The sequence below is a fragment of the Phascolarctos cinereus genome, unplaced genomic scaffold, assembly GCF_003287225.1.
Source record: "Phascolarctos cinereus isolate Bilbo 61053 unplaced genomic scaffold, phaCin_HiC Scaffold_7;HRSCAF=346, whole genome shotgun sequence".
Taxonomy (NCBI): domain Eukaryota; kingdom Metazoa; phylum Chordata; class Mammalia; order Diprotodontia; family Phascolarctidae; genus Phascolarctos; species Phascolarctos cinereus.
In genome coordinates, this window is record NW_027556180.1 from 92,636,949 (window position 1) to 92,709,037 (window position 72,089).

General features: G+C 39.2%; 2 protein-coding genes and 1 pseudogene across 4 annotated transcripts; all 3 read left to right on the plus strand.

Annotated features, from left to right (window-relative positions):
* Nucleotides 1–1,979: 1,979 nt before the first annotated feature.
* On the plus strand, nucleotides 1,980–4,656 carry LOC110201413 (breast cancer metastasis-suppressor 1-like protein pseudogene; annotated as a pseudogene).
* Nucleotides 4,657–16,327: 11,671 nt separating this feature from the next.
* Nucleotides 16,328–43,493, plus strand: MTRF1 (mitochondrial translation release factor 1). Of its 3 annotated transcripts, XM_020977033.2 has the most exons (10): nucleotides 16,328–16,406; nucleotides 19,626–20,042; nucleotides 21,978–22,069; nucleotides 23,693–23,774; nucleotides 26,337–26,444; nucleotides 27,663–27,835; nucleotides 33,999–34,116; nucleotides 39,266–39,402; nucleotides 40,778–40,876; nucleotides 43,328–43,493. In XM_020977033.2, the coding sequence occupies exons 2-10, from the start codon at nucleotides 19,634–19,636 to the stop codon at nucleotides 43,439–43,441; spliced, it is 1,332 nt and encodes a 443-aa protein (XP_020832692.1). In that variant the 5' UTR covers nucleotides 16,328–16,406; nucleotides 19,626–19,633; the 3' UTR covers nucleotides 43,442–43,493. The 3 variants fall into 3 exon arrangements, with proteins under 3 accessions (XP_020832692.1, XP_078003755.1, XP_078003756.1); XM_078147629.1 differs by lacking the exon at nucleotides 26,337–26,444; XM_078147630.1 differs by lacking the exons at nucleotides 16,328–16,406; nucleotides 19,626–20,042 and adding an exon at nucleotides 20,517–20,676.
* Nucleotides 43,494–44,312: 819 nt separating this feature from the next.
* Nucleotides 44,313–52,226, plus strand: KBTBD7 (kelch repeat and BTB domain containing 7). Its single transcript, XM_078147664.1, has 2 exons — nucleotides 44,313–44,333; nucleotides 48,151–52,226. Exons 1-2 carry the CDS (start codon nucleotides 44,313–44,315, stop codon nucleotides 50,506–50,508), a joined length of 2,379 nt encoding a protein of 792 aa, XP_078003790.1. The 3' UTR covers nucleotides 50,509–52,226.
* Nucleotides 52,227–72,089: the final 19,863 nt, after the last annotated feature.

Here is a 72,089-nt window from a genome sequence, read left to right on the forward strand (position 1 = left end):
GTAGATAGAACCCTAGATTTGTATATCCAACCACTTGTGGTTGAATCCTAGGTACTTTACTACTTTAGTAGCTATGTAATTCTGGGCATGACAGGATCCAAGGAGAGTGTTGCCACCACTCTCCTGGCCTGTGCTCTGCTCTGTGAGCAACCACAAGAAAGAACTAAAGGCTTGTAGACCCCAGAACTAGCTCTGAAAAAAAAAAAAAGACCACCTGATAGGAATGTAGGTCTCTCTTGGAGAAAGGTCAGGGAAGATGAGGCTGGAGATGTCTGTTCTGCTTCCTTTGCAGCTACACACGACTATGGCCCCTCACCCTATGTGGTCCCTCTCTCCTCTTGGAACACCATACATATTTGGGGGCTTTAGGGCTAGATTTTTTTAAAGGTGGGACAATTTCCTTTTCTTGTCCTGTGCAGTTTTCATTTAGATTTCTTGAAATATAGCTCTGAAAAAAAGTTTAAAAAAAAATAATGGTTTTAAAGGAATCACTGATTCTCTGTACTGGCCCATTGTGTTTCAAATAGAGCTTCTTTAAACCCAAATCACTCTGGCTGTCATTGATTAGCCAATAATAGGTCCCAGCCCAAGCCTCATTTGGTCCTTGTTTGGCTCTGATGGGGTCAGAGTGAGTGTAAATAGCAATCCTTTCTGTTCTGGCCAGAAAGCCTGAGAGCCATCTTTTGCTTCGTTTCTTACCTATCTTTAAATCACTGAATGGGTGTTGCCTGAGACAAACTGAGACCTATGAAAAACCTTAGCTTAAAAAGGCCTGCATCGGGAGTCTGGGGTCATCTCCAGTCATTATGACTTGGCACTGGACTCAGATAACTCTGGAGGAGAGAATGAGGCTGATCACTTTGCACAGCACTGCCTCACTTAAATGCAATTAACTTGCAAGTCAAGACATCACCCTCTAGATGTCACAGGTCCTTTGAGAACCAAGGATGAGGAACATTAACAATCTCATTTGAGACTCATGACAGCCTTGTAAGATAGGTGCTATTTCCTCATTTCACTGTTGGGGGAATGACTGCCCCAAAGTCACATAACTAATAAGTATCTGAGACTAAATTTGAGCTCAGGTTTTCCTGACTCTAGTCCAGGCCTAGCACTCTGCACTTGCACCACCAGCTGCTCCTGAGCACACTAGAAGCACTTGTGTCCCCTATTGATCTCCAGGGATCCTGCATACATACTTCGTTTCCTGAAGTTGTTTTTTTCTGTCCTAATAACAGCATTTTTTCCATTAAAAAGAATCTTAAATGCACTTACTATGTACCAGGGGGCTGTGCTAGACACTATAACAGAGATGGAGATTTAAAATTTTGTCCAGTGCACTAAGGGAAAAGGAGAAAATTGGAACAGAATTTGGAAAATCCTGGCATCTAGGTCGCTGTTTTTTTGTTGTAAAAATCGTTCAGTTGAGTTTTTGAGTTACACTGACTTCTCAAACAAGGCTCGGGTTTTTTTTAGATATACAACAGTGTGGGACTTAGCTAAAAAAGCACTGGAGGAATCCGGAGACCCTAGGGTCCGGCCCTGGGGCCGAGGATGATCCCTCCACTGTCTTCATGCTGTTCTGGCCAAAGATTACTCTTCAAAACCTCAAAACAGAATGATCAAAACTGTGAAGTAACAAGTCCAGTGGTCCAGTCTGTACTGCCACTCTCACACTGTGGAGCTCTCGAAACCTCATTTGCAGTTCTCTCTGCATCAGTATCCTTCTGATACACAATCAGAAGCAACAAAGTGGTCTATGTCAACTAAGCCTTCCAGGAAACTAGTGTGCCTCAAGGGACCCATGGGGGATGCAAATACTACCTCCCGAGTTCCTTTGTGGGGAAAGCCAATCCATTCTCTGGCCTGGGGTCGGGGTGGAGGGGTAGAGAGGGGAGGAAAGAACGGGAAACAACGCTCTGCAAAAAGACTACAACACCCGACAGGCAACGGGTCTTGAATCCGTCGACGTGCGCCCAAGCTCCGCCTCCCAGGCTTCATGGAAGGGGTTGCCAATGGCAGGGCTTCCTCCGCGGAGCCGGCGGATTAGGCTGAGAGTTCCAGACAGGGAGAAGACAGTTGTGAGAGAAGTAGGCTCGAATCGAGCTGTGCTGCGGACAGAGCCGCGCGGAAGGGGCCGTGGCCTTCGAGGAAGGGGAATAAGCGCCGGGGGCGATTGGAAAATGCCTGTGCATTCCTGCGGGGACAAGAAAGAGACAAGCCATCCCGATGAAATGGAGGTGGACTACGCTGAAAACGAGGGAAGCACCTCGGAGAACGAGGACACCGAGAGCTCGTCGGTGTCCGAGGATGGGGACAGCTCAGAAATGGATGATGAAGACTGTGAAAGAAGAAGAATGGAATGCTTAGATGAAATGTCAGATCTTGAAAAACAGTTTACAGACCTCAAAGATCAGCTTTATAAAGAACGGTTAAGTCAAGTGGATGCAAAGCTACAAGAAGTAATAGCTGGGAAGGCGCCAGAATACTTGGAACCCCTGGCAACTTTGCAAGAAAATATGCAAATCCGAACAAAGGTAGCAGGAATCTATAGAGAACTCTGCTTAGAATCAGTAAAGAACAAATACGAATGTGAAATCCAAGCTTCTCGCCAGCACCGGGAGAGTGAAAAACTCTTGTTATATGATACTATGCAGAGTGAACTAGAAGAGAAAATTAGAAGGCTTGAAGAAGATAGGCACAGCATTGACATTACCTCAGAGCTGTGGAATGATGAGCTTCAGTCAAGGAAAAAAAGAAAGAATCCCTTCAGTGCAGACAAAAAGAAGCCGGTTGTTGTATCAGGCCCCTATGTAGTTTACATGTTACAAGACCTAGATATTCTTGAAGATTGGACAACAATTAGAAAGGCAGTGGCTACACTCGGTCCACATAGAGTAAAGCCAGAACCACCTGTGAAATTGGAAAAACACCTGCACATTGCTAGGTCTGAAGAGGGAAGATTGTATTATGATGGTGAATGGTATATACGTGGACAAACAATATGTATTGATAAGAAAGATGAATGCCCTACAAGTGCTATAATTACAACAATTAACCATGATGAAGTTTGGTTTAAGAGGTCTGATGGAAGCAAATCTAAACTTTATATTTCCCAGCTACAGAAAGGAAAATATTCAATAAAACATTCATAATCACTATCAATTGTTAACTAAACCTACCTGTATTAGTGTTACCAAGTGTGGTGTGCCATAGGAGTAAAAATATATTTAATAATTTTTACATTCTCATAACATTATGACAGTATTCATATTTGTAGGTAGTATTATATGTACACTTCATATATATATATTCTTTTTTAATGCTGAGAAAAATGTAATCATGATGACCAAGATATTTTACATCTAATTTGGGTCCAACACCTAATATATGAAGAATGGCCTTCCAAAACATGGCAGATGTTTTATGACTGAACCTTTTTTGTTTGGTTAAAAATTATGCAAATTTGGCTTTTCTTCAGTATATTGTATGGGATTATAAAACTGCTACATTTTTTCCTACAATTTATTTAGTTTTTCATGTCCATGTAACTTGTGTATTGTAAGTAAGCCTGATAAAACATGTAAATGGTTTGTAATAGGGTATATATTGTTAAATCAGAATCAAAACTATAAACATATAAGCATGTGCACACACTTGTTGGGGGAGGTGGGAGTTCTAATAGCTAATCTTGCATCAATGGCCTTACTTTAGTATTTATTTTCCTTAAATTAAGCTATTAGGTTAAAATTCCTAAAAGGAGCATTTGCCTAGACTACCATCACTCCTTCCCCTTAATAGTGTAGCAGTGACATTTTTCCCAGATTATACTTGATGTTAATTAGAAAAATTAGTGTCAAGGAATAAAAATATTGCTTCTACCTGCACTATTTATGGCCTATGAAGGTCATGAATGCCTGGTATTTATGCTGCAGTATATAACTGATAATAACTGTCAGTATTGTGGCATATGCTGTACTTGTCTGGTCTATTGCCTTTTTTGAAAGAGATTCTCAGTAAACTTTTTCAGAGGTAAAAATATGCCTTTATGCTAATTCTATATTTAATACAAAACAAAGACAGTCAAATTTTTTTAGGTCCATGTTCTAAAAAGAATATTTTTTCCTTTAGCTTTAATTATATTCTATGTGATTTAGAAAATGTTAGTTTTCTTCCCTTCAGTCATATTCAGATTTAACTTTCAAAACCCCAGGAACAATGAATAAAGTCAGAACCCTAAATATGACAGCACACTTTTGGTGTCTGCAGTAAAATGATGTGACCAAAATTAGTATTCTTGTGGTTTCAGTGCATTTTGCTTTTTCTTATAGTGAGACTTGAAGGAATGGGGGAAAACCTAGTTATTAAAACTTGTGGCAAGAATAGAACCTGCACAGTTCAATTTATCATATTCTGTGCCTCTCAGAATGTCTTTCAGTGCAGATTACTACTTAACAGTTGCCAAATTTTAAAATATTTGACCTCTGAAGTTCATTATTAACAAAATTGTCACTCTATGTGTCTCAAAAGTTAGCCAAATGTACATAATGTTATAAACTAATGGTCAGTCTTCGACAGTACTTAACACAGTTGTTTGATAAACATTGTAATATTTGTATTTTTTTATTTAGTATATAATAAAAATGATCTGTGCTAGAAAAATAAAAAAGCCCTGGAATCAGAAAACCTAAATTTTAGTCCTGCCTCTAACACTATCTAGTTCTTTGACCTTTGACTAAATCATTCAGGAGGGGAGTAGACTCAGTAATGGTTAAAACCCCCTTGAGGTCTAACATTTCATTTTTTATTCTACATGTTATTAATTGCCCTCATCTGAAAATCAACATTTTCATTCTGATATTATGTTTTGTATATATAAATTGTTCTGCAGAAACTCTTTCAGGTAGGGTACTGATTAAATTAGTGTGAGAATTTACACCTTGGAAATCAGCAAGCTCTATATATCAGGGCTTGGTATATTGTATTGTTGGTTAATAATAATAACAGCTAAGATTTACATAGAACCTATTATATGTCAGACACTATGGCAAGCACTTTACAAATATTACCTCATCTGATCCTTACAACAATCTTGGGAGGTAGATGCTATTATTATCCCTATTTACTGATTAGGAAACTGAGGCAAACAGCGTTTAAGAGACTTGCCCAGGATAACAAACTTAGTAAGCTTCTGAAACTGGATTAAATTCGAGTCTTCCTGACTCCAGGCTCAGTACTTTAACCACTGAGCTAGCTTCCTGCCCTAAGTGATGGAGAAAATGTTAATTATGGAGATTAAATTTAAAAGTGTGTCCTGCCTGCATTTTTTCTGGAGTTGGCTGTTAAACATTTGCTAGTGCAACACTGGGTACATATTATTTTTCAATTCTTCCCGCCTTCAAAGTCCACTCCAATCCAACAACATTTATTAAGCACTTCTTATGTGCCACACGCTGTGCTAAGTGCTGGGGATACAATTTATAAAAATAAGTTAGTTTGACTTACTAGAATCTAAATCAGAAGTCGGTCTAGGGCTGCAAACTGGGGAAAAGAAGAGGAAAAAAATGAAAATTATTAAAAGTTCTAAACAGTAGTGAAGAAATAAAATTTAATATATTGAAATTTATAATTTTAAGCCTGGAATAAGAAACATGACATTTATAACTCATAGGAGAATCTCTAGAATGACTTGTAACAGGGATAAAGGTTACTAACTGGCAAAAAACATAGCAGTAACTATCCCCATGAACAAAATTAGCAATAATATCAGTCAATATTAGTTCAAAAAAATCAAGGAGGGATCTTCTTGGATTCTTTAGTTTATCCCTCCTGATCTTCATATCAGGGAAATAGTTGAACCATATGAAGAAGGACAGATTATTTTTCAAAGAGTCTGTTACTCTGTCAACATTTTATTGAGTGACTGTGTTGCAGTCTGAGAGTTTGTGACCCCTCAAAGACTAGGGTATAGGAAGGGGTCATCTGAAATGAATTCACAAGCTCAAGCAATCTTTTAAGTCAAGTCGCAAAAAGTTTATTGTTATGCTTTTCAGCAGGCAAGGATTCTTAAGGAACCTGCGATCTTAAAAGAGTATAGCTAAAGTTTATATAGTATCAAATATGATAAGACATGTGTCAAATATGCTAACTAGGTGATTCAAGGCGGGATTAGGGAGTGGTTAAGGAGTGGTCAGTTCCTAAAGAAACAAGTAGTTGTTGTATCACTGGGAAAAGCCCACAAGGGGGGGCCACATGGAGGTGTGGTATTAGGCCTGCTACATCACTAAGTTAACTGAGAGTTGTCCACTCTGCCACCAATCAATGTCTTCTTTGACAAGATAGATGTAGGGAGTATACATATGTCTTAAGTCTAGAATACAGATAATGAGGAGTCCAGGATGTAGATAATGAGGTAGGGCAGTAGTATAGATAGTTCAGTGGGTAAAAATGTCTTTATGACCCAGTGCAAAGCCAGTTCAAATTAGTAATTCCTTCAGGTGCTATTTGGAACTGCACCAAGGAGAGAGATAAGGGTCTTGCTGGGGCACACTCATGAGTAATTGCTAGGCACAGTGTCCTTGGGCTGGGGAGAAATTGTCAGAGACAGTGTTTCTGAGGCTAGGGAGAAATTGGGGTCCAAGTACAAGCACCCAAACATAAGCACCCAAGCACTCCATCCCTCATTTGCCACACTCTCTTTTGACGTTTAGCTATGGAAGTTACTGGCTGAATGTCGAGCTGGTAAACAGACAGGCTGGGCTATCAGTCACCCAGGCTTTGTCCCCTTCCTTTTTGCAGGTCAAGCTATTCCTCTTTCTGGGGTGTGGCTTACTATCTAGCCACCTCCTTTGGCACAAGTGGTTTCTTTTCAAACCAGGAAATGGTAATGGCAGATGCCCATCTGCTCTTTTCATTGTTCCTGACTCATTTGCCCAGAGAAAACCCCAACAAAAGTATTCTCTTTGCACTTAGGCAGCTAGGTGGCACAGTGGATAGCTATGGGACCTTGAGCCAATCCCTTAACCACTGTTTCCTTCCTCAGTTGTAAAATGGGGATCATAATATCACCTATCTCACAAAGTTGTTGTGAGGATCAAATGAGATAATATTTGTAGCACAGTGGCTGGCACATAACAGGTGCTTAATAAATGTTTATTCTCTTCCCTAGGTGGTGTGGAGAAAATGGACAAAACCTATGTTCTGTGTGTTAGGGAGTGGGGGGTAGGGTGGAGGGGTGAAACACCTGACAACTTGTCTCTGTTCCTTAACCTCCCTAATAAGGAAAATGAGTGAGCAGCCCTACCCAATGGTGCCTTTTGCCCTAAAGCTGAGTAAAACCAAGTATGTGTGTGTATGTATGTGTGTGTATCTCCCTTTGTTTTGGGGAGTTGCAACAGATCATTAGCTGATACTAATTAAACTTTTTATCTTCTAAACCTACCCTCTTGATTTATTGACCAGTTAAAGGTACCTAGGTGGAGGGAATTGTTCTGGAGGCTCTTAGAATCTCTAGGCTGAGAAATGCCCCAACTGTGGTGGAACGGATACAATTCAAGACTAGAGTTTGAATAGGCCTCAGACACTTAGGACTTCTTTGGCCCTGGGCCAGTCAGTTTCCTCACCTTTAATACAGGAAAATAATGGCACCTACATCAAAGAGTAGTTGTGAGGAATGAATGACTTAATATATAACCAGAGGGTTTTGTGCTAGTCGCTTATGTGTTGTCTCCCTCATCAGACTGTGAACTCCTGGAGGGCAGGGATTGTCTTTGGCCTTTTTGGGTCCCTGATGAGGATGGGATCTGGACCCCCACCTGGCCAAATCTTTGGAGTTTGCCTGAGGCTATAATCCTATCAACTGGCCTTTTGTTATGGATAAACCCAATCTCTTAATTCTGTTACCCTTAACCTAGCCTAGCCCTCCATTGTCCTACCTCCATTTGGCCCCTGGCTACTTCCCACCCTTAATCCTAGCTGGGCTTCATTTTCCCTTGGCCATGTGGTCCAGGTTCCAGGCTTTCTAGTCACCCCAAACTACTTGGCCACTCCTAGATCCCTCCCACAGTCTTTCTGTATATCAAGTCCATCTTGTCTCCATTAAGGTGCTCAGATTCTTGAAATATAGCCAATACCTCCCTAATGTTCAGACTCCTTTAAGAGTCTGCCCAGTATGACAGATGGTCTTTGGCTGAAAGAAGGGTTGGGTAGAATTCTTTTGAGCAGCCCAGCACTCCTAAAGCCCTAAACCTCAACATTTTGGTGGCCCAGATTCCCATCTAACCCCAAGTTCTTCTCTAGCCAAGACTGGAAGGTATGTAAGCTTCCCCCCCCCCCCCCCCTCTTTCTAGCCCTGCAGTTGTAGTAGCCCTCCAAGCACCAAGGCTTGAAGGTGCTTTTCAGGCAGACAGTTAAGAGGCTGTCTCACACTCACCCTGACACTCTCAGGCTCTTGGTGCACTAGTTCCGGTTCGATACCATGGACCTGGGTACACCTTCTGCAGCACAGACAAGGACAGATGCCCTATTCAGAAGTGTACGCCCAATTCTGTCAATTCTCTTGGAGCTAGGGAATTGGGAAAACTGTAGTTGCTTTTTGGTTCCCTGAGGCTTACTTACTCCCTTCCCTCTATATCCCTGAATCCTCCTTCATGGAGGTTACAGGGAAAAGTTAGAACAGCTAAGAACATCTTAGCAGATTCTAGAGGTTTTGTGATCGATCATAAAGGAGTGTTTCAAAACTCTACAACCTGGTTACTCCATTCCCTTGAGTGAAGAGGGTATCTGTTAACCCCTCTCATAGGAGAAGAGAGTTTCATCCTTTCACACTCACCTTTGATTTCCCCCTCCCCGACCTAGGGAAAATAAAAGAGGGAAGAGGGGCAACAGCTACAGCATGGGCCCCACTGGCAATGGCCTTGAGCTTTAGGGCAACCTTTGCTTGGAAGCATCACCCAGGTTCAACACATCCTGCTCAAGATAAAGAAGCTAGCCTCTGAACTTGGGTGAGCACACTCTTTTAAAGTTATAGTTTTAACTGTTAATGATGAGATGTTGGTTCTCTGTGTAAAAGCAATTTGGAAGTGCATTTACCAAAACTGAAGTCACCTGATTGGTAGTGGGTTTGTTTCAAGTTTCAAATTGGTGAACTTTTTGCATCTGTTATGTCAAGCAACTTTTCATAATTTGGTTACCACTAAAATAATTTGGCTGCTGTTGGTTACTGTTTTAATGTGTAAACTTGCAAAAAAGTTTGTTTGGGTTTTGTCTTGATGAGAATTTGCAAGTATATAGAAATAATCTCTAATGATTGGCTTTTTACACAAGGACAAATTTAAGTTTGAGATGTAAATTCTGGAAAAGTTTTTGGTAAAAGCTCATAGGATTTTATTTTGAATTCTCTGATGGATCATAATAATCCACTGATGAGCAACAATCCACCATCTGAGAGAAATGCCACAAGCTACTCAGAAAATGTGATACTGGTGGGAAGTCAGCATCAGGAAAAGCTGAGAGGATAATTTTAACCCGGTTATGTTCCTTTGAAAAGGAATGTTACCCACCTAGCTATTCCTGAGTCTAACTATGAGATAGTTGCATGATTGATACTGCATGGTTGGAAAACTGAATTATATGAATCTGAACAGAGCTAAGGATGTTTTAGCCTACTGATGAGGTCTAGAGGCTTAGGGATGCTGGGACCCCGAAATCATGACATGCAGCAGATCCTGCGTAAAAGAATTTGACCCAAATCTTCTTTCAGCCAGAGACAGAGTTTATCAGGGATAAATCATACAGGCCAGACTCTCAAGGAATCTGAACATTAGGGATGCCCATAAGGACGAATGGGCATGAAGAAGTCTCAGCATTTAAATGGGGGCCAGGGTAGATTTTATATACACTCAAATAATTTTGGGTGTTCTGGAGGAGGGGCTGGGAAAAAGATTCTGAAGCTGGGGTGAGTTTAGAGAGAATTCCAATTGGAATGTCTAGGAGGCTGAATAGACAATGGGAATACATAATGAAGGGAACTAGAAGGAAGAGATTTGAATGGAGTCTGGATGAGATCAAAGGTGGGAAATATACTAGGGCTTCATTAGCTTTTTTTTTTAAAATTTATTTTAATTTATCAACAATCACTTCCATAAGCTTTTGAGTTTTAAATTTTTCTCCCCCTCCCTTTCCACCTCCCTCCCCAACATGGCACACAATCTGATGTAGGCTATACATTTTCATTCCTATTAAACATATTTTCACATTAGTGATGTTGTAAGGAAGAATTAGAATCAATAGGAGGAACCACAAGAAAGAGAAAACAAAACAAAACAGAAAAAAATAGCAAATAGTATGCTTCAATCTGAATCCAAACTCCATAGTTCTTTCTTTGGATGTGGATAGCATTTTCCATCATGAGACCTTTGGAGATGTCTTAGATCCTTGCATTGCTGAGAAGCGCTGTCTATCAAGGTTAGTCATCGCACAACATGGCTGTTACTATGTACAACGTTCTTCTGCCTCTGCTCACTTCACTCAGCATCAGTCCATACAAGTCTTTCCAGGTTTTTCTGAAGTCTGCCTGCTCATCATTTCTTATAGCACAATAGTATTCCATTACATTCATATACTACAACTTGTTCAGCCATTCCCCAATTGATGGGCATCCCCTCAATTTCTAATTCTTTACCACCACAAAAAGAGATGCTATAAATATTTTTGTACATGTGGGTCCTTTTCCCATTTGTATGATCTCTTTGGAATACAGCCCTAGAAGTGCTATTGCTGGGTCAAAGGGTATGTCCTTTGGGCATACTTCCAAATGGTTCTCCAAAATGGTTGGATAGTTTCACAACTACTCCAATAATACATTAGTGTTCCAATTTTCCCACATCTTCTCCAACATTTATCATTTTCCTGTTTTGTCATGTTGGTCAATCTGATAAGTGTGATGTGGTACCTCAGAGTTGTTTTGATTTGCATTTCTCTAATCAATAACGATTTAGAGCATTTTTCATCTGAGAACTACCTATTCGTATGTTTTGACCATTTATCAATTGGGGAATGACTTGTATTCTTATAAATTTGACTTAATTCTCTATATATTTTAGAAATGAGGCCCTTATCAGAGAGACTAGTTGTAAAAATTCTGTCTCAATTTTCTACTTTCCTTCTAATTTTGGTTGCATTGGCATTGTTTGTGCAAAAACTTTTCAATTTAATGCAATCAAAATTACCCATTTTGTATTTCATAACATTCATTATCTCCTGTTTGGTCATGAATTCTTCTGTTCTCCGTAAATCTGATGGGTGAACTATTCCTTGCTCTCCCAGTTTGCTTATAGTATCAGCCTTTATATCTAAATCATGAACCCATTTTCACTTTATTTTGGTATATGGTGTGAAATTTTGGTCTATGCCTAGTTTCTGCCATATCTCTTTTCCAGTTTCCCAGCAGTTTTGGTCAAATAGTGAGTTCTTATCCCAGAAGCTGGGGTCTTTGGGTTTATCAAATAAATAGTAGATTACTATAGTCATTGAGTACTGTTTCTTGCATACCTAACCTATTTCACTGATCCACCACTCTATTTCTTAGCCACTACCAAGTAGTTTTGATGATTGCTGCTTCATAATACAATTTAAGATTTGGAACAGCTAGACCATCTTCCACTCCATTTCTTTTCATTAGTTTCCTTGATATTCTGGACCTCTTGTTATTCCAAATTAATCTTATTATTTTTTCTAGCTCTATAAAATAATTTTTTGTAGTTTGATTGGTATGGCACTGACTAAGTAAATTAGTTTAGGTAGAATTTAGGTTCTTCTTCCAGGAACCAAGATGGCAGAGTAATAAATAAGTCATTCTTACCATCCCTTACTAATCTCTGAAAGCCCAGAAAATATCACCCCAGGAAAAACCCTGGAACAGCTGAACCAGCAGAAAGATGGGGTGCAGCAGTGTAGCCCAGGTAGCTTGAGGGATTAGCAGGAAATTCCCTTCTTTTCCTGGAGGAAGGGGAGTAGTACATAATGTGAGGCATTCTGGCAAGCTAGCAGAAAGCCCAACCTCAGCATACCTGAACCCCAAGTGGTAGAGCAGGCAAACACAAACACCAGGACCTCCAAGTGCTTCTTCAGTAAGGGCAGAGGAACCAGTGGAAACTGGCTCAAAAAACAGCAAAACTCTGGGAAGTGCTCCATAATTGGCCAAACAGAGAAGAAGGTACAAAATCAAATAGAAGAAAACAATGTTAAAAATTAGAATTGGGCAAGTGGAAGCTAATGACTCTGTGAGAGAGCAAGAGTCAGTCAAACAGAAACAGAAGAATGAAAAACTAGATGAAAACATAAAGTACTTCATTGGTAAAACAACTGACTTGGAAAATAGATCCAGGAGAGACAATTTAAAAAGTATTGGTCTACCTGAAAATCACAATGAAAAAAAGAGCCTGGACAGCATCTTTCAGGAAATCATTAAAGAAAACTGCCCTCAGGTCCTAGAACCAGAGGGTAAAATAGCCATAGAAAGAATCCACCAATCATCTTCTGAAAGAGATCCCCAATTGAAATGCCCAAGGATAATTCCAAATTTACCAGGTCAAAGAGAAAATACTGCAAGCAGCCAGAAAGAAACAATTTAAATATCATGGAACCACAGTCAGGATTACACAGGACCTTGGAGCTTCTACGTTAAAAGATCATAGGGCGTGGAACACGATATTCCATAAGGCAAAGGAGCTTGGATTACAATCAAGGAGCAACTACCCAGTGAAAATGAGTTTACTCTTTGGGGGGGGGGGAGATGGACATTCAAGGAAATAAGAGATTTCCAAACCTTCCTGATAAAAAGACCAGAGCTCAACAGAAAATTTGATCTCCAAATACAAGACTCAAGAGAGACATAAAAAGGCAAATGGGACAGAAAAAAACAGCAATACATTATTAATAAGGGCAAACTGTTTACATCCCTACAAGAGAAGAGGACACTTTTTGTAACTCTTGAGAATTGTATTGTTATTACACCACTTCAAAGGCTATAGTAGAGGGGGTGGGTATAAATTGACTTTGATGTAATGATAAAAAAAATCTAATCAAGTGGGTTAAATGGATCTAAGTAAGTAGATTAAGCTGATCTAACTAAGGGAATGTACTTCGAGAAAAAGAAAGGAGGCAGACAAGGGTACATTATGTTACAGGAAAAGGCGCAAAAACCCATTACAATGGAGGGAAAGAAGGAAGGGAGATGAGCATTGTTTGAACCTTAACTCTCATCAGATTTGGCTCAAGGAGAGAATAACATCAATTAGGTATAGAAATCTACACCTAAGTGCAACTGGCCCACCCCAGCAGACCTAGATCACCTAATTAGCTTACTTTCCCATTACTTTCCAGTTGGACCTGGCACACTCCAAACTACTTAGCATTCTTTAATCCCATACAATTCCTTTCACTGTTCTTTTTTGTATATAAGTATCAGTCTCACCCCCATTAAGTTGCAGGTTCACTAGAAACCTCCACCACTACTAATAGCCTTACAACAAACCTTGTCATTTGACTGGAAGGTTTGAGTATGTAAATTCATTCCTGGCAGACCCTGCCCTGTACCCTGGCATTTCCAGGTTCCCAGCAACTAAACTGCATCAAGGCCATATCAGCATTCCATAAAGGTTGTCAAAAACAAATGTGTATTTAAAGAGACTGATTCAACAAAAGAATTGTAGACATTCAACTATCCAATTCTCATATCTGATAGTAGAAGTTTCAGTAGTAGCAGTTCTTGCTGCTAATTTAATCAAAGTGGCACTTCTATAATAAATGGACTTGCTTCAACAACTGTGTATGGAGGTTTTTATCTCTGCATCTGTCAAATCAATAATGTCAACATTTTTTCTGGGTTTTTAAAGCAACAAACATTTATTGAACAAGGTACCGTAATAGGCCCTGGGGATACAGAGACAATAGCAATACAGCCCCTCTTCCCAAGCAGCTTACATGCTCCTGTGAGTAATGGTACCTGCCCTATGGGGATCCAATTGGCCACTTCCAATTGGGCAATGCAGCTCCTTCCTCCTTTCTTCCCTCCCTCTCTCGCATAGGGTATCATACCCTTAGATCTGCCCAAAGGAATATAAAGTTTGATGGTTATAACCTCACAAGATGTCTTGAGGTTTACAGGCTAGATTTATTTTATAGGGACCATGCCTCAAACCCAAATCATTCTGGTTCTCATTGATTGGCCAACAATAGATCCTAGCCCAAGCCTCATATGGTCATTGTTTGGCTCTGATGGCTCTGAGTGAGCCTAAATAGCAATTGTTTCTGTTTTGGCCAGAAACCCAGAGAGTCTTCCCCACCCAGATTGAATTTTTTTTTTTGACTAGGTAAAAGAAGCTGTTCTTTGCTTGTTTCTTACCTATTCTTAATCACTGAATTGGCATTGCCTCAGTCAAACCAAGACCTGGGAAAGATCGTAGCTTAAAAAGGCCAAGGCCTCCTGATGCATCAGGGCCATCTCCCATCATCCTGATCTATATCTTGCCACTGGACCCAGGTGGCTCCACAGGAGAGAGTGAGTCACTTTTTGCACAGCCCTCCCTCACTTAAATCCAATTCATTTGCAAGTTGTGACATTACCTCCCTGACGTCATGGTCCCCTTCAAGAAAGAAGGACAAACAACAATATGCTTCTGGAGAGTGGGAGAATAAAATACAGACACAGAGGAGTAAGCACACTTTCTAAAGGGAGAGAGATCCAACATTTGAGGACTCAAGCACGACCTTGGGTAGGAAGGGGCACCTAAGCTGATCTTTGAAGAAAGCTGGGGATTTTAAGAGACAGAGATGAGGCTTTCATGCATTCTGAGAGTTTAAGGTGTGTTAATTCTGGAAATCAAAATTATTTCATTTTTCTTGGTAATCTGTTAACTTCCTTTGTTCTCTGGCTTCCTTGTCTGGAAGGCATTCTCTTCACATCTCCACCTGTCTTCTCCAAAGCTTTAGCTTCCTTCAAGGCCCTCAAGAAGTATATCCAGATTATTAGTGCTTTGTCAGATCAAATTATCTCGTATTGACTCATCTATTTGCTCATTCTGTCCCAGAATAGAATGTAAGGTCCTTAAAGGTTTGGTCTTTGTATCCCTCGTCCAGAGTGGGAATGTGACATTGAGTCTCACTGAGAATATAAACTACCTTGGGTAAAAGTAAACAGCAAAAGAAGCTACAACTTGCTCATGACCCTGGGCTATCCTGGCACTATGCCTTCTTTGTTCTCTTTCTATGTAATACCTAACCTGGCCTGGGATTGGCGCAGGGATCCATGATGTTATTTTGTCTTGCTGCTGCCCAGAATGACTGATCTCTTCAGAATAAACTAACTCCCTTAAACAACCAAATTAACCTAATTAACCCTAATAAAACCTTTAATAACAGAGGTGGTATGAGCCCCTCTCTGTTTGGATCTCAATGTTCTCTCAGAGTGTATGCCATCCTATAATTGGCATAATTAGGACAAGAAAGTACAAGATTTTACACTTAGTAGGTATTTAATAAATAGGTATTGAGTTGACAGTCAAAGGCACTATATAGCATGCTGTCTCCCTTACTCCCATCCACCCTATCCTCAAAATCCCTACATCTGAACTTTTCTCACTTTCTAGTACTTGGGTCAAAGGTCCACATAAACAAAATGAAATGAAGAACAGAGGAAATTTGGTAGATAATTCAAGTCAAGAAAAGATGATCTGACTATTTGGATATTTCAGGGAAAAAAGTGTTTTGGACTTAATTGTTCAAATACAGTATCTTTGCCAAAAAAACCCTAAATGGAGTCAAGAAGAATCAAACACGACTGAAAAGAATGAGTAACAACACTGTCTTAGACTAAAACACACAGAAGATGCCTGACCTGCATTAGTAGGAGTTTCTTTACCTGGGAGTTTCCTATACCAGTGAAATCAGTCAGTCAAACATTTACTAAGCACTTCTGGTTGCGCTATGCAATCATAGATCCAGTCCCTATCTATTCACAGATAATAAGCAAACTCATTTTTCTCTTTAAATGTTTCTATATAGCCAAAGATATCCTTTTGATATTAAAAGCAAAGGATATTCTCTCCAATTCTCAGATGGAAAAAATGAGTTCAAATGGTGCAATATTTCAAATATATATTCCAAGTAATAGTTTGCTGACATTACAATGCTTATTAGCCCTTAAAAGGAGTACCATCTAAATACTGTAAGTTACCTCCTCTAAAACCACTGAAGACACAGATCCCTTGTCAATTTCAGTCTCCCTTTCCCCCTTCCTCTTACAGCATGCTGGGATTTGTAGTTCATGGTTTAGCAGCAGGAATTCTGGGAGATGTAGTCTACCTCCCCACTCCCCCTTCCTTTTCAATGGCTGCACTCAGATAAAGGTACAGTCTCGGATATTAGTTGTGTTTCTTCTTCTGTCCTTGTTATTTATATTCCTTTGGGACTTTGTCCTTTCCCTCTGCTTCTCCTTGGGGAACGAACTGCCCAAATGACCCAGTAGCCCAGAAATGGGTGGAGATGAAGTCTTGAAAGAAGAGATGCAAGACAGTCTGTGAGAGGACTCCCTAGAAATGAAAGTGACCCTTAGAGAGGCATGTCTGGGTCTGGAATGTAAGAGCTATTGAGGAGGGTGGTGAGGTCAGCTGTCACTTAAAAAAACCGGGATATTTGCCACGTTACTGAGCTACCCGGCTTTTTAATTTCCCTTGTTCATGTGAAGGACCCAGAAAGCTTTGCAGAGGCTCCAGAAGGAAAGTTACATGATGTGTGGGCCTGAAATATTGAGTGATTTCCCCTCCTTGGGGGAGCTGTATGCCTCTTATGCCTAAGGACGGCTAGATCATGCATAAGCCTTTTGCGGAATGAAGCTTTCCTCCTCCTGCATACATGAAGAGTTTATGCTTAGCATGTCAGAAGTGATGCTCAATCTGAGGTCTGTCAATGCCCAAGCAGTCTTCTTATCTCTGTGGGGCTGGGCAGAGTTGCTATTCCCAGTCAGAGGTTCTTAACCTGGGGGGGGTCTGTGAATTTAAAAAAAAAATGTTTTTCAATATCATTGGTTTTTTTTGTAAATCCTGCATATTTTATGCATATAAAAACAGCATTCTGAGAAGAGGTCCATAGACTTCATCAGACTGCCAAAGAAATCCGTAGCATACAAAAAAAGTTAAGGACCCCTGCTCTAGAGTAATCACTGTAGCTTATGTTTCTCATCAGTGAGGTTCATGACTTTGAGTAGTCTTTAGGCCTACAACCTCTTCTGAAGATCTGAAATAATAGTTTTTAAATGTATGATTCCCTCCTTTTTTCTCTGGTGCAACAGTTGTCTAAGAGTTGTTGGGACAGTGTTATTCAAATATGCTTGAGGCCCTGTGTAAAGCAACACAGAAACATCAGCTATGGCTTTTGAGTGGTTTTAACTTTGAGTTTCCTACTACCTCTTTTCCATCATTGGTTATAGGCTCCTTCTAAGTGAAATTCAACGAGAGATAATGGTATTATGAATAGAGTTCTGGGCTTGGAATCAGACAACCTGGATTTGAGTCTTGGTACCTTAAGCTTTTCTTACACTCAGTTTCTTCATCTTTAAAACTGGGAACGATAATAGTTCTACCTACTGTACAGAGTTATTGTGGCAGTCAAATGTCTTGTTTAATCAATCAGTTGATTAAAAATTATTATGCTGATTGCTACATAATATATAAAATATTGTGTAAAGTTATAATCTATATATTTTACATTTATATCATTACATAAATTATATATATGAAATATAAAATATTATATAAATAAGAGCTAATATACTGTTAATCACAGAGCCCTCCATAGTAGATTTCTGGTTAACTTGGTATTTCTGAACTAAATTTTTCCTGTGATTCAAATCAATCTGATTATGTCTATTAACTCCATCAACATATGAGCTTCTGGGTTCCAGACATGATATATTTTTCTTATATTACCCATTTCTATCAAATTTTATTCCTTTTATTGTCCTATGAAACCACTATATGCTATATACTAGTTAACCTATTATGTTAACAAATGACAGTTGCTCTACACAAAAAGTCCTCTAACTTCCTTTTTAACAAATAGTTTCACCCCCTATTCTTAACAGATCTGCTACCAGGACTACTCTCAGCATCAGAGCTAAGGAACAAGACAACTCTTATTATGGAATGGGTGACAGAATGGGAGAAATTAAAGAAGCAGAATTACAATAGGGGGGAAAGAGCTCTGAACTTGCATTATATCAGTTGATCTCAAAGGTTTCTTATAGCTCTAAAATTCTGTGACCAGGTTTGGATAATTGTTTTATATATTATGCTGTGTGTCAAATACTTTCCACATGTTCACCAGTACAATAAGATCCAGGCTTAAGAATTTAACAATGATTTTAGAATGTCTGTTTCTAACCTTTTCTGCTCATGTTTGTTAGTAAAGGTCGCTGTAGAGAAAGTGCTATATGTAAACCTCACAGCCCTATATAAATGGTTTCTATTCTTCTCCTCCTTTTTCTTCTTCTTAGTGACGGGGTGCTTCGGTGCTTGTGTTTGGGTGCTTATACTTGGACCCCAATTTCTCCCTAGCCTCAGAAACACTGTCCTTGACAGTTTCTTCCCAGCCCAAGGACCCGGTGCCTAGCAATTATTCGTGAGTGGGCCCCAGCAAGACCCTTATCTCTTTCCCTGGTGCAGTTCCAAACAGCACCTGAAGGATTTATTAGTTTAAACTGCCTTTGCACTGGGTCATAAAGACATTCTTACCCACTACTATACTATCCTGCCGCCCTACCTTATTATCTACATCCTGGGTGCCTCATTAACTGTATTCTAGACTTAAGACATATGTATACTCCCTACATCTATCTTGTCAAACAAGACATTGATTGGTGGCAGACTGGACAACTCTCAATTACCCTGAACTCTGGTTGACTTAGTGACCTAGCAGGCCTAAAACCACATCTCCATGTGGCCTCCCTTGTGGGCTTTTCCTAATGAACTGCGCAGTAGATCCACAAAGTACATGTTCTTTTAAGAACTGACTACTCCTTAATCACTCCCTAATCCCACTCTGAATCCCCTAGTTAGCATATTTGGCACATGTTTTATTATATTTTATCTTATGTAAACTTTAACTGTACCTCTCTAAGGTTGCAGGATCCTTTAAGAATCCTGCTGAAAAACATAACAATAAACTTTGCCACCTTGGCTTGAAGAATGCTTGAGTCTGTGAATTCATTCCAGATGACCCATGTACTTCAGTCTTTGAGGGGTCACAACCTCTCAACCTCTCACACCAAAACATTAGTCTTCTTCTTTTTCTCCTCCTTCTTCTTCTTCTATCAGAAGCCCTAAACACTTGCCTAGGTTGATTAGCAAAAATGGGCAGAGAGAAAATAATATTACTTAAAATCAGTTGATTACCACCATTTTACTACTTCAAGTGTGGAGGGGTTATTTAACGGGTCGGCAGACATTAAGACTTTCAATGGGTGAGGAAACTAGAAAGGATTTTTGAAGGCTATCTAGCTTTATAACTCTCTTGCTAATGTAATAGAAGCAGTGGGTTTTGTTTCAACAATTGTGTTTACATTATTTCAGATGCTGAGATGAGTCGTTACCTGAGTATTTGGATGCTTTCAGTTAATTATTACCAGCAATGTCGCTTCTACCACCTTCTTCCTTATCTATCCAAAAGGAACAGACTTAACCCAAAGCAGTGTGTTTTTAGGCCAAACTGGAACCACATATATTCTCCATTACATAGAAATTGGTCAAGGAGATATTGTCAGCAAGACACCAGGATACTGTGGAAACATAAAGCACTACAGAAATATGTAAAGGACCTGAGTGGAGAATATCAGAGGCTTGATGAATTGTTGCATCATGTCTGCGTGAGTGAAGGTGATCGAAGGACTATGAGCAGAAGACATGCTGAGTTGGCTCAGTTTACTGCCATTCATAAAGAAATTCAAGCGTCTGAAAGAGCAATTGAAGAATTAGAATCAATGTGTAAAAAGTAAGTAATATGTATGTGTGTATATATATATATATTATATTATATGTTTCATAGAATGTTAGAGCTAGAAAGGACCTTAGAACTCATCTAGCCAAAGATGAGTTTGGCCCCACTCATGTGGCCCAAACCAGATTAATAGGTAATTGGGAAACATTGAACAAAATAAGTAAAAATACAACACAACATGGATAATGTTAATTTGTGGTTTTTTAAGTCAGTGTGCCTCAGGTTTCTGTTTGAGTTTGACCCCACTGCTCTAGTCCAAACTCTTTATGTTACATATAGATAAGGAGGCTAGAGCCCCAGAAGGTGAAACTGCTTGCCAAGGTTTCACAGTGAGCTAGTAGCCGAACTAGAATTAGAAGTGAGGTTGATAGGCTCCTAGATTGAGAAATGGTAGGGGCTTTCCAGGTCCAACCTCTATTTTACAGATGAGGAAACAGACCTAGAGAGGATTAGTAACTTGCCCAAGATCCGGATAGGAAAAGGCAGAGCCAAGATTGGAACAATGACCGTAAGGTCACAGATTTAGAGCCAGAAGAGACCTTAGAAGTCAAGTCCAGCTTCCTCGTGTTACAACTATGGAACCCAAGGCCCAGAGAGCTCAAAGACTTGCCCAGGATCACACAATAAGTAAGTGTCCAGCATGGGATTTAAACCGAACCTTCCCCCCTTGATGTCCTTCTAAGGCTAAGTTTTGCAGAGAAGATGCTAACCTGCATAGGCAGAAGAAGTTCCGTCTTTCAGGAGTACCCTACAACAAAGATATCGCACATCTAGGTCCTATTACATGATGTGATCAAATACATTAGATTGGTTTTTGTCATAATCTATACTCATGAGAAAAATTACTTGATTGTAATAAATATTTAAACATTTACATGGGAGCTGTTAGCGGAATTCACTGACTGCCCACTGTGTTCACGAGACTGTATTAAGTTTTGTAGGGAATTATAGAAGGAAGGAAGGAAGCAAGCAAGCCCCTCCCCTCTCCCCTCCAGGTCTGTTGTGAGGACAAAATTAAATAATAATTGTAAAAACACTTAGCATAGTGCCTGGCCCAGCCAAGGCTGTGGCCAAAGAAATCCATCCAAAAAATCCAAATCCAAAGAAATCCTGACCCGAAGATAAGTCTCTAGTAGAATGTAAGCCCGTTGAGGGGCAGGACTATTTTCCTTGTGGTCTTTGTGTCTCTAGCACCTGCTGTTGCTGTTTGTCCTTGGTCCTCAAAGAAGACTCTGACATCAGGGAGGTGCTGCCATGACATTCCAGTGAACTGGATTTAAGTGAGGGAGGGCTGTGCAAAATCACCAGCCTCACTCTCTCCTCTAGAGCCATCTGGATCCTGATCAGGATGACTGGAGACGGCCCAGAATGCAGTAGGGGACCTTAGCCTTTTCAAGCTAAGATCTTTAACTGACCTCAGTTTGACTGAGGCAACACCGATTCAGTAATTATGGCTTAATTGTTGTTATTCTTCATCTCAGAGAGGATCATGACTCTTTGGAGGTGAAAAGAGGCAAAGAATGGCCTCTTTAAAAAGAAAAAATCTGTTCTGGGAGGGGCAGACCCTCAGGGTTTCTGGCAAAAACAAAAACAATTGCTATTTACATTCATTCTGAGCCTACCGGGGCCCATTGACCTACTAGGGCTTAACCTGGGACCTATTATTGGCCAATCAGTGAAAGCCAGAGTGATTTGGGGTTAAGGCTGGTCTTTAAGAAAAAAAGGAAAAAAAATTCGATCTCTGAAGGGAATGTAAATTTTGGTCTCTAGCACCTAGTTTGGGGTCTAACACATAAGAGCCCCTTAATAAATGTTGAATCCCTTTCTACAACCACGGAAATAGAAACTTTCTAATGGGTGAAATTAGCCCTTTTATGGCTTCTGCAAGCAAAATAAAAGTTGTAACCATCATTTCTGTTGCTTTTTAGGTTTGGACAAACAAGAGGAGAAACAGTTACTTGAACTTGCTTTAGAAGAAAGAGAAGCCATTGATCAAAAGATCAACAAGTTATACAGAGAGGTAATTTCTAGTCTTCATAGACATCGCACAGATAAATGCTTTTAGTGAGAGCTCTCAGTTTTGGAGTTCACATTACTTTCTAGATACTACTTCATTATAAGTCTTACAGAGATTGAATGATTTACCATTATCATTATTGTTGTTGTTAGTAAAAACAATAATAATAATTGGTAGTATTTATATAGTATTGGCAGGTTTGCAAAGTGCTTTATAGGTGTCTCATTTTATCTTCACAACAGCCCTGAGAGGTAGGTGCTTTTACTCAAACCATTTTACATTTGGGAAAACGAGGCAGATAGAGGTTAAGTGACTTGGCCAGGGTCACGAAACTACTTAATCTCTGAGGAAGAATTTCAACTCAGGTCTTTCAGACTCCACAGGCAGCTCACACAAGAGGAGAATAAAAATGGGGGCAGTGGGGGTGATTTTGGTATGGTCTAGTGGAAAGAGCAGTGGATTTGGAGTTGACTTGACTTGACTTGACTTGAATCCTGGCTGAGTCATTTACTAGCTGTGTGACCTCAGCTAATTCACACCCCTTTCTCTTGGCCACCACTTCTTCAACTGTAAATCAAAGAGACTAGACCAGATCAACTCCAAGATCCCTCCTGTATCTACCAATTTATAATGCAATAATGAGTCCCTTCTTTTTCAAAAGCTAGCTTGGCTAAGAAACCAGAATAGAAAACATGCTCTGGTGCCCTGCTTTTATTTCCCACCAAACTACAAATCCTGGAAATGGGGTAGAGAGATAGATGAAGCAGAGGTGGCAGAGTTAGTTTATTATTACCATGTATTTTAAAATGAGGTTACAACATCAAGACAGAGCCAAGGCTTCTGACTTTCAATACAGTGTTCTTACTAATAGACCATATAATTTACAATTTGAACTCTATATCTTAGAAAAGAGATAGCTGGGAAAATCTCAGTCAGTCTTGGTAGCACCCATTAGTTTCATTTGAAAAGTGTTCGGGCAGCTGTGAAATGTTTTCCCCATCTTCAGTGGGTTATATTTTTATTAGGAAATCTCCATTTCTAGTTGTGCCTCAGAAATTTTCGATTTGAGCCTTTTTTTCTGAGGGTGGTTTCCAAGAAAACTCTGGAAACAGAGTGACTGTGAGGAGAAGTCAAGGCAGGGCATGGTGACCCTGCTCTCACCCAGAGGAAGAGAAAATGAGCAGTCCTATCACAAAAGCCTTTATCTCCTCCAAGGAAGAGTTTTCAAAGCTTTATTTTTTCCATTTGGATGAATGAACCTAGTGTTTTGGAAATAATTATAATAAACTCAAACTGAGGGAAACTGAATAGAAGACTTTGTCATTTGAGCCAATAGTCAACATTTTAGAAAAGTAAGATAATACGAAAGCAGGGAAATACAATCTCTCTAATTCATTGTCAGTGAATTGTTAATATGAAATGACCACTTATTTCATGTCCAATATCTTCCTTATCACAGTCTATTTGGCACTTAGAAATCATGAACCTTAGTTACCTTACTAATTAAGTGCTTTGAGATTTTTGTATTGCATCTCTTAGGTACAAGTGTTATTCAAAGTGAATGAGGGAAAATGGACATATACTCATAGCACATAAAAATTAGAATGTGTTTTCCCCCTCTTTTAGCTTTTCCAGGCTCTGGTGCCAAAGGAGAAAGATGACAAGAATGATGTTATTTTAGAAGTAACGTCTGGGAGAACAACTGGAGGTCAGTAAAATCATTTCATGGAGAAAATTCACATGTATTTTCCCAAGTATCAATCTTATTTTTCTTTTATTTGCCTTCACTCAGACTTTTAAAATACTTCTTTGAAGAAAGGTAAACTTTTAAAAAACCAAATACATGTTTTGAAAGTTTAAAAAAAAACTGATGGATACAAATCAAGGCAATATATGACTTGTAAAAACTGATGAATTACACTACATGGTTTCTTCCTATATTCCAACATTTTCATGTATTTTAAATCAGGTTAAAACGAACACAAAGAGCATCTTGAAAGATGGAACAAGAAAAATAATACCATATAGTGCTTTAGTGCCTTATTTTCAGACCACTTTTATAATAAAGGGGCAGCCTGAAAGGTATGTGGGGAGCAAGGAAAGGTAGTGCCATCTGCTCTGTTGGAATATGCTCAAGAACTGGAGTTCAGCTGTAACCAGAGAGTTGCTATAGCTGACTTGAAGAAGACTGAAGGGGAAGAATGTCTGAAGGATCTAGGCAGAGCCTGCATGATTGGCCAGCTGATGTTGTACCCTAGGGAAATACCAAACTGCGTCATCATTTTGGGGGAGGTAAGAAGCTGAAATAACACATATAAAACTGTGCTTAAATAAAGTATCTAAGGGGAAAGTCCCTGTGAATAATATATCTAATGATTATAATATATTATTATATGTGTGTGTGTGTGTGTGTGTGTGTGTGTATGTAGACAACTATTTTTCTGTATCCAGTCAGGGATAAACAGAAAATGTGGGAACACTGTAGCTAATTTTTGTTATCTCATCCTAATTGTATGGGCTATGTTTCTGTTAATGCCATTGTTTTTGAGTTTAAGAAGGGAATGCAAATTTCATCTGAGGGCAGAAAGAGCGAGGTAGTTGTTGACCATGCTGCCAGTCCCAAGGGACCCTTTGGGACATTGAACAGTCAGCCAGCCAAGGTACCTTGGCCCCTTTACATGGTGCTGATAACCCTGGCTAAAATTTTCTTCAAGCCTATACTCTTTAGCACACTAAGCTTTCCCTCCAATTCTTCTTTAAAAAAAAAAGTTTATTTGTGTTTTTTAAAAAGTACTCCAAATTTAATATGCACTAAAATTTAAACTGAATACTTATTTAAAAGAATGGGCTTAAAAATGTGACCTAATTTATGGGATTTTTTTTCCAAGGAAGAAGAGGATGAAATAAAAGGGGAAAGAGGTTGGTCTGGGGAGGAGGGCAACAGCAGTTTTCCAGTTGACTACATGCAACAGAGGCTAAATCTTCCCTTCCATCCACCTCCCTGTACCCTACTGCCTTGCTTTGCTTCACCAGTGATAGTGGGAGGGGAAATGCACAGTTCTCCTATCTTAAGCACACCTAACACTGCTTCTCATAGGAGCAAAAGGAACCTTAAGGGCTCCCCTTTCCAATGTTTCCCCATCGTTTACCTTTTTTTTCTTTTCTTTTAAAAAAAAACCTTTAAGGGGCAGCTAGGTGGCATAGTAGATAGAGCTCTGGCCTTGGAGTCAGGAGGACCTGAGTTCAAATGCGGCCTCAGACACTTGATACTTACTAGCTGTGTAACCCTGGGCAAGTCACTTAATCCCAATTGCCTCACCAAAAAAAAAAAAAAAAAGCAAAAAAAAATTTTTTAATGAAAAAAACCTGTATATTAATGATTTTTGGGAACATTGCTTTCACTTCCCAATAACCATCTTCATGCAACAAATAGGCAAAAACACATTGACCATGTTTGATGACATGTGCTCCATTCCACACCTATAGTCCACTACCTCTTTCCTGAGAAAATGAGACATGCTCCCTCCTAAAGCATGATCCCCTTAGTGTTTGTGATTCTATCATTTTTCTCACATAAAGTTTCTAAAACTTGAAATTGCATTTCTTGCCAATCCTCCAAGTCCCAGCGCTAAAAGACTGGTCCATCCCGTTTTTCCACTGGCTCTACTATTCCAGGATTTATTCCAGTGTTCTATTTTATGATTATTTGGAGGTGAATATGGGAGAGCTATGGCTATTTACTGTTTACTCTGCCTGTGTGGCTCCTGGAAGTCCCAATTGCATTTCAAAAACCTTCCCCTGTGAGCTGCCTCTTTGATCTCTGCCTGTTGAGTCACTGGGAAAAGTTAACAGGTACAAAAGCTAAATAACAGCAGTAATAATAATAATAATAATAGCTACCATGTATACAGCACCTATCACATGCCAGGTTTTTACCTCTGGCATATAGTAGGTACTTCAGAGATACTTTTTGATTTGACTTGGTGGCCGAGGACCAGTCCAGCTCTCTTGGAGAAACTCATTATCAGTTTGGCCACAAAATGATTAGTTTTTTTAGTCATGGTACCTGGCAAAGGTCATCTATTAAAGCTATGGAGATTACAGTCAGCATAAGTAGACCTAGTACTCATATCAGCAAAACATTGGGTTCTTTCAGTTAAGCCAGAGGCCCTTGGGACTTCAGAGGAGGAAGATATAAAAAGGTTTTTGTTTTGTTTTGTTTTTTTCTGAAAAGCTTGTGCCAACTGAATATCCTTTTTTTTTTCTAAAGGTGATATCTGCCAACAGTTTACTGGAGAAATATTTGAAATGTACCAGAGCTATTCGTGCTACAAGGGTTGGAACTTTGAGATTCTCAACTATACCACAGCTGACTACGGTGTGAACACTCAGTATTCTGCCCTTCTTTGAAATCTGCCCATCCTCTCTCTGATTTTATCATTACCATGACTTGAACAATTTTTGATCTAGTGGGGGGGGTTGCATACGAGGCTTTACAAAACAAAGAAAAAAATTTGATTCTTGCCTTCAAAGAGTTTCTAATTTGAATGGGAAAGACATTGAATAAATATGAATTGAATGTCCATCATGTGTTCGGCATTGTGCCAGAGGTTGTGGAGATAAGGAATGTACATACAGTCTGGTCCCTTCCCTCTTGAAACTTAAAAGTCAATTAAAATAAAAAAGTATTGATTAAGTGCTTGTTAGGTTCTATTGACAGGCATTGTGGCATAGTAAAAGAGAGCTGACCTCAGAGCCAAGAAAACTTAGGTTCAAGTCCTTTGTCTGACACTTTCTGAGGCTGGACTTGAGTCTAGTCAGGTCTTCCTGACTCCAGGCCTAGTGTTCTGTCCACTATACCACCTAGCTAAAATCACAACTCCCATTTCTGTCCCTATACTTTGTTTTAATTGTGAAAAACAAAACTAAACTGTGAAACCATGGTGAATAATCCTAGAAATAATATAAGCTATGTGCTGAATTGTATATATGAAATGATAGCAAGAAGACTTGGGTTAAAATTTGGTTTCAGACATTTATTAACTATGTGATGCTCTGTTTGCCTCAGTTTCCTTATTTGTAAAATGAAGATAGATAGCACCTACCTCCCAGGGTTGTTGGGAGATAAAATGAGATGATATTTATGTATAATGTGTTTTGTAAACCTTAAGGTACTATATATAGATGCCTATTATTATTATTATGTTTGTATCAATACTTGGTACATTGAGCTGGAACTGAAAGTAGGGGGAAGCACTTTTGGATTCTTCTTGTACTACATGAAGTCAGCCCTAGCCAAATGCTGTTAAATTTTCTATTGATGATCTACCTAGAAATAATCAGGAGTTGATTATACCATAGTTCATTTAAGAATTTTAAGACCTATTAGTCAACATTATCAAATCATGTTACTGAGAATCCGTCTTGCATGCAAGCCCCCAGTCCACAGAGCACTTCAATTTGGACAAAACTCCAGTTTTGAAGGGTTTACTACATACTAAACTAGAACTTAAATAACAGCCATCTAGGCCTCAAATCAGTGTGCTATTGGAATTGAATTTATGTATAACCTCTGAATTTCTTCTCTGAATTTCAGGTGGGTTGCACCATGCAGCAGCTCGAATTTCTGGTGACAGTGTCTATAAGTATTTGAAGTATGAAGGTGGGATTCACCGAGTTCAGCGAATTCCTGAGGTCGGCCTCTCCTCAAGGATGCAGCGTATTCACACTGGAACAATGTCAGTTATTGTTCTTCCTCAGCCAGATGAGGTAACCTCACTAAGACGCAGTCTAAATGGGCATTATCTACAAGATGTTCCTTTTCTGGGAGAATCAGTTGTTTCCGTGATCTCAAAATGTGTCCCACAACCCAAAATGGGAGCGTTTAGCTTTTCTCAGTGTGAAGGATATTGTCAGTGAGCCAAGAAGCATTTATGGAGTGCTCGCTATATGTGAGGCACTGTTCTTGGGGTACAAAGAAAGGCAAAAACAGGAGCATTCTAGTGGGGGAGACAATAGGCAAACAACTACATACATATAAGATCTCGTCAGTGTAAATGGGAGGTGATCTCAGAGGGAAGGCATTGCAGTAGAGGGGATGGGGAAAACCCTTTACAAAAAGGTGGGACTTGACCAGAGTATGGAAGGAAGTCAGGAGAGCTAAGAGGCAGGTAAGGAGGGAAAGCTTTCCAGGCACAGGGACAGCTAGTGAATAGGGACAGAATTGGAGACGGAGTGTTACGTGTGATGAACAGCAAGGAGGCCAATGTTTGTTGGATCTTAAGAGTATGTGGTACCTTACATAGTGCACCAGCCCTGGAATCAAGAAGACATGAGTTGAAATCCGGCCTCAGACACTTACTAACAGTGTGACCCTCTGTAAGTCACTTAACCCTGATTGCCTCCAAAAAAAAAATAGTATATGGTCTGGAACTTGGGTATATAAACTTAAAAACATTTTTTCATAACTGTAATTTAATATAAGTGGTTTCTTTTGTATAGAGGCAGCTAGGTGGTACAATGGATAGAATGTTGGGCCTAGAATCAGGAAGACCTGAGTTCAAATGCAGCCTCACACTAGCTGTGTGACCCCAGGCAAGCCACTTAACCCTGTTTGCTTCAGTTTCCTTAACTGTAAAATGAGGAAGACAATAATAGCCCCTATCCCCCAAGGTTGTTGTGGGAATCAAATGAGGTAACATTTGTAAAAGCACCTAGTTTTGACTAGATAACTCTCTATGACATGCCAGCCCAAGTGGTCACTGAGTCACTACTTGAAAACCCCCAATGACAGGGAGCTCAGTATCACTGGGGCAGACCATTGCACATTTGGACAGTTCTAAGAAGAAGGTTATATTTCTATCAAGACTAAATCCGCTTTTCTGTGACTTTGCCTGCTATTTCTAGTTCCACCTTCTGGGGGCAAACAAGCCAAATCTAGTACCTCTACCATGTAATAGCCTGTCTGATAATTGAAGACAGTTGTCATGTTTCTCTAAAGCTTCTTTTCTCCAGGGTAAACATGCCCTGTTTCTCAAAAGATCATGTTATAGCAGAATTTAAAGTTCCTTGACTTTTCTGGTCACTCACCTTTCTGGAAATGCTCTAGCTTACCAATATATTTCCTAAATTATGGCTCTCAGAACTTAATGCAATACTGCAAATGTGTCAGACTAGAACAGGAGCATCACCCTCATTTACTCTGGATACTACACTTCTATTAATGCTTCCTAACCTTGTGTTAGCCATTTGGCTGCCACATTATATTCTTGTTTGCTTTTGGGCTTTCAGTCCACTAAAATCCCTTTTCATACAAAATGTGCTCTGGTGATGCCTCCCCTAGTGTATACTGGTGCTATTGGTTTTCTTAACCCAGGTGAGACTTTACATTTATCTTCCATTGAAGTCCTGCTTACATGCCTAATTGTAGTACGGAGGTGACCCTCTGTCAAAGGCTGTATACTAGCCTTTATATATCAGGGTCTATACAAGCCCTGGAAGATGGAAAGACTACAAAGAAGTCCGGCAATGGATCAATTGAACAAAATTCATTGAAGTTCACCCACAAAAGCTGAGTCACCAGGTGAAGATATGGCCACAGCAACTAATAAAACTATCTGTTAAGCTATAAAGGGTGTGATCTGCTAGGTGAAGAGAATTCCACATTTGTGAAATTACAGGGTTATTTTAAGCATCGATGCAAATTTCATCCTTTTAGATTAGGCATATTATTTAGTTTTTTAAAAGTTTTTGTAAAGTATTTTTGATTTTTTTATTTTTTTGAATTTTTAATTAATTTATTTTGAATTATCAATAATCACTTCCATAAGCTTTTGAATTTAAAATTTTTCTCCCTCCCCAAGATGGTGTGCAATCTGATACAGGCTAAACATATTTTCACATTAGTGATGTTGTAGGTGAGAATTAGAACCAATAGGAGGAACCACCAGAAAGAGGAAACAAAACACAACAGAAGGAAAAAAAATAGCAAATAGTATGCTTGTATCTGCATTCAAACTCCATAGTTCTTTCTTTGGATGTGGACAGCATTTTCCATCATGAGGCCTTTGGAGATGTCTTAGATCCTTGTATTGCTGAGAAGGGCTGTCTATCAATATTAGTCATCGCACAATGTGGCTGTTACTGTGTACAACATTCTCCTGGTTCTGCTCATTTCACTCAGCATCAGACCATATAAGTCTTTCCAGGTTTTTCTGAAATCAGCCTGTTCATCATTTCTTAACAATAGTATTCCTTTACATTCATATACCACAACTTGTTCAGCCATTCCCCAATTGATGGGCATCCTCTCAATTTCCAATTATTTACCACCACAAAAAGAGCTGCTATAAATATTTTTGCACATGTGGGTCCTTTTCCCATTTGTATGATCTCTTGGGATATAGCCCTAGAAGTGCTATTGCTGGGTCAAAGGGTGTGCATATTTTTATAGCCCTTTGGGCCTACTTCCAAATTGCTCTTCAAAATGGTTGGATCATTTCACAACTCCGCCAACAATGCATTAGTGTTCCAATTTTCCCACATCTTCTCCAACATTTATCATTTTCCTGTTTTGTCATGTTGGTTAAGTTTTTTTTTTTTTTAGAGGTAACTAGGTGGTACAGTGGATGCAATGCTAAGCCTGGAGTCAGGAAGACCTGAGTTCAAATATTCAAATTCAGACACTTACTAGTTGTGTGACCTTGGGCAAAGTCACTTAACCTCTATCTGCCCCAGTTTCCTCAACTGTAAAATAGGGATAATAATGGCATGTACTTCCCAGAGTTGTTGTGAGGATCAAATGAGACAATATTTATAAAGAGTTTAGCACATATTAGGCACTTAATAAATACTTGTTCCCTTTTCCCTCCTCCCTTTTTACATCACAGTTATTACCAGATATGTCTTTCTACTCCACTCATCAAACACTCCTTTGTAACAATGTATACAATATTCCATACACATAATCTCCCACCTCTCCATTAAGCAACGTGTGTTTCATCATCTGTTTTCCAAGATCAAGATTAATCAGTGCAATCACTCAGAGTTTGCCCACTGTTTTAAAGGGTACATCAGGAATCTCTAAGGTTCCCTTCTTTTCTTCCTTAGCAACCCATTTCTCCATGATGGTTAGAATCAGGTATAGCAGCAATTCCTTTTATCACTTTGTCTAACTTTTCAAGAAGGAAATTATCGATAAGGCAAGTCAAGATTTTATATATCCATAAATCTCATCTCTCTTTAATATGAAATTCCTGTTATCCAATTTTGCTCTGTCTTTAGTCTGAAGAACATTTTCCTTTATATAGAAAGCAAGTAAAAAAAAATTTGTATAGTTCTACCTTTTCTCTCTGGTCCATTATCATAATTCCATCCACCCTGAACAATGGTTCTATCCCTTCTGTGGTTTTCACAATTGTCTGTATGAAAGTGTACATTGCTATTTGTCCCTCTTTCTCGAAGAGGACCATGACATCAAGGAGGTGATACCATGTCATTTAAGTGAGGGAGGGCTGTACAAAGTCACCAGCCTCACTTTCTCCTCTGGAGCCATCTGGGTCCCTTGGCTAGATATCAATCAGGACAACTGGAGATGGCCAAGGATGCAGTGGGGAACCTTGGCCTTTTCAAGCTAAGGTCTTTAACAGATCTCTGTTTGACTGAAGCAGTGCCCCTTCAGTGATTAAGGCTTAATAAAAATGAGGCAAAGGATGGCCTCTTTTAAAAAAAATAGAAGTGTATGATTATAGGTAAGAAACACAATGACCTAGGCAGTCTAATGGAAGGAAGGATACTCGACCTCATAAGTATCACTGAGACTTGGTTGGATGGAATTTATGACTGTAATTTGGTTCTGAAAGTTATATGTATGTGTGTGTATATATGTACATATATATGTATGTATATATGTATATATACATACATATATGTGTATATACATATATATACTTTATTCAAATGATATAGAATAGCTACAAGAGATGGGGATAACATGATATATTATGACTATCTCCTTCTTAGAAGACATCTTAGAAGAAACATGGAAAGCATTTGGGTGAAGATTAACAGAGGTAGCAACAAAAACACTATTGTCGCAGAGGTGTTCTATAGACTGTCTGACAGAAGGAGGGAATGAGATAAGGAACTTGGGAAAGATTATAAACGTGGACTGGAGACACGATATTGTAGTGACAGAGAAGTTTGACTACAGGCATCTGCTGGTGTTCTCTCTGCCAAAAAAGAGAGGAACTAATAAATTTGTGACTTGCCTTAATAATAAATTCATCCTTCAAAAGGTGGAAGAAGTGATGTGGGAAAGTGCTATACTGGGCTTAATCCTGACCAACAACAAGAAACCTGTTGTTGAATTAAGCATGAATTAAGAATGAGCATTTCCTCATTGATTGAAAAAAGAGAGGGAGGCTAGGCATAGTCTCATGTTCCCAAGATGTTAGCAGAGCCAATTCCAAAGGGCTCCCTAGAAAGGCTAGGTGGGGTACAGTGGTATAAAATTTTGCAGGGGAAGTTGGCTGAAAAGGAATGGAAAGCCATCAAAAATTAAATTCTAAAAACAAGCAGAAATAATTTCTCTACAGATGAAAAAGGGGAGCTGGTTGAAAAGACAGATTTACATAAACGGGGAACTTGTTGATAAATTCAGATTGTGAAAAGATATGTAGAAAGTATGGAAGGAAAGGCAGGTAAAAATTTTGAACGTAAGAGTAGCATCAAAGCAGATTGCCATCTGTTCATCCATCAAAGCAGTTATCTGTCCTTCCTGTGCCATTTTCGTACATCTCCTCCTGTAAGCCCACCGACGGAGTCTCCCCCGTGTCCTGGGGCCACCTTATTCTCTTGATAGCTTATGGATACTAATTAAGCTTGTTGACACTTCATTGGCTATCCTTGCTCTTGTTGAATGAGGGGCCTACCTTTTTTTCCTGGGATCACAGAATCACAGGTGTAGAGCTGAAGAAGACCTTAGAAGCCAACTATAAAATGACTTTCATTTTATAACATAACAGAGACCCAGGGGGCAGCCAGATGGCGCAGTGGATAGAGCACTGGCCCTGGATTCAGAAGGACCTGAGTTCAAATGTGGCCTCAGACACTTCATATTTAATAGCTGTGTGACCACAGGCAAGTCATTCACCCATTTGCCTCACAAACAAATAAATAAATAAAATTTAAAAAAAAACAAAAAACTTGAGACCCAGAGAGGTGAAATAATTTGCATGAAGGTAGTAAGTGGCAGAGCCAGGATTTGAACCCAGGTCTTCCGACTCTAAATCCAGCACTATTTCCACTGTAGCACATTATTTACACTGCTTCTTCTGTGTTTTCATTCATGTGTTACAAACTGCTCAGGATCATCATTTACCTCCATATTACCTTTTGGATTGTCCTTAGCTTCAATTCTTAGGAAGGAAGGAAAGGAGGGAGGAGGGAAAAAGGAAGGAGAAGAAGAGAGGAAGGCAGCAAGGAAGGAAGGAGGAGAGAAGCAAGCAGTTCTTAAGTTGCTTACTATGCACTTTAGACACTAATACTATCACTAGAAGAATATTAATAATCAAAAAAATTATGATGTTTAGGAGTATAATGTAGCGTTCTCCATTATAACTCTGTGAGTGATAGAGAAGGAAAAGCTTATGAAATATTAGATTACCTGTAACTTGATAACATTCAAAATTAGGGCCACTAAATAGCAAGCAGTTGAAATACAATGTTTATGGTAATAATTTTTTATGAATTTTTTTCTTATTAGTTTTGGATAGTGGTAACAAATTATTTTATTGCAAAACAATTTATTGAAAAGGTTTCTGTACAAAACTATATTATTATTTTTATTGTTTATTATTATATTATTTGTTATTATTATTATTAAATAGGAAATTTCACTAAGGGCAGCCCTTACAAATGCCTTTGATCTTAGGTAGATATTAAAGTGGAACCCAAGGATTTGCGTATAGATACATTTCGAGCCAAAGGAGCAGGAGGGCAGCATGTTAATACAACAGACAGTGCGGTCCGAATTGTTCATCTTCCCACAGGTAAGTATATCTTTGCTGTTTTGGATGTTTTACTTTTTTCCCAGTTAGAATCCAGTGATCTTCCAAGGTGTTTACGCTTCCTGAAGGTCTCTCCTATTAACTGAATTCCACAAATAGTCATTCATTCCTTTATTTATTTATTTGTTTGGTTAGGCAATGCGGTTAAGTGACTTGCCCTGGGTCACACAGCTAGTGAGTGTTATGTGTCTGAGGTTGGATTTGAACTCAGGTCCTCCTGAATCCAGGGCCGGTGCTCTATCCACAGTGCCACCTAACAAATATTTATTAACCACCAACTATGATTAAGGCATGGTACTGACACTATCCAGGAGGAGTACCTTTTACCAGAGGATACAGACAGGATGGATGCCTGATCAGAGACCAACAAAGGCCCTTGAAATCTAGAAGGATTGAACAGTCTACATAGGAATGAAAAGGTTGGCCGCATAAGTTGCAGCTAAAAAGGCTGGCAGTTATTGGAGCATCTCTTGCCATGGCTGCTTGACTTAGCTCCAAATGCCTCTACTGTACCTATCCTCTGACCCAGTCCCTAGACTTCAGACTTCCTGGAAACCATCCTAGGCCTCCTTACTAAGGATTAGTGCAGGGTTCTTTACCTTTTTGTATCATAGACACCTTTAGTAGTCTGGTGAAGCCAATGGGTCCCTTCTCAGAATGATGTTTTTTAATTGCATACACTAAGGTATATAGGATTGCAAAGGAGACCAAAAGTTAGTGAAAATAAAGGTATAATTTTTTCCCCAATCAGGTTCACAGACCCCCTTAAATCTATCCAAAAATCCATTAGTTAAACTGAGCCAAGGTTTATAACCCCAGGACTAGTGGTATCTTATCTGTCCCCTAACCATGGACTTAGGCCTGTCTCAAGCCTGTACAAATACCAGCCCTAGGCAAGAAAGATATAAGGAGTCCTATGTATCTATAGTCCTTATATGTTAGTGATTCACTGTCAATATAATCTTATTCATAGTCTGACTTTGATCTTGGCATACCAGTCCCTTAGGAGCTATGGCTGGACCTCTTGACGCTTCCGGCCTGATTTCTCTGACATAGACATTGTATCTGTTTGAATTCCCAGTAATTGTCTGCCCCTTGAACCTCAGCCAACCTCAGGCTCTATTTTGGCTTGGACGGATGCCCCTGATCTTGGACTGTTTTTAGATCTGGCTAACAGCATTCACATTCCAGCTTTCCGTTCCCTGATGAACCAACGTCTTGGTTTTGCACTTACTTTCTAGACTTAAGCCCTCATGGATCCACCCATCCCTAGCTGTGATCCTACATTTAAACCTCTGGTTTTTACCAAAACCCGAAAGATTGCCTGAACTCTTGTTCCTAACTTTCATGATTTGTTTCCTAATTCTAGAAGTGCCCAGGCTTTGCTAGCAATTTGGTCCTAATGGATATTAATGATAGCAAGTGCTTTAAATTGTAGGTATTACATATAGATTTGGGAGTTCTCTTGTCTACCACCTTCATTTTATAGATGAGGAAGTAGAGGCCCAAAGGTTAAAAGACTTTTCCAGATCAAAGTTAATTGTCTTATTGAAACTAATACTCATTCTCTACCTCTATCTATCCACTCTAGTTCCTAAAAGTTATTCTTTCCTTTCTCTAAAAAGAAAAAAAAATCTTCACTTTAGGTAAGTTATGCCAATATCTCGATATCTGCTAGCCCGCATATTGAGGCCTTTGGCCAGATATCTATACTGGAAGTACTGAAATGTTTGTCATTTCTTACTTGAAGTAGAAAAGCACTTTCTTATGCACTTTTAAGGTCCTGGAGTAAGGAGGAGTGTCTACTATAATCCCTCCCTCCTAGGAATAAAACATTAGAGCTCCAGCTTTGTGGAACAGAGCCCTGTATTTGTAGTTAAAAGACCTGGGTTCAAATCCCTACTCAGCTATAACCACCTTTTTGACAATGGGTAGGTCATTTTTCTTCTCTGGTCTTCCTCAGTTTATTCATCTGTAAAATGAGAGGTTTGGACTTGACTGAGGTCCCTTCCAGCCCTGATCCTGTGATCCCCCATTCCTTCCATGTTCAGGTACTATTGGATCTCTAGTAACTGACAACTCTCTACCCACCTGACTCTTTTTTTCCAATGTATAATATAGAGACAGGCCAAAATGTCTGTTTAGGCTTAAGCAATAAAATATTAATTTCTAAGTTCCTTTCATTTTTTACCATTAGAATGCAAAATTTGAAGAAAGTCCATTTGTTCTTTAAAAATTCTCTATTATTCTCACCCGTTTATTATAATAAGATTTTCTTTTCTTATTGCTAACTAAACTATTGGCACCACTTTCCTGGATATTGCATAAGAAAAGCTAACAAAGTTATTTTTCACCAAATCTCCTTTTTTTTAGATCCCTTACTGACCATAAATCTTCAAATTTCCATAGCTCTCACCTAATTGTTTTCTTTCCAAAGTTATCTGCTCCTGGCTATAGTACTTGGGATGAACTTTCTGTCCTGGAGGTGATCTTTATTTCATTTCAATGTGTGTCCTATAGAATTCTGGATTATAAGAGTATATTTAGGTGACTTCCGGGATTCTCCTCTTTGGAAATAACTGAGCTAGTCAGTTGGGTCAGTTTGCACCTGAGTAAATAGGAATAGATGTCACTGGAGCTTTAGGTGATTCACAGGCAAGAACCAGCAAGGGTCAAGTAACAAGAAATGGACCTCAGAGGATGAATCAAGGAAAGCTCATAATTCTTGAATTTCCAAAAAAAAAAGTTAAAGGGAGCATGCAAAATGCAGAAGAATTTCAATTAACTACATGCCTGTGGCAGGCAGGTCTATGCCTGTAATCCAACCCTATGACCACATGGTAAGTAGAATCTAGGGCAGGAGTTTTTAGCTTTTTTTGTGTGTAATGGACCCCTTTGGAAGCTTGGTAAAACTTACGGCCCTCTTCTCAGAATAATGTTTGTTTTTAAATTTGTAATTGAAGGAAATACTAAATTTCAGCTGGACTTTAGTGAAAATAAAGATGTCATTTTTTCCTATCCACCTTAATGGACTTCCTTGAAACGTATCCACTGGGAGGACTAATGGATTCCAGGCTAAGGACCTCTGATCTGGGTGCTAGTTCAGAACGATAAGGGGGAAGCCTTAGTTCCCCAGTAAGAATAGTTCTAGCCACAAGCAACAAATTATCAATATGCTTAGAAAAAGGAAACTAAATCATGCAAAAAATGGAATGTCCTATGTCCAGAGGAACCTTCAGCAAAAAGATTACTGCCAGGTCAGCGCCAGCAAAAGATAAAAAGGGAGTAGGAGGAAGTAGGTGCAAAGTGAAACATGCCACAGCTTGAAGACGAGAGGGGAAAAGATGACATTTGGGGTCGGGCACTGGGATCTGGGTTGGGTAAAAACCCATTCAAATACACACTGTCCAAAATGTCTGTACTGTTTAGGACATAGATTAGCTTGAGATACACAGTTCAGAACTTTTTGTGATAGAGATTCTTTTCCTACTTTTTTTTCCTTATTTTCCCCTACATTGGTCCTTTAGTTACAAATCTTTTTTTTTCACTTTAACTGCTTGGATATTAACTTTTAAAAAGAGTGCTGTTCTTTGATAAGTAAATTTTTATTAATCTTTTTGTTTTTACACTAAATAATTGTCCCCTGTATCCATCCCTCTCCCAGAGAACCATCCTGTATAACACCGTACAGCTAGGTGGCGTAGTGGATAGAGCACTGGCCCTGGAGTCAAAAGGACCTGAGTTCAAATCCAGTCTGAAACCAGACACTTGACACTTACTAGCTGTGTGACCCTGGGCAAGTCATTTAACCCCACTTGCCTCCCCAAAAAAAAGAGAGAGAGAGAGAAAGAAGGGGGGGGGAAAATCAACAAATAAAATCTTTGGTACATAATTGCTGTTTTGGTGAGGTTTGAATGGTCATGGAGATCAGAGAAAATGTCTCAAATGAAATCAATATGTTAAAAACATCTGAAGATAGAGGCAGTGTTCCACAGCTGTGGACCTCCCAGCACTGCAGGGAAGTGGGGGAGGCATTTTCTCAAGTGTCTCCTTTGGGGCCATGCTTGTTCTTTGTAATTTTACAACATTCATTTTGATGGTTTTGTGGTAGTGGCTCTTTCCACGTGCATTGTTGTAGTCGTCATGTATAATGTTACCTTGGCTCTTCGTACTTCACTCTGCATTAGTCTATAGAGATCTCTATCATCATCACAATCGTCATTTCTTACAGTATGGTAATTATTCCCATATAGTCATGTACCTCAGTTCATTTAGCCATTCCCTGTTTGATGGGCATCTACTTTGCTTTCAATTCTTTGCTCGGTTTTTCTTGCTCTGGTAGGAGAGACCATAAAATATAAGAAGGTCCCTGATGCTCGGTCAACTTACGGAAGCATCCGACAACTGGAACATGGAGTGTGAAAATGTGGATATAAGTGTCTTCCCTGTTCCTGCATGGGGGTTCTATGACATTACTTACACTTGTCTCTTTCTCTGTTTCCACTGGGCCTCTGAGTGATTTTTATGTGCATGTTGATTCTAGCCAAAGGCCTTTTTTTTCCTTTTCTTCTTTTTTATTTTTTAGAATCTTAGATATTTTTCCCATTGGCCCCAGAAAACAAAACTAAGCAGAATGGGTAGAAGCTGGCAAAGGACATATTTCAGTTCTGTAGAAAAAAACACTTTCTAATAATAGGAGTTACCTGAAGGTGGTATGGGGCTCTCCGAACAGGTAGCAGGCTCCTGTCACTAGAGGTCTTTACAGTACAGCTGGATGTGAGACATTCTGTAGAAAGCATTTATGGCTTTGGAAGTTCCTAGGAGTTGGAAAGGACCCTAAAGGTCATCGGATTTAGAGCTGCAAGGTGTCTCAGAGATCATCTAGTCTAAGTACTTTATTTTATAGATGAGGAACTCTGTGCCCACAAAGGTGACCTGATTTGCCCCAGAGTTGCTCAGGTAGATTGTAATGGAGCCAGGATTGGAAATCAGGTTCTTTAACTTGAATTATACTTTCCACTCCAAAATGTTCTAGTCCAGCACCTACCAAAATATTGTAACAAATAATGCAGTACACTTAATATGAGTTCATGTGACTATTGTACACTTCCGGGATCTCTGATTTTTTCAGGACTAGTAGTTGAATGCCAGCAAGAACGATCACAAATCCAAAATAAAGCTACAGCTTTGCGTGTGTTAAGAGCTAAACTCTACCAGCAGGCTCTTGGGAGAGAACAAAGTAAAACACAGAGTGTTCGAAAACTGCAGGTAAGATATAGATAATGTACTTCTTCCTAGTGCATAAAAATTAAACATTTAAGTGTTTATCAAATGTAAGCTTTCCCATATTAAATGTTAATGTCATGCTCTGTTAACAGAAAATTGTCCATTTGTAAATAGGCTAAATGGATAATAATAATAATTATTATATATTACATAAATATCATGTATTATATACCAATAATATAATAATAATAATATAATAACAAAGGCTGATAAATATAATCATGATAAAGGCAAACTTGTCTTTATAAATAGGCTAAATAGGATAATAATGATTATTATATTACATAAATACTATGTTATGTATGGTATATTGTATTATATATAAATCATACATAATAACAGCTAGCATTTCTATTTGGTCAGCTAGATGGTGCAGTGGATAGAACATCAGACCTGAAGTCAAGAGGACCTGAGTTCAGGCCTCAGACTTAGTAGTTGGTGACCCCAGGCAAGTCACTTAACCCTCTTTGCCTCAATTTTCCCATCTGTAAAATGAGCTGGAGAAGGAAATGCAAACCATTCCGGTATTTTTGCCAAGAAAACCTCAAGTGAGGTCATGAAGAGTTGGACGTGACTGAAATGACTGAATGACAACAAACCCATCTGTTTTGCCTAGGAGTGAAAGCTCTTCTTTCATCCAAAGGGGATACAATGTGCTTCTTTGCTGAACACTGGTTTTCATCTAGATGGTGTTGCCTCTCTCTGGCCTGGGTTACCCTGGGCTGCCTAGAATTCTACCTGTATTTCTGCTGGTTAGTTTCATTATTAGGCAGATCTTCAACCTGATACTCTTCTCACAGTAGCAGAAGTCAGCTGGCTACATTGTCAAACTGATTTTTCCCTCTGTATGATGGTTTTTAACCACCAGAGGATGAATTTTTTTTCTGGCACAATGACTCCTAAAGATGACAGAGATGTAGAGGGGTTGATGATTAGTAGAGGGGGGTGCCTCTGCTGATGAAATCATAGATTCCTTGAAGTATTTAAATGGAAGTTTCTGAAAAAAATAATTTTAATTGAAAAAAAAAAGAGGTTGACATCCATTCCCTGTTTTTGTTATGTAGGGGGGAAAAGGCCAATTCTGCCACAACCTTGATATGTATGTATGACCTTGGTAAATGATTTACTCTTACCAAGCCTCAGTTTCCTCATGTATAAAATTAATAGGTTGAATTGATGATTTCTAAGGTCCATTCAAGATTTAAGATTTTTGGGTTTTAATGTACCTCTTTGAGAGTAATTTAAGCTCTTTGAAATTTAAAATCAATAACAAGAACTAGCCAAGTTGCAGTATATGTAGGTGAAAATGCTATAAAAAATATAATTAAGACATTGATTACTGCTTGTTGTTACACAGGTGGGAACAAGAGCCCAGTCAGAAAGAATTCGGACATATAATTTCACCCAGGACAGAGTCACTGACCATAGAATCTCTTATGAAGCTAGAGATATTAAGGTATTTCTTCTGAATTTGCTTTGCCTACTCTTCATTTCCAATTAAGAAACAAATAATTTCATGTGGCTGTATTCTAAATGTTAACAATGTTAGAAAATATTTTAAATGTTAACAAATGATCTGGAGTCAATGTGCTAGTATTTGTCAGTCCCCCAAAATTTGTAAATGCTTTCATTAGCCCAAGAACAGTCCTACCATTAGTATTTACAAGCCTTTCTTTGGAGATGTCAGGAGCCTCAGTCAAAACTTATATAGATGCCTTTTTTTTTTTTTGGTCTGAGACTGGGTTTCCCATCTCACCCAGGTTAGAAGTGCAGTGGCCACTTCCAGGCCTCCTCAATGCTGATTAGTTAGGAAGTTTTAACCTGCCCCATTTTTCTGACCTGGACCAGTTCACCCCTCCTTAGGCAGCTTGGTGGTCCTCTGTTCACTGTGGGTCACTATATTACTAGTTCTGGACACCTGACCTCAAGTGATTCACCAGACAGCCTCCAGAAGCAGCGGCAGGAATTATAGGTGTGCACCACCATACCTGGCTAGGTGCCTCATTTTAAAGTATCAGTGCTTTTGTTTAAAAAACTTGTTTGTTGACTTTGTATGTCAGTATATAGCCAGGTCATCTTTGTTTTACTTCTTTACTGTCCAATATGAGAATGTAACAGTGTATGAATCTTTACTCAGATACTGTACTAATGCTGAGCAGTACAGGTCTCAAAAGGTTATGACAATATAGTTAGAACTAAAGGCTAAAGAGATATCCTCTAGAAAGCATCACAGATACTCAAAAATTATTATGCACAGATAGTTTTCTTTGTCTGCTGAGTAGACAGTAAAGTGACTCTTAAAAGGGGGGGATGGATAGGCTAACAAGGATATATATTCTTTCCTTGTGACAATGTAACCATCCTTTTTTTGTTTTCATAAGTACCTTTTTCATTATTCTGTTGTACCTGCTCTTACCAAAAATGATTTGTAAGAAACATATATTCTTTTTTGTGACTCTCTCTGCTCAGGAGATATGTATGTGTGTACATATGCATGTGTGTGTGCACATTTACATATATACATATAATATGTACATATTATACACATATATATGCATATATATTTCAGAGTCCCTACTCTGAAGATGACATGTGTGAATGAGTGTGTGTGTGTGTGTGTGAGAGAGAGAGAGAGAGAGAAAGAGAGAGAGAGAGAGAGAGAGAGAGAGAGAGAGAGAGAGAGAGAGAGAGAGATCGATCAGTGGAAATGTGGCACATGTCCATCTACTGCTGATGGTATGGGTCATACTCTTCAGTGAATAAATAAAGTGCATCCCATGATGGTTTATTTGGGCATTAGCCAGTGAGGACACAGAAAATTCTTTGCAACAAACCTATGACTTGTTTAAGGTCATTCATTGAATAGTAAATGCTCTTGAAATCAGAGACTTGGCCTCTGTCTTCCAATCCATTCTTAAATTCAGCAGTTGCAGTCAGAGAAGGTTTACAAAGTGATTTTGAAATCTTCTGATTGAAACAAACCATGTAAATCCAAGTTGACTGTTATTCTGCAAATTCAGTTTATAAAAAATTAAGTGCTATTATGTGCAACAGATTTGTGCATTCATAGGATTGTTGGGAGGATCAAATGAGATAATGTAAAGAGTATCACAAATCATAAGGTTTTATTAGTATATGTTTATGTATCTGAATTTAGATGATAGACAATGGTCTCTTAGAATACTAGTTGTAATGTATACTGGAAAAAGTTTAAATGGGTAGGGATAAAAGTGGGTGTGTGGTTGAGGGGGGATTGCAAACAACCTCTTTAGAACAGAGGTAGAATGGAAGTGAATCCTGAGAAATCTGAGATAGAAACAACATTTTTGGTAGGAGTATAAAAGTTTAAGTTTATTCAGAGGCAGAATCATAGAATGTTAAAAAGCTGGATCACTGCTTAGAGCACATCCTTCATTTTCTAGATAAGAAATCTGAGATCCAGAGAAGTTAAATTACTTGTCCAAAGTTACACAGGTAATTGGGAGCAGAAAGAACCCAAGTGTTCTGAGCCCTATGTCTGCTGTGTCCCACCTTTGAACCCGAAGCAGCTGATCCTCAGCTTTGCAAGTTACATTTTATTTTATCCGCTTGCTGAAGGCTCTGGAATCTTAATAGACTAACCAACATCAAGGAAAAGTGACTGATAAACTAGACTGCCAATTTATAATTTTTAAGAACTACTTAGAATTCAGATTGGTTTTTTTAAAAGCACTTTTGAGCTAGTGTTCTTTCTGTAATTTTACAAAGTTGTAGTCAAATTTATTCATGATTTCTTCTTGATTTTATGTGACAACAGAGGTAAAAAAAGAACTAAATATGTCACTTGACTCTTTCCTTTGTCTTTTATCTTTTTCTGTTTACCAGCTCTTCTTAAATAACTCAGAATAATTAATATTTCTTTTGTCAGGAGTTTTTATGTGGTGGAAGACCTCTGGATATGCTGATTGAAAGATTGCTAGCGTCAGCAAATGAAGAAGCCCTTATTGAAATTTTGAATAATCACGTTAAATCTTCTGAATAAAGGAAGTAAAATGGACGATGTTTGAAAAAACAAATAAAAGATTAAAACTTGGGTTGCTTTGTTCAGTTCAGTTGTTTTGTTTTGTTTTTTCCAGTCATGTCCTTCTCTTCATGACCCCATTTGAGGTTTTCTTGGCAAAGATACTGGAGTGCTTTGCTATTTCCTTTTCCAGCTCATTTTACTGATAAGGAAACTGAGGCAAACTGAGTTCAGTGACTTGCCCAGGGTCACACAGCTAATGAATGTCTCAGGCCACATTTGAACTCAGAAAGAGTCATCCTCCTGACTCCAGGCGTAGCAGTCTATCCATTGTGCCACCTATCTTCCTTAGTAGGCTGCTTTAGCCAAGTCCCACTGAAATATTCAGAGAAAATTAAGCGAAGCAAGGCCATTTTATTTCTAAGTCTTTTTTTTTCCTTTTTGGATCTGATTACACTTTGAAACCATTTCCTGCATTTGAAATTAGTACTACTAGAAAGCTTAATCTATGTCCTTAAATAATAATTTTAATATAATTTAACACATCCTTATTAAGCTGCTGCTAAAACGTTGAGAGAACAATGCTAGGAAATACAGGAGATAAATACCAAAGAAAACATGAGCACTATCTTTATTTTATTCCTGTCCCTGAGTAGGTGATGCCCCTTTTCCATACCAAGCCTACTCCTCTACCCATGCCGTTGATCCCATCTCTCCCCAATCTCTTCTGACAGCTTGCCCTATCAATCATATAATTGAACAATACAACAAACATTTTATTAAAAACCCTATCATCCTCCATCTATTCTTCTTTTCATAGACTCCTAGAAAGAATCCTCTATACTCATTACCTCCACTTCTTCAGCACCAATTACTTCTCAATCTTTGCAATATGGCTTCCAACCCTACCACTGTACTGAAATTGCTTTCTCCATATTCATCATCCATTAACTACTAAAACCAATGGTCTTTTCCCAGCCCTTCTTCTCTCCCCTCCCCCATCCTTGAGAAGACAAGCAGTTTGATTTCATATGTGAGGTCATACAAAACATTTCTATGTTAGCCATGTTGCAAAAGAAAACACAAAACAATAAAGATAAATTTTTAAAAGTATGCTTCAATCTGCATTCAGAATTTGTTAGTTCTCTCTTTGGAAATGGATATAGCATTTATCATCACAGGTTCTTTAGAATTGTCTTGGATCATTGTTTTGATCAGAGTAGCTAACTCCTTCACAATTGATCATCTTTAAAATATTGCTGTTCCTGTGTACAATGTTCTCCTGGTTCTGCTCACTTCACTTTGTATTGGTGTGTATATGACTTCTGAAACCATCCTGCTCATCATTTCTTATAATACGATAGTATGCCATCACAAACATATACCATAACTTGTTCAATTGATGGGTATCCTTTTTAATTTCCAATTCTCTGCTACCACAAAAAGAGCTGCTATATTTTTGTATAAATCGATCCTTTCCCCTTTTCTTTGACCTTAGAAATCTTATTAGCTTCCACGGATTCAAGTATCTGTAGACAGATGACTCCCCAATCCATATATCTAGTCACATTTCTTCCCTCAATTACAGTTACTTCCTACTAGATTCCTCTTGAATTTCCATATAAATACCGCAAATGCAGTAGGTTCAGAGTGGAACTTATCTTCCCCATCTAACTCTACTCTTCCTCCAAACTCCTATTTCTGTTGAGGGCACCAGTACTCTCCCATTCAAAGCCTGAGCTTTCTCCTCTATAAAATGAAGATAATTGCCTTATTGTGAGGCAGCTAAGTGGCATGGGGAAAAAGTACTGGTCCTGGAGTCTGGTATATCTCAGTTAAAATCCCACTTCAGACACTTACTAGCTGTGGCCTTAGGCAAGTTATATAATTTTTCTCAGTCTCAGTTTCCTCAGTTGTAAAATGGGGATAATAATAGGACCTACCTCCTAGTTATGAGGTTCAAATGAAATACTGTAAGCACTTAGCACAATGCCTGGCACATAGTGGGTGTTAGATAAATGTTAGCTATTATTAATTCATACATATTGCTTTGTAAAATGTTAAAATGCTGAATATCAATTATTTTAAATGATTGTTTTCTGTGCTTCCAGTCTTTCTGGTCTCCAATCTATCTTCCACACAACTGAGAAAATAAACTTCCTAAGGCATAGGTCTGGCCATATTTTAAATTTCTTGTCCTTGTATGGCCAGTGCATAGCATAGTGCCTTGTACATAGAAAACACTCAATAAATGTCTGTATGTTGAATTAGTGTCACTCCCTTACTCAAAAATCTTGAGGGTAAGGAAAAAAAAAAACAACTCCTTAACTTGGCATTTCAGGCCCTTCATGATTTTGTTCCAAATTACCTTTCTAGCGTTCTTTCACACTACTGCCCTTCATGACTTCTACATTCCAGTCAAACTGGATTAGTCACTTTGCCCAGACTCAATTTTCAGATCTCCCATTCTGTACAGTCACACACTCCCTTTTCACTTCCACTTTTCAGAATCTTCATCTTCCTTTCATAGTGCAGGTCCTACCTCTCCCTGAAACCATCTCTGTTAGGTCCCCTCCTCTCTGGCCACATCCTCCCATCCATACCTCCTGCCCCCAACTTCCCTCACAGTTGTAAATTCTGCTGCTTTATTTTTCAATTTTCCTTGCACTATACTTGTGTACATTATCCCTCCCATCCTGGCACTGTATCCACCTTAACTGTATGTGGAATTGAATTGATTCTATGGCTATGGAAACATCATTTGATCTCTTTAAATGTTTTAAAGAAATGTTGTTCCTGTAAATTTTGGTAATGATATATTTTTTTTAATTTGCCACCTCAAATATTTACAAGGGATAGGGACAGAGCCTATTATTTCTTTGGGAGATGTGCAGATAGGAACTTTTTTGAAATTTCTTTTTGAAACGATTTTACTTTATTTTAGAGGAAGGTCTTTACCATGCTGAGTCTTGGAAAAACTCTTAATATTAGGTTTTCAATCAACAGAGTTTTAGGCTAGCTTTTTTTCAAGCCTGTCCAGCACGTTATCAGATGGAGGATACTTATGTAAATTGGAGACATCAAAATAAATTTCTAAAACCCAAACTTCATACAAATAATACAAAACCTTCAGGATGTCATATGGAAATAAGCTTTTGTTTAAAAAATAAACTTGAAAGTTTTTGGTGACAGAAGAGTGGACTATGAAACAATGTGAATGACTGACCAATATTTTGAAATAAATTTCTAAAAAGTTAGTATGAACAGGCTATCTAAAAGATCTACTTTTAAAGGTACATGACAGTTTGAGAAGCAATATAGCTAAGACTAAATCATGTAAAAACAGGAATTGGGAACTTTTAAAAAGCAACCATCTTTTCTTTCTGGCATGCTAATGATGAATGCTGGTTGACTCTACACTTAAGGGGATTAAGGTACTAACAGTCACACTGTAGGTTGAAGGAATAATAATTAGTAATTGCTAACATTTATATGGTGCCTGCCATGTGCCAGTTACTGTGCTAGGTGCTTTACAAATATTATCTTATGCGATGCTCACAACAGCCCTGGAATAGAGAGGACATTATTATCCCCATTTTACTGATGAGGGAACTGAGGCAAACAGGTTAAGTGACTTGCCCAGCGTCTCACAGGTAGTAAGTGGCTGAGAACTGAATTTGAACTCAGGTCTTCCTGACTCCGGAAACAACAGCTCTATATAGTTCCATCCACTGGGCTTAGTATTTATAAGCAAAAGGCGTGGCTGTGAATAAATGAAAAGGGGCTTGAATGCTATTGCTATAGTTCTGCATATATATCTATATCTATATATAGATATATAGATATAGATATATATCTGCAACAGGCTCAGAGGCATTTTTAAAAATTCTGTCAGGCTTTCATCTGTTTCATATGTTAGAAATTCCTCAAGTGTCAATAAGTTTATATTTAAATAGGCATTCTTAGCTATCTTGTATCACAGATCAAGCACTGGCTTCTAAATATTGTACATGGGTTCTCCATGGGAATTTTACTAGCTTTCCACGTTGAAGAGTTCAGAATTTTTAAAAAATTAAACTCTAAGACTTTTTAAATTAAATTAGGAAAAATCTTCCGTATCCGAGGAAATCATTAACCAGCAGCTTCTGGGAGGTGGGGGGAGGAGTTACTAAAGCTTCGCTGCCATTTCTCCTATTTGAGGTCCATTTGAGCCACGGATTGCCAACATTCTTGACCCCAAAGCAGTAAGAAAGAAGAATCATTACGTGGCTTAATGGAGAGCAATTGACGTTAGAAGTCTTTACTAAACTCCTTAAGAGAATTTTAGAATATATCCGTAAAGACACTGATTTTTTTAATTTTGGTTGAGCCTTTCCGTGGTGACGTCATATCTAACGCAAGCCCTACCCCTCCCCTATCCAGCGGACCAGCCCTTGTTTTAAAAAGAAAATGGTTTCTTGAGAGGAAAAGAAAAAAAGGCAAAGGTCTGTTAGTATATGCAATATCTCACACCTAGCGTGCCCCACCCCGGCATTAAGGAAAAAAACAAAACCACCCTTAATGGTCGTTATAAGCAAATTAAGGGCCCAATTTGGTTGACACCTCCTCTTCCTCAAACGGCCCCGTCAACTTAATACAATGAAAGGAAAATTCCCGACGTGCCCTCCTCTCCTGACCTTTCCTTGACCCCAGCATGCCTTGCGCCTCCCAGAGGCACCTGGGAACTGTAGTCTCCCGGGGGCCGCCCCCGTCACCAGGACAGCAGCTGCAGCTTTCTCAGCCCGCTGCTGCCGAGGGCGGAGGAAGGGGAGGAGGAGAGAGCGGAGAGACGCGAGCGGGACGCAACCGGCGGAGAAGAGAAACCTGCGCGTCTGGCTGGTGCGGCTCAGCGAGGGCGCGGAGCCAGCGGCAGGACTCGAGCGGGCGCTGCAGCCAGCCCAGCGCGGTGGCGGCGGCCGACCTCGGAGCAAGGAGACAACCCCGACAGCCAGTCCCAGCACCAGCCCCAACCCCGGCCCGGCGCCCGCGCCTCCGCCACCGCCACCACGCAGTCCCGGGAGGAGCCTCCGCGCCCCCGCCGCCTGCCCAACCCTCGGGGGGGAAGGCGGCCCAGGAAGATGGCCGGACCCTCGGTCTCGTCCTTTTTCTCAGGACCCGAGGAGCTGGAGGACGCGGCCCACGCCCCGGCCCTGCTGGCCCAGCTCAAGTCCTTCTACGATGCCCGGCTGCTGTGCGATGTAACCATCGAGGTGGCTGTGCCCGGCGGGGGGCCTGGCGCAGGCCGGCTATTCTCGTGCAATCGCAACGTGCTGGCGGCCGCGTGCCCCTACTTCAAGAGCATGTTCACGGGCGGCCTGTTCGAGAGCCAGCAGCCACGCGTGACCATGCACGACGTGGATGCCGAGTCGCTGGCGCTGCTGCTGGACTACTGCTACACGGGTCGCGTGTCGGTGAGCGAGACCAACGTGCAGCGGCTCTACGCGGCCGCGGACATGCTGCAGCTCGAGTATGTGCGCGAGGCCTGTGCCGCCTTCCTCGCCCGCCGCCTAGACGTGGCCAATTGTGCCTCCATCCTCAAGTTCGCGGATGCTTTCGACCACCCGCAGCTGCGCGCCAAGGCCTTGGCCTTTGTGGCCCGCAATTTCTCCCAGCTCAGCGGGGCGCCTCGCCCCGGGGGTGAGGAATCGCTGGCAGAGTTGAGCCTGGCCCAGCTGCAGGAGGTGCTGCGTCTGGACAGCCTGGATGTGGACAGCGAGCGCATCGTGTGCACCGTGGCTGTGCAGTGGCTGGAGGCTGCCCCCCTGGAGCGTGGCCCTAGCGCCCCCGACGTGCTCCGCTGTGTGCGCTGGCTCCACTTTGGGGACCGAGACCGTGCCTACCTTGAGGGGCTTCGTGCCAAGCCCTTCGTCAAGCGCTACTGCCCAGGGCTCATCGAGTCTGCCCTGCGCACCCGCTACGGGGACGTGATGGTCAAGACCCCACAGGCCGCCCTGCCGGCCCCTAGCAGCGCCACCGGCCCTGTGGCCGAGAGCCCAGCCCGCAGGATAGGCATGATGGCCAAAGAGATGGTCATCTTTTTCGGACACCCGAAGGACCCCTTCTTGTGCTACGACCCTTACTCGGGAGACATCTATACCATGCCATCACCTCTGACCAGTCTTGCTCACAATAAGACCATCACTTCCTCAGCCGTCTGTGTGTCCCCAGACAATGACATCTACCTGGCTGCCCAGCCCAAGAAGCAGCTCTGGGTCTATAATCCGGCCCAGAATAGTTGGCAACAGCTGGCTGACCGTCTGATGTGCAGAGAGGGTATGGACTTGGCCTACCTCAACGGCTATATTTACATCTTGGGGGGCCGAGACCCTGTGACGGGAGTGAAATTGAAGGAGGTGGAATGCTACAGTATTCAGAGGAACCAGTGGGTCCTGGTGGCCCCGGTTCCACATTCCTTCTACTCTTTTGAATTAATCATGGTTCACGACTATCTGTATGCAGTCAATAATAAACGGATGCTCTGCTATGACCCCAGCCGCAACCAATGGCTGAACTGCGCTTCCCTCAAGCGCAGCGACTTCCAGGAGGCTTGTGTCTTCAACGAGGAGATCTACTGCATCTGTGACATCCCAGTCATGAAGGTCTACAACCCAGCCCGGGGAGAGTGGAGGCGCATCAGCAACATTCCCCTGGATGCAGATACCCACAACTACCAGATTGTCCGGCATGGGCAAAAGTTACTGCTCATCACCTCTACCACCCCTCAGTGGAAGAAGAACAGGGTCACTGTCCATGAATATGAACCCAGTGATGACCGCTGGGTTAACATAGGTACTATGCTGGGACTTTTGCAGTATGACTCGGGCTTCATCTGCCTCTCAGCCCGGGTCTACCCCTCCTGCCTTGAGCCAGGACAGAGTTTCATCACGGAGGAAGATGATGTTCGGAGTGAATCCAGTGCCGACTGGGACTTAGAAGGACTCAGTGAACTGGACTCAGAGTCAGGGAGTTCCAGCTCCTTCTCAGAAGATGAAGTCTGGGTCCAGGTGGCACCCAGAGGGAATGCATTTATGCAGCAGGGTTCATTATAAAGATGTTGATTGGGAAGCATAGTTTATTGGTATGGAATGTATTTTAATAGTTCCCCCACCCACCCATCATTTTTCCCTCTACCACCCAGTTAAAAAACAAGTTGAAACAGCTGATTTGGTTTAGTAGGGGACAGTGTTTGGAAATATTAATGTATTATTTCGAGATTTAAACATAAATATTTAAAGAACATTACAGATCAAAGAAATGCAACCTATTTACTAATTTACTGTGCTAAAGAAAGAAGTCCAGGGTTTACCTTTAATAGTAAAATGCTATGCAAAATAAGCTAGATGGTAATTTAACAAGGCTCTGTTTTCTCAGTATTTAATCAGCCGTTGCACTGACGGATTGATTTGATTTTTGTTAGTATGTTTATGCTTCTTTGATAAGCCTGAAGAATTTAGCTTGCTGTTCATTTTAAAACTGTGAATTGCCATAAGCATTGTAACTTTTGAAAAACTGAATTGTGATTTTATATTAGGAACCTGGTGGAAATAGGATTTGATGGAAAGAATGTTTAAAGGTATACTTTTTCCTTCAGATAATGAAAATAGTGGATTATCCAAAGTACCAATATAATTTTTCTTGCATATTTTAAAGTAAAATACAATATTTGAAATTTTAGGTTAATCCCCAAAATTTAAAAGTGATTTTATTTGCCACAAAGTTTAGAATAGAACTCTTACTAGCCTAAGGAAAAAAATCAGGACTCCACTATTTGAAAAGCAATTTGAGGATCACTTGTGAAATGTGAAAGTTTGTGAATTTGCCAAATGATACTTGCCTTCTTTAAAATGACATTCGTTTCCATTAATGTCAAGAAATCATTAAAAAAAGGAACTTCCTAAACCAAAAATTGATTTGCCTTGTAAAACCTTGATATTTTAAACTATATGCTATACGTATATATATGTATATATATATATATATATATCGCATTGTAGCAACAACTTTTTCACAAGACAATAGTTAGGGTATTTTGAATTTTATTGTAGTGGTCATTCCTTGAATTACCATAAACCTCATATACTTCCCTAAGAGACTTTGGATATACAATTTTGGTGATGGTTTTAGAGAGCTTTTCAGTGGAAGATGGGTTGTTACTTAATGGTTAATGTCAGAGAATATTGAATGTGAAGGTGTGTATAAACTAAGTATTTTATTGAATTCAGTAGTAATTGTGTCTGTTGATTATAACATCAAGTGCCAGCAAATATGAACATTTTAAAAAATGCTGTGTATAAGGCCTGTTTTCGTGTAGCATTGAAAAATACTCTACCAGGTTTGTAAAAACACTATAAAAGTTCTTGATTATCAGCTATGAGCTATTTTTCTATTAAAAGTTGACAATTTAAGAACACAAACTCGATGATGGGGTTTTTTTGATCCATATTTTTCCTTTTAAGTATTCCCTTGCAGACTCTTAAGATTTAACCTCCAAAAGATTACGTTTTGATTTTTATTAGGGTATGTGACTTGTTTTATGTTAATTCTGTGAACTATGTACCCCCTTCTTCTTTTATTCTTCTGGAAAGAATAACATAAAGAGAAACTTCAAAGAATAGACTTCTTTCAGTACTGCAAGAAACTCCCTCTTCTGAATAGACCAAAGTGTAAGTTGCTACTTATATTCTGGGGACTTTTTTCTATTTTAGTTGATACAACATTTTAAGTAATATAAATTATGCATTGAATAAATATTATTTATAAATAATTACCCTCTTCTCAGAAACATTGTAGTATTTGACTGAGGGTGGTCTTTGGTTGCTCAGCCCTTATTCTTCCAGTCTTCGGAGGCTAGGACTTTTGCCTGGGTCATGGACCTGATCAGGGGTTCTTAACCATTCTTGTATCTTTGACCTCTAGTGAAACTTAAGGACCCATAATCAGAGTGATGTCTTTTTATTTCATTTTATTTTTTGCTTTTTTTGGTGAGGCAGTTGAGGGTAAGTGACTTGCCCAGGGTCACGCAGCTAATAAGTGTCAAGTGTCTGAGGCCACATTTGAACTCAGGTTCTCCTGACTCCAAGGCCAGAACTCTATCCACTGTGCCACCTAGCTGTCCCATGATGTATTTTTAAATGCATAAAATAAAATACAGAGGATTAAAAAGGCCAATTATGTTGAAATAGTCATCAGAGTTTTGGGGTTTTTTTGCTTTTTAGTAAGGCAGTTGGGGTTAAGTGACTTGCCCAGGGTCACACAGCTAATAAGTGTCAAGTGTCTGAGGCCACATTTGAACTCAGGTTCTCCTGACTCCAAGGCCAGAACTCTATCCACTGTGCCACCTAGCTGTCCCATGATGTATTTTTAAATGCATAAAATAAAATACAGAGGATTAAAAAGGCCAATTATGCTGAAATAGAGTCATCAGAGTTTTGGGGTTTTTTGCTTTTTAGTAAGGCAATTGGGGTTAAGTGACTTGCCCAGGATCACACAGCTAGTAAGTGTCAAGTGTCTGAGGCTGGTTTTGAACTCGGGTCCTCCTGACTCCAAGGTGAGAGCTCTATCCACTGCACCACCTAGTTGCCCCCAGAATATTTTTTTAAAAACCAGTTCCCCAAAGCCAGTTAAAAACCTCGGCACCCTAAATGGAATTTGAAATCCTGGCATCTGTATAAAAAGTCAAACTACAAGCTCTTATTTGAAAGTAATTTGTAATCAAAGGAGATTTGTGTTGTTAACAGTTGTGTACTGAGGACTTTGTGCAGCTCTGCCTCACTCAAATCCAATTCACTTCATTAGTTTCTCCTCAAGGACGAAAGACAAACCACCAAACAAACCAACTTGATAGTTTGTCTGCCGCTGAGCTTAGACTCCCACAGGAAATGCTGTTTCAACGGTGCAAACATGTTTTTGGCAAGAAATTTGCTTCCAGCCAGGTCTAGCCTTTGTTTTTGAATGTTGAAACAAAACTAAAATGCCAGTATAATCAAAAGATAGTGATTGTGACCAGAGCCCTGTGTGCAAGGGTAAACAAGCAACAATATCAGCTCTTGGATGAAAATCCTTACTAATGCATCATACCCACTATTTTAAAAAGTAAAGGTTAAGACCTTTATTTTTTAATGAAGTTCTGTGGAAGAAGCTTAAATCAATTTACCTTTAAAATTCCCCTGAGAGAAGAGAGATGAGCCTCGTTTTACAGTAGGATGATTTGCCTAAAGACAATAAAGACTTACTAATAAAATTATCTATAGGACCTAGGTTCCTTGATTCCCCATCTAGTATTCTATCTATCCTCCTGCTTGCTCACTTAGTAACAAAACTGGCAGTGGAGTTTGTTTATTTTGGTTTACTTTGGTTTTTGGTGACAGTAAAACATCCTTAGCCTAATTTCCAGGTGGCAAGATTAATGTTGACATCTTTCAATAAAGCTCTGTGATTGCCGCCATTCCTTAAATTTAATCCAATGCTAATTGTCCTGTGCATGTATGTGACTTGTTTCATCCGAAGAACTAAAGAATTTAATTCCTAAGTAACAAAAATATTCAACTCCTAAGGTAAAGGACACTGAAGTTTCCAAAGGAAACTCTAGACTATTTAAGATCCTCTGTATCAGCTGACTTGTGAACGAGAGCAAAAGAAAAAGTCTGAGCCTAGGGGTAGTGCCATTCATTTAGAATTTGTTAACTCTGATCCCAGATCCTCATGTGTAATTTGGAGTAGTATCTGGATTACCTACCTCTATGAAAAATCTTTGTGAATTTATCTAAGTACATTATTGTAATAGCTCCTTTTTTTCCTTTCAAGACAAATATTTTTATAAAATTCTTATAACACTTGGAAAGAAAGATGCTAGCCAACCAATGCCCCATCATGGGCTTGTAAGCACCTGTTTTTGTGGGTGATTATATCAAATTATGTTATCCATTAAATAGGAATGTTATTCCTTAACTCCAAGCAATGTGAAAACAGATATATGGAATGTTATTTCCTTAAAAAAAAAGTAGTCTTTATGTGTAATTGGAAAAAATAAAATACTGTTTACATTTTAAAAATTGGCATTTGTCCCTCTAATCCTCCTTCCCTAGCAATTTTGGCAGTCATGTGTTTTATCATTCTTAGAGAGATTAAATTAACTAGGTCTGTTCATACAAAACAGCTAGAGGTTTGGTGAGACCAGACAAAAAATATTTATTAAAGACAGCATCACTATTGTGTAGCAGGTAGTGCATGAAAGCAATATAGGCTGTTTGTCTCAGAGAAGACACAGATTAACAGAGAAAAGGGGCAGGTGGGCCAGGATGCTTCTTTTCTTCCCAAAGAGAATACTGTATATTGTAAGGTCCACCTTTTCAGTGCCTAGGCTTCTGGCAGCTTTGATCTCCTAGGACAGCTAAATACAGAAAGCTAAAAGAGTCTAAGCAAGAAACAATGACAAATGAGAGCATAAGGCCTAAAGATTCTGTATGACTTGTGCCTGGCTGATGAGCCTCCACCCCCAGAAGAAAACAAGTATTCTTATTGGCTGGCAAGGGCTATAAAAGCCAAGCTTCCCATGTAGAGGAGAAGTGAGGAAGAAAAGAGAGAGATGGAGGGACAGGGAAGAGAAGATGGTTAAGAACAGAAGGAGGGGCAGAAGTTGAGGTGGCAAGAAGTCGCAAGCACAGACGATTTGATAAGTGCCAGTAAGAAATAGGTGACTATGGGAAATACATGGGAAAAGCATCAGAACCAGAGGAGTTTTGCAGTGGGGTATGAGTAGAGGTGGGCCCAGTAAAGGAATCTGCAGATAAATCTCAGGGGGGATCTGTGAGGTTGGATGGAAAAAATAAATAACCTCTCACTAAAATTTAGCATTTCCTTCAAGTATGAACTTGAAAAAAAAACATTTTGAGAAGGAGTTCAGTTTTATCAGACTGCTGAAGGGGTCCATGACATGAACTCCTCCTCTATGCCAAGAGCACAACAGCTGCTTTGCAATCTGCTAGAGACTGAAAAGAGGAGAAAGGAAAGAAACAAGCATTTATTAAGCACCTAATCTGAGTTGCATGTGCTTTACCAAAATCTCATTAAATTGTCACAGCTACCCTGGGATGTAGGCACCATTATTATCATCATCCCCATTTTAAGTTGTAAAATGGGGATGATGATAACTAAGGAAGCTGTTTTGTTTGTAGGAGAATTTACCATAGGAGAGTGGGCAAACTAAAGCATCATATAGAACAGTACTACAATATGCTGTCATAATGCAAAGAGAACAATAGAAGGACTATAGAATCAGAGCCAGAAGGACCTGAGGGGCCAAGACCAAACTCCTCATTTTACAGATGATTCCTCCAAAGTTACCCACATAATGCTTGACGAAAAATCTGAATCCGGGTCCTTTAGACTGAGGGTTAGGGCTGCCTCCTGCCTATGAAGCTATAAGAACTCCTCTTTAGTGAAGGTTTAAAGAGAAAGGTGCAGGAAAGTTGAGCTAGCCTCAGAAGAGAAAATGGAGGTGGGGCTTGAAAAGGAGAATAGGAGAATGTTGATGAATCGGTACAATATTACTTCATCAACATTATATAAAGTCACGGTTTAGGAAGGACAACTGGTCAGTCAGTCAATAAAAATGTATTAAGCACCTGCTATGTGCCAGGCTCTGGGCTAAGTGCTGGGGGGTACAAACAAAGGCAAAAGGCAGTTCCTGCCCTCAAGGGGCTCACAGTCATACGGTAGAGAGAACACACAAAGCACTATACACAAAGGAACTATCTATACACAGGATAAATTGGAGATAATTATCAGAGGGAAAAGACCAGAATTAAGGTAGACATTCATCCTGCAGAAGAAGACAGATTTTGAGTCAAAAAAGTTGGAAAATCTATGTAATCGTGGCTAAATTATAATACCTAGATAATATTCTGTGTAGTTCTCAGTGAGAAGTTTCTGGCCAAAAAAAAAGTTTCTGGCCCAATGCTGATTGAAAAGGATTTTTTGTTGTTGTTTTTTGCAAGGCAGTCGGGGTTAAGTGACTTGCCCGGGGTACAGCTAGTGAATATCACTTGTCTGAGGCCGGATTTGAACTCAGTACTTACTAAGTGCTAAGCATTGTACCAAGCCCTGGAAACATAAATACCAGCAAACAAGATAATCCCTGCTCTCAAGAATCTGACAAAGCTTGGATAGTGATGACCAGGGTGGAGCACTTTTGCTTCAGAGTGTTACTGAGCTGTGTCAAATGGCTGCCTCCTCTGGTGCGGGATGGAGAGAGAGAGAAGGAAACAGTTCAGAACTTATATTGTAACAAAAAAAAAATTTAAAAAGAATGCTACTGGGAAGGAAAGTGAGATCATGAGGCTGGGGATGGGGGATAGACAGGAAAGGGGGATGCAGGGAGGGAGAGTGCAGAATGACACATTCTATCTAGAATCTGTGATAGGGTTTATTTGCTCATAGTTTCAGAACTGGAGACAAGGCAAACCATAACGCTGCAAAATAATTTTGCAACTTTTTCATAGAATTTATTAACAGTGAATAAACAGTTTTAAAATGCTGGTTAATTGGCGAGGCACAACAGATCCTTCCCTAGAAAGTAAAAAAAAAATACATTCCATTTTGGACAGATGAGTTATAAGCTGATGCTTCTTTATATGTGCTAATATTATAGGATCACATAAAATAAAATCCAGAACAATTAAAAAGTTAACTTGTTGCTTACAGAACACATGGTAATGCATGAATAGATGTTTTTTTCCTGATTTTTTTTTCCATCATGATTTTGTATCTGTAGTGAAAAAAACATAGACTGAATTCATAAAACTATGAACTGAAGTCATTATCTTTTCCCAGAGACCTCACCCCTCTTCCTGACTTCATCTTCATCTTCTTACTCTCACTGACCATATTCAATCAATTGCCAGTTCCTGTTGTTTCTGCCTCCATAACATGTCTCCTTTATAATCTTCTCTCCTTTGACATTGCCGTTACTCTTGTGTGGTCCCTCATCACCTTACTTGGGTTGAGGTACCTTCCCTTCCTGGTTGGTTTCCCTGCTTCAAGTCTGCCCATTCCAGTATGTCCTCCACTAAGCTATCAAAGTGATCTTCCTAAAGCAGGTCTAACCATGTCACCCCCTTATTCAGTAAACTCCAGTGGCTCCTTATTACCTCCAGGATCAAATATAAAATCCTCTGTTTAGCTTTTAAAGCCCTTCACATCCTGGCCCCAGGTACCTTATTACCCTCCTTCAGGAGTGTGCTGAAACTAGAGAGCTGATGCTTAAATCATTATCTATCTATCTATCTATCTATCTATCTATCTATCTATCTATCTATTTTTATTTTTGAGGCAGTAGGGGTTAAATGACTTGCCCAGGGTCACACAGCTAGCTAGTAAGTGTCTGAGGTAGGATTTGAATTCAGGTCCTCTCGACTTCAGGGCCACTGTTCTATCCACCAAGCCACCTAGCTGCCCCTGATGGCTAAATTTTTAGTGTGATCATTTACTCTTCAAAAATAAGTGAAGGCTACAAAGTGTTAAAAATGCACAAAACTTAAAAGTGTGTCCAAATTATATTCCTTCCCCTTAGTTGTTAAACATTTACCAGCACATATGTAGTTTCTCTAGCCATTTGTTCAATTCTTTATATTCCTTTTTTATCTTTCTGTTAAATTTGTCCAAAACTGAGACACTGAAATCTACTATTATGATTGTATTACTATGTATTCTTATAATTAAGTTAAATTTTCCTTTATAAGTTTATATGCTAATGCATTTGGAGTGTAGAAGTTTAATATTGTTATTGGTTTGTTGTCTATGATTCCTTTCTGCATGGTGTAGTTGCCTTGTTTATCTCTTTATGTTGTTAATTTATTTATTTATTCATTTTTAGTTTTCAACATTCACTTCCATAGGATTTTGAGTTCTACATTTTGTCCTCCATCCTCCCTTCCCCCCTCCCCACAACATTGTGCAATTTGATATAGGCTATACATGTACATTCATATTAAACATATTTTCACATTGGTCACGTTGTAAAGAAGAATTAGAATCAATGGGAGAAACCACAAGAAAGAAGAAACAAACAAACAAACAAAAAGAGCAAATAGTATGTCTGCATTAAGACTCCATAGTTCTTTTTCTGGATGTGGATAGCATTTTCCATCATGAGTCTTTTGTAGTTGTCTTAGATGATTGCTGAGAAGATCTAAATCTATCATAATTAGTCATTGAACAATATGGCTGTTACTGTGTATAATGTTCTCCTAGTTCTGCTCACTTCCCTTAGCATAAGTTCATGTAAGTCTTTCCAGGTTTTTCTGAAGTCTGCCTGCTCATAATTTCTTATGGAACAATAGTATTCAATTACATTCATATACTACAACTTGTTCAGCCATTGCCTACTTGATGGACATCCTCAATTTCCAATTCTTTGCCATCACAAAAAGAACTGCTATAAATATTTTTGTACATGTGAGTCCTTTTCCCATTTTTATGATTTCTTTGGGATATAGACCTAGAAGTGGTATTGCTGGGTTAAAAGGTATGCATATGGTGTGAATTTTTGTTTATACTTTTGTTAACAAGATTTCGACTCTTGATTTTTTTGATTCATCTGATGTATAGTAAATGTTTTTCGAGTACCTCATTTTTATTCTGTGTCTTTGTTTTTTGAGTTTGTTTCTTATAAGCAACAGATTGTGAGAGTTTGTTTTCTCCTTCAGTTTGTCACTCTTTTACATTTTACTGGATTGTTTAATCCATTTACATTTAAAATTATGAGAATTAGATTTGTATTTTCTTTTATTTGCCTTCACTATTATGTTTTTTATTTGTTTTTTTCCCTTTTCCTCTGTAAAGATAGCGCTTTGTCTCTTCATTTATTTTAGATTAGTCTACATTAAAGCAACCCTTTCCAACTCTCAGCTTCAACCACTTTGCTCCCATTTACTATCCTTTTAATAGTTCCTTTTTATTTCTTCCTTTTATCAAATTATCTAATTTCTCTTCTTTTTTTTCTGTCTCATTTAGGTCATCAAGTAAAATTTCCCTTCCTCTGATCCCCTTCTTACCTAGGTATCTGGGGAGGGAAGGGAGATTAGGTTTATAACTTAGCTCTGGATTTATGTAGCATTAGTTCTCTCAAGTTCCAAATACAAAGACCTCCTCCCCCAACCTCAGTTTGCTTCCTGGCACTCTGGCTTCTCAAGGGTTCCCTGCTAGTCTGGCTGCAACTTCCAATCTGGAATCCTGGGTTCCAAGGTCCCTGTTGCTCAAGCTTCCAGGTCACTGATTCCGTTCCACACACTAAGAGCTGAAAAGGACAAGCAGAACAAGACCTAAATTCCAAGACCTTTTTCATGGCCACATAACCTAAGGGGAGGGAAAGGTGGCCCTTAGGCCCTTCTTCACTTACTGCTTGATGTGCTTGCTAGGAGTGAATGAGTTCTTCACCCTGAGATGCCATAGGAAAGAGAACCAGGAATTTCCTAATTGCCAAATCTAATGGACTATTGCCAAATCTAATGGACTATTCTCAATCTTCATCTTTATAGGTATCTCTGCTTCATATGCCATTATTGACCACCCTCTCCTGGATATTCACTCCTCTAAGTTGTTTGTTTGTTTTTTCTTTTTTTTTGGGGGGGGGTTAGTGTGTGTGTGTGTGTGTGTGTGTGTGTGTGTGTGTGTGTGTGAGAGAGAGAGAGAGAGAGAGAGAGAGAGAGATTATTTTCTATTAGTTCCTCCTATTAGTCTGTTTGACTGCTATTTTTCTTTTCTTTTCTTTTCTTTTCTTTTTTTTTAGGCAATTGGGGTTTAAATGACTTGCCCAGGGTCACACAGCTAGTAAGCATCAAGTGTTTGGTCTGAGGCCAGATTTGAACTCAGGTCCTCCTGACTCCAAGGCCAGAGCTCTATCCACTGCATCACCTAGCTGCCCCCAGTACCCTCTTTCTTCTTGGGCCCTCTCTCCCTCTGATTTGGAGAAGGTAGAAGGTGGGCATCTGAAAGTTCTTCCCAGATCTTCTATGTAATGAGAGGTTCCAGAGCAAATGCTTCATCATTTCCCACCTGACTACAGGATTTCATCTTGTCTCCATGGATGTCCCCCCCTCTTCTCACTTCCTTTTCTGGTTTCTTTTTTCTCTATTGTCTTTCCCTGTTGGATTGTGAGTCCCTTGAGGGCAGGGAATGTCTTTTGCCTTTGTATTTCCAGTGCTTAGCACCTAGTGCTACACTGGCTAATCATAATAATATATTATTAGACAAACAATTATTGGCCTCACCCAGAATTTCTGGCACAGGTAGGTGCTTAGTGATTAATAAATGTTTATTAACTGACTGACTCAATCAAAATATACAAAACAGAGCTCATTATCTTTCCCCAGCCCCCACTCCTCCCCACACTTCAGAGGTAAGCTAGGTGGGCTGGTAAATGGCTTAGGGGATAGAGCCCCAGGCCTGGAATCAAGAAAATCTGAGTTCAAATTTGGCCTCAGATACTTACTAGCTGTGTGACCCAGGGCAACTCACTTAAACTCCGTTTGCTTTAGTTTCCTCATCAGCAAAATGGGGATAATAATAACACCTACCTCCCAGTGTAGTGTGAAGATCAAAAGAGATAATTAGTGTCTGGCCCATAGTAAATGCTGTTGAGATAATTGTAAAATGTTTAGCACAGTGCCTGGCCCAAAGTAAGTGTTGTTATTCAAAGCTCTCCTGTTAGTGTCCAGAGCACCACCATTCTTCTAGACTCCTAGATTTACAGCCTTGGTGTCATCTTCCTTCCTTCCTCTCATTTGAGCCACATATCCAATTGGTTGCCAAATCTTCTTGTTTTGCTCCATAGAATCTCTTGTATATGCTTTTTGCTCTCCATTTACCCAACCTCTGCTTTAGTTTAGGGCCTCATCACCTCTTACCTGTCTTACTTCAGTTGTCCTTCTAAATCTTTCTTCCTCAAATCTCTCCCCACTCCATTTCATCCTCCATGTTGCTGCCAAAGTGATTTTCCTTAAGCCTGGGTGGCTACATCACCTACCTACTCTGTAAACCCCAGTGGTTCTCTATTGCTGTTAAGGTCAAATATAAACGAGCTCGTCAACAATAACCCCCTTCTTATTTTTCTGTTCTTCTTATACATTACTTCTCTTCACATGTTCTATGGTCCTGACACATTGGCCCTCTTGCTGTTCCTCCCATGTGGCCTGCCAATTCCCAGCCTTTGCACTGGCTGTCCCTTATGCCTGGAATGCTTTCCCTCCTCTTTTCCACCTTTTAGAGTCCCTGGCTTCTTTCTTTCTCTTTCTCTCTTTCTTTCTTTTGTTCTTCCTTCCTTTCTCTTTCTCTCTTTCTGTCTCTCTCTCTTCCTTCCTTCCTTCCTTTCTTCCTTCCTTCCTTCCTTTCTTTCTCTTTCTCTCTTTCTTTCTCTCTCTTCCTTCCTTCCTTCCTTCCTTCCTTCCTTCCTTCCTTCCTTCCTTCCTTCCTTCCTTCCTTCCTTTCTTTCCTTTTTTTTTAAGGCTTTATCTCCTCTCTTCCATGTTTTAGAGTCCCTGGCTTCTCTTTTTTTCTTTTAAGGCAATCAGGGTTAAGTGACTTGCCCTAGGTCACAGTTAGTAAGTGTCTGAGGGGCATTTGAACTCAGATCCTCCTGACTCCATGGTTAGTGCCTTATCCACTGCACCACCTAGCTCTCTCTGTCCCTGGTTTCTTTCAAAACTTTTGTATCTTCAGCAGCTCTTCCTTTTTAAGGCTACTTTATGTATATGTTGTATAGTTACATGTATTGATATGTATGTATGTTTATGAGTGTCTCCGTGATTAGAATGTAAGCTTTTTGATGTAAGGGATAATTTTTGCTTTTCCAGAGCTTAGCACAATGTCTGGCACAGAATTAAGATCTTAATAAATTCTTGTTGATTGAGTGGTATGTTTATCCTATCTGCAGACGACACAAAACTAGAAGGAAAAAAAAAGGCTAATAACCTGATGAGCAAGAATTCAACAAAAGCTTGACAGGCTAGAAATACTATCCTCTACTTCTGGCTTCTGTGGGAGAAAGAAAGGGAGAAGAGAACTTGAGCTGAATAAAAAGCAGAAGGAAATTGTATAGTTGATTGAGAGGGATTGGTTTGGACTTGTAAAGGACAGAGATCTGAATGTGGCAGGGAGAAATTGAAGAAAATTTGGTTATCACCTCTCCTTAACCCAGAGGAGTCCCTCCTGCCTTCCCCTTCCCCCCAGCTCAGAGTTCACACTCTCAGGACTTAATCACAGATAATTAAGTATTAATAAGGTGCTAGGCGTGCAGTGGATAGAGGAAATGGCAAACTACTCTAGTATCTTTGCCAAGAAAACCCCAAATGAGGACAGGACTGACATGACTGAACAACAACAAAAGGTGTTAAAGCCCCATTACTCCCTTTAAGAAGCATGAATACTTTTCTCTGATTGATAGAACAATTGATTAATTAGACAAATAATTATTGGCCTTACCCAGGGTGACCATCAAAAGAAAGAGATGTTGAGTTAGAAGAAGTCTAGGTTATGTGGAATGTGAACTTTGAGCAAGAGGGCAGCTCCACCTACCACCAACCATAAAGCTTAGCAGAGGAAAAATTTTGAAGTTTAGTCCAATAAGAGAAACTCCATCTAGTAGTTTAATTGTTTCTGTTTAGTCATTTTTCAGTCCTGACAGTCTCTTCTTGGGGATTTTCTTGGCCAAGCTACTAGAGCAGTTTGCCATGTCCTTCTCATTTTACAGACGAAGAAAATGAGGGAAACCGGATTAAGTGACTTGCCCAGGATCACACAGCTAATCAGTGTCTGAGGCTGGATTTGAACTCAGGTCTTCCTGACTCAAGTCCTAATGCTTCATCCACTGTGCCACCTAGTTGACTCTAGCGGCTAGCACTTCAATAGAATTTCTTTTTGAGAGAAGAGACACACACTTTCCAGGCTATACAGAGGAAAAACAAACCAGTCAAGAGTATCTAGATCCTCCTAGCTCCAGGGCCCGCTATCCATTACTCCATGTTCTTTCTCCCGTATAAAAAAAGGGATACTGATAGGGACTGCATCTGTGATATCATTGGTACAGGGAATTCCTGAATGAGAAAACTCCCTCTACCAATGCAAATTGAAACCTTTGTTGCAACTTTTAGTCTTAGAGAGATGCCTAGTACAGTGAAAGGCTTGTTCAGGGTCACACAGCTCATATGTTTCAGAGGTGGGCTCCAAGACCCTCCTCTATCCACTATACCATTTGGCCTCTTACGTCTTCATTTAAAAACAAAAAAATCTCAAATATGGATATTTTTTCAGAAAAGTTTCTCAATGTCATCCACATTTACACCATATGATGGAAAGAATGATATTCTTAGAAACAAGATTTGGATTCACTCTAACACTAGTATGAAAAGTGAGCAAATCACTTAATATCTCTGAAACCTTGTTTCCTCAAACACAAAATGAGAGTAAGAGCACTTTTAGTTTCCTAATGAGGAAATTGCACTGTAAAACTTAAAATATTATATTGTCATCACCCTTATCATTGTTAATATAGGAGCTTGCAGTTTTTCTCTGGCCAAAATACAGCATCAAAGCAAAGGGATTTGGTTGCAGCAGGACATGCATAACAAAGGCAGGAATTTGGCTACGTGAGTGGATATTACCTCTTTAGCTTACCTTTTGTTTTGGCTTAATTTCATGTGCATGCAAACAGAAAGAGTTATAGAATGTCTAGCCCTAAATTAAATAATTATGAAGAATCAGTGTCTTTATCCTGGACATAAGAGTTGTAAAGAATGAGTCTGGGAGCACTACGCCTGGCTTTTTGTTTTGTTTTTGCTAGGCAATGGGGTTAATTGACTTGCCCAGGGTCACACAGCCAGTAAGTGTTATGTGTCTGAGGCTGAATTTGAACTCAGGTCCTCCTGACTTCAGGGCTGGTGCTCTGTCCATTGGCCACCTAGCTGCCCCTCTGCCTGGCTTTTGTTAGCTGTACATGGTGAGTTTTACTAAAGAAGTGGCAGTTTTTCCAGCAGAGTTCACAGAATTCTCTTGCTCTTCTGTTGTCAGAAGGCATGAAGAGATGCCATAGATATTGCAGGAGAATAGCCTGATGATACTGGAAGGTGCATCCTGGCTACATATATTTCCTAGATACAAATCTGTTTTTGTTTTTGTCCTCAAAGAGGACCATGACATCAGGTAGGAAGGATGCCATGACATGCAAATGAATTGGATTTAAATGTGGGAGGGCTGTGTAAAGTCAACAGCCTCACTTTCTATATAGATCGGGAGGACTGGAGTTGACTCAGGATGCAATGGGGACATTTGCCTTTTCAATCTAAGGTCTTTAACAGGTCTCAGTTTGACTGAGGGACTGGCCATTAATAAAAATCAGGCAGAGAATGGCTTCTTTACCTACTCAAAAAAAAAAAAAGTCCATCTGGGAGGGGAAGACCCTCAGGGTTTCTGGCCAAAACAGAAACAATTGCTATTTACTTTCATTCTGAGCCAATCAGGGCCCAAAGAAGCCCAAATAGGGCTCCAGATTCTCTTCAGAGAAAGATCCTTAAAGGGAGAGAAAGACTAAGAAGAAAGCATTATGGAAAGGAACTGGTACTTCAGCCATGCCCTTGTGCTCAGCTAGAGATTTTAGGAAATTTTTCCTTGCCTAAAGTGTGGGACACTCTCTAGGTTAAGATGAGATGTCTTGCTCCAGAAGAACTCATTCACTTTGTGTATTGTCTGGTATATTCTCATCTGTATGCTTTCTCTGATTTCTGTTTGCTATCAGTTTGGATAAATGGTGTATTTATTTATTACTTTTGTAATTTTGTGCGAAGGGAGTCAAGCTTTCTATGTATAGCTTTGGGGGGCACTGCTTCACCATTAAGGGGGATAACATTGGGAGTGCAGCGTGAACCTAAAAATTATTTTCCCTAGACATAATAAAAGAGATAGATATAATTCCAGCCCAGTATCTTTTCTCTGAAGAGAAAAGAGTGGCCAGCCTCTGGCTCCAACTTCCTACTTTCCATGTTGTGAGGAATTGAACTCTCCCTTGCAATAGACTAGAGTGAGTGTCTGTGAAGATAGATATCTATTCATCCCTCCCTTTGAACCTAGACAGACCCATGTACAGGCACACAACTTCTATGGGCAAAACACATACCTCTGAAATGAAGTTGATTGATACTAAGTATCTATGGGCTGATATCTGCAACTATTTATTATATCATTATATTAAGTAATTAGGATCTGGCTGTAGCAGTAACTTTAGCTAATTAAATGTGAAAACTATACTATAAAATGAGAATTCTTTTAATGTGGGATCTCTCCGAAGACAGTTATTGAAGCAAAATAAGGGCACACCATATTTTTAAAAATCAACATCTAGATCATACCTGGGTTATTTTGGTTGAAATATTATATAACATGACCTGGAAGTAAGAAGGCAAAATGATTTTGTAATGGAATAATATGGATACATTTTCCTTGACACTTTGTTTTTTAGAGTGGTGAGTTTATTGAGTCATTGAAAACCAATTATCCAGATGTATTTGGTCAAAATTTCAATGAAGTTCATTAATCTTTTTCAGCCCTTCTTTATTGTTAATGGTTTTGTGTACAATAATGAGAAAGGGGAAAGTTGAGGGTAGCTCCACTCTGTTACTCAACTTCTGATATCCCCACCAGAGACAGCGGAACTTGTCAGCTAGGTCTCTCCTTCCAGCACGTTCTAGGTCATTTTGAAGAAGTTTCGTTTTATTCAGCTCATTTTGAGATCTTTCATACCTGTGGGTTGTCGATAGGATCATTATTTAGTAACTTGGCTTTCAAATAAAAATAAAAAAGTTGCCTGCCCTATATATGTGCACTTTTATGTTCTAGAATTTGCATTTCCAATGTCAATTATTTTATGTAGGGCATGGTCATTAGGATACTGGGGACATTTCTAGATGCTGAAATCTCCTCTGGGCATCTCCCTTGCCCACTTAGTAGTAGGTGCTGAGGGAGACATTAACAGCAGATTGAGAGAAGCATTAGACACTGAATCCTCAGATTTTTTTCCGGGGACCTTCCTGTGATAAATCAAAAGAGGGGTGAGTGGGGCCAGGAGAGCAGCCTTTTAAATTTTCTATGCCTGGGTGGATGAGCTGTCAATCAACATCAAGGCAGCCAGTGATACTTTGACGACTAATTACATTTGTCACTCTGTGACTGACAGCTCAACTAGCCAGTGACAGTGGTGAAAGAGAGGGTATGTTTTCATCTCTGTATAGTCAAATTTTGTTTCCAAAGCATTGGACTTGAAGCCAAGAGACTTAAGTCTGACTTTAAATTCTGACACTTGTTAGCTATGAGTGATTACATTTGTGTGTGCCTCATATTTATTTCTGGAGTTCAATTAGTAAAAAAAAAACCCAAAAAACAAAAAACTAGAGCTATTGAATTAAAAACCTGCCAGAGAAACATAGCATAAAAGTGTAAGACATTACAATTTATTACATTTTAATACATATTCCTTTTAAAATAATATCTCTTTTTTATAAGTATAGTTTTGGTTAGAAAAATTGAATGGATATTAAACACCCATTTTTCCAGTTATGAAAAGAAAATTAAATATAGTTTTATAACTAAAAGCCATCAGAATGATTGAGGTAAAGAGAAAAATGAATATTTTTAAAAATGAAGATGGATAAAGGAAGAAGTTATCTTTTATTCTTCTTGTCAACATACCAGCATTCCAACATCTTTCTTGTTTGAATCTTCTTCTGAGCACTAGTTGTGTGAAATTGACTTATTTCCACTCTGCTGAATCCCGGCTTATTAGCAACAATTGTCCATTCAAAGCCCCATTGTTTGCCTAGTTCTTGAACTGACTTCAGGTGTATTAGAAAAAAACACACAAGCTCTTACTTCACTATGTTAATGTGTTTTAAAGGAAAACATAGAAAGGATTTTAGCAATTGTATTTGACAATGGTCAGCAAAAAAATGTTTCAGTTGGAGGAGTTTTTTTTTCTCCAAAGGCTAATTCAGAAAAGAAGACCTTGTAAACTGTTAGTTCTAGCAAGTTTCAAGGAGAGATTTATATACTATATTCTCTAACCTGATTCTATTCTGTTTTCTTGGCTTATGTTCACATTTATATGAAAGTACCCAAAGACATTCATAGCATTGTCTGTGGAACTATCTTCTTTTTCAGCTTTAACAGAAATGTAGCATTTTACATTATTTGTTTCAGGAGGTAATTGAATCCTACTGAACTCTTCAAATGGTCAAATCCCAGCAAACTCAACTAGACATCTACAGCTTTTTTATTTTTCTCTCTTAATTAAAAGGAAAAAAAAAGGAAATCACTAAATACACCACGTTATTAGTCACTAGGGTGTGGCATTAAATGGTTTTGTTCCAAAGCAAGCAGGAACAACAACAAAAAGGCAAATAATGGGCTTATTCAGCCACAGCTGGCTTAACAATTTTGACTGTGCAAATAAATATAAGCTACGGTCAACCTTGCATGAAATCTCTATGCTTATATCTGAAAATGTAATTTACATTAACCACCTATAATCTGCCAAGAAAAGGAAAATAAGTTTCTCTGTCCCACCTCTAGAGTCCACACTGGTCATCGCATTGACCAGCATTCTATACATGTTCTCTTTCATGTTGATACCAGTAGAGTTTTCAGAGTTCCAGCTTCATATTTTTTATGTCATATGATACTCACGACAACTCTGGGTTATAAGTAGGGAAGGCATCATTGTCCTTGTTTTGCAGGTGTTCAGATTGAGTCTGAGTGTAGTGACTTGCTAAAAGTCACACAGCAAGCAGAACAGCTGGGATTGAAGACTAGGTCCAACACTCTTTCTGCCTCCTTTCATTGATTATAGTTTTATTGTAATGCTTTTAGAGACTAGGGTCAAAGTCTATGAAGATCAGTTTCCCTATCTCTTTTGAAGTGGACTGGGGAATAAGGACTGAGGGAAAATAGCGATTGGAGCTCAGTAGTGATTATAGGAAAGTGTCATGACACACACACACACATATACCAACCCTCAATACTTCCTTCAAAACTTTGGATCTTCCTGGGTTTGGGGTAGGATTTATGAATTTGAGTGGATTTTTCCATCCAAGTGAGGTATGAAGGAGTAAATGATGTGAACAAAAGAGCTATGAAGAGTAGCATATGTACTAGAAAAATGAACAGTGTCAATTATTTTAAAAAAATTTAATTTCCCTAGAATGTGCCAGGTGCTGGGTATACTATTATAATGAATGAAACAACCCCTATTCACGAGGAATTTATATTCTAACTGGGGAGAAAACAAGCACATATAAATTGGAATTGGAACTAAACCTGTGATTTTACTGATATAGGGAACTCTCAGAAGTGGAAACTTCCTCTACCAGAGCAGATTGGCAACCTTCTCTATAATATCTTGTCTTAGAAGTTTACCTAGACCCTCACTGACATACTATACTTAAGGCCACCTCACCAGTAGATGTCTGAGTCAGGATTTGAACTGAAGTCTTTGTGGTTTGGATGGCAGTTTTTCATCCCCTGTACCACAGTGGTCTCCCCATTTTTGTTTGTTTGTTTGTTTGTTTTTTGGTGAGGCAATTGGGGTTAAGTGACTTACCCAGGGTCACATAGCTAGTAAGTGTCAAGTGTCTGGTCTGAGATCGGATTTGAACTCAGGTCCTCCTGACTCCAGAGCCGGTGCCCCATTGTTGTTTCATTGTTTTTCAGTTCATGTCCAACTCTTCATGACCCTTTTTGGGTTTTTTTGGGCAAAGATACTAGAGTGGCGTGCCATGTCCTTCTCCAGCTGATTTTAGATGAGAAAACTGAGGCAGAGTTAAGAGACCTGCCCAGAGTCACATAGCTAGTAAGTGTCTTAGGTCAGATTTGAACCCAGTAATATGAGTTTTCCTGGCTCCAGGTATGGCACTCTATCCACTGAGCCACCTAGCTGCTAAAGAGAATTATATGAATACAAATTAATATAAAGCAGTGAAATACAAGATAGTTTGAGAGAGAAACCAGGAAGGGTTGAGCTGCATTTTGAAGGGAGAGAGGAAATCTATGGAGCAGGGCTAAGAGAAAGAAGACTGGGGGAAGATCTATGGCATTCAGGTTCTCATTCTATTCTTCAACCACCAAATGTTTTCCAAGGTCCCTTCCTGGGGAATCTTCTTAACTTTCATCTCCTCGCCTACAGGCTAAATTTCATACTGAAATGACAGATGAGCACTTTGTAAACAGCTGATGTATCTTAGCACATTGGGTATTTTTAAATTAAGAAGATAAAAACTAAGAAGTATTTACTATTCTGAAGGATACATTATAGAGAATTAACTGTAATCATGTCAACAAGCTACCTTTAAAAAAATTCTCTGAATTCTCATAACATTTCTTATGAGACTACATTTTTTCATGGTTTGTTTGTTTGTTCATTTGTTCTTTTTTTGTGTACTTGTATCTGCTCTACTTGACTTTAAGTTACTTGAGAGAATGGGCTATATTTTGTCTTTTTAATTCCCCATGATACCTGGCACATATTAAGAACATAGTAAATGTTTGTTTAATGAATACATGGCTAGAAAGATGAATGGGTATTTATTTAATCTGTTTGCCTGGCAACTAAAAAAACCCAACAAAATCCTTTCTTGCAAATGATATTTGCCATATACAGATAGTATTATAGATACTTGTGTATTGAAATTGTTCTATATATTTTCATTTCTCTAGATTTGATAGTTTGTACGAGAAAGGGGTTAAAAGATATAACACTGAAAGACTTGAGAACATCTCACAATGCAGCAAGTGGCTAATCACAAATCCAGAAAACTGACATAGAAACATATTTCCTAATTTTTAGCAGAGAATTAATGGACCAGAAGTACAGAGTGGGACGCATTTTCAGAGGTGGTCAAGGTGAGGATTTAACTTGCTAGACTAACCTTATTTGTGACAAGGCAGGGCTTTTATTATCTAGTGGGAAGATAATTATAGGGAGTAGTTGAAAGGTTGTGATAGTGATGCCAAAAAGAAAAAAAGAAAACAAAGAGAAATATACAGAAGAGAGAACAAGGAAGTTCTGAAAGGGGCACAGATAAGCAGGGTAAAATGGATATGACTATGTCCAAATATATACATATCTTTATACACACACACACACACACACACACACACACACACACATATATATATATATATATATATATATATATATATATATATATGTTAAAAACCCAGCTATACCTAACAGAGATTCATAGTTTCATATGCAATCCTCTTTTGCTATTTTTCTTTGTGTATAAAGATGTTCATGCTTGTCAAGTTCATGATAAAAAAAAGAATCTTTGAAAATTAAAAAAAAGTTTTGAAAAGTACTGGATTGAGCAAAAAGATGATGAAGTTGCCCTATGAACTTAGCGATTTGAAAGTTCCTTCCAATGATGTGGATCACAACTTCAGTTCTTTCCCATGTCCATGCAAAATTGATGACATGGTGGTGGCCTTCCTTGCTAGAGGCCTTCCTAGATTTCTCCTAACATCATGAGTGTACACATGGAGCACCCTGGATGTTGACCTGTCATCTCTTGTCCTCACTGTGTGACCAGTCCATCTTATCTTTTTGTGTGTGTGTGCTTTTAGGCAATTGGGGTTAAGTGATTTGCCCAGGGTCACACAGCTAGTAAGTGTCAAGTGTTTGGTCTGAGGCTGGATTTGAACTCCGGTCCTCCTGATTTCAGGGCCATTGCTCTATCCACTGCACCACCTAGCTGCCCCTCATCTTATCTTACTACCATAGGATCATACATTTAAAGCTGAAAGAGATTTTAGAGGCCATTGAGTCTAGTCCACTCATTTTATAGTTAAGGAAACTGAGGCATTGAGATGTTACATAATTTTCCCAGAGTTACACAGACAATCAGTCTCTGAGGTAGAATTCAAACCCAGGTCATCCCAACTCCAAATCCATTATTCTATGCGCATCTGGTGTCTCTCCAGTCTAAGTTATGCAAGAACCCAGAACAACATCAAAAGCAGAATAACTCAGAAGGAGTAAATCGGGATTTGAAAGGATAATTAAATTCTCAATTCAGTTGAGTTGAGATTGCTGCTTGTTCCGCCAAATCTTTTCTTTGGTGGCAACTGATTACTACAAATTAATGAACAAACTGTAGCATGATGCTGCTTTTAGGCAATTCAGTGCTATTCAATTATACAAACTTTTTTTGGTACCTACTATTTGCAGGGCTCTCTGCTGGCTACAATTGTACGTTTTCTTGGTGCCTTTTCTTCAAAATTCCTCCTTGGTTATATGCTTCAGCCATTTCATATCCATCGTGTGTCTCTCCATAGCCTTACATGGGATATTAATTTTTAATTTTTTGAAAGACGTACTTCATGTCTTGTTGCTGCAACAGTAGCCAAAGAATATTGATATTAAAAAGATAAGCCTTTGTTTCCATGGGCAAACTTGGGATCATTAAAAAAAGTTTTGCAATTTCCTAAAGGCAAGCCATCTTGCTCTCCTCTTCTTGTTAAGCCTGGACCCAACTTGTCCATTGGTACACAGAAGAGAGAACAAGGAATGTATTCCAGATATATACATACGTGTATA

What these genes read in the sequence shown, in the direction of transcription:
- MTRF1 (XM_020977033.2), top strand. Translation starts at nt 19,634, where the DNA reads ATGAGTCGTTACCTGAGTATTTGGATGCTTTCAGTTAATTATTACCAG. An exon ending in AGAGTGTTCGAAAACTGCAG is followed by an intron (nt 39,403 to 40,777) that starts GTAAGATATAGA and finishes GTTGTTACACAG; the next exon opens with GTGGGAACAAGAGCCCAGTC. An exon ending in ATGAAGCTAGAGATATTAAG is followed by an intron (nt 40,877 to 43,327) that starts GTATTTCTTCTG and finishes TTCTTTTGTCAG; the next exon opens with GAGTTTTTATGTGGTGGAAG.
- KBTBD7 (XM_078147664.1), top strand. Translation starts at nt 44,313, where the DNA reads ATGGCTTCCAACCCTACCACT. An exon ending in TGGCTTCCAACCCTACCACT is followed by an intron (nt 44,334 to 48,150) that starts GTACTGAAATTG and finishes TGGGAACTGTAG; the next exon opens with TCTCCCGGGGGCCGCCCCCG.